Source organism: Microtus oregoni, unplaced genomic scaffold (genome assembly GCF_018167655.1).
Source record: "Microtus oregoni isolate MIOR12 unplaced genomic scaffold, Mior012 000028F_ref0000031, whole genome shotgun sequence".
Classification (NCBI taxonomy): Eukaryota; Metazoa; Chordata; class Mammalia; order Rodentia; family Cricetidae; genus Microtus; species Microtus oregoni.
The window spans coordinates 32,496,865-32,568,953 of NW_024543087.1; the positions used below are offsets into that span (position 1 = coordinate 32,496,865).

The 72,089-nt window shown below is 38.3% G+C and overlaps 1 pseudogene; it reads left to right on the plus strand.

The window, feature by feature from the left end:
• Positions 1-17,601: 17,601 nt before the first annotated feature.
• LOC121464214 lies at positions 17,602-18,856 on the plus strand (annotated as a pseudogene).
• Positions 18,857-72,089: the final 53,233 nt, after the last annotated feature.

The window sequence follows — 72,089 nt, forward strand, 5'->3', positions numbered from 1 at the left end:
CCTTCAGAACATGGTATTTTAAATGTTTTTTAATAACTTATGACTTTTCATGACAATGAGACACATCTACTCCTAGCAGCACCAATTACTTTGAGAGGAAGATGGGCATTGAAGAGGCTCCTTATGGAGTTTGATAGCCATTTGGACAAGAAAATTCTGTTGTCTGGACTGCTTAACTGGACATACGGGACCCACAGAGAAATGACTGCTAAACTTGCCTAAAGGAGAGATGATCCTTTAGGTTTCCACTTCATGAAAGAGTCTGCAAGACATCCTTCAGGATACAGAAGAAAGCGTCTGGAAAACTGCCAATATAGACAAACCTGTCTTTGAAATTTCCTGCTTCATGGAAGAGTCTGGTGGATACTATGGGTCTGTAGGCTAAAGATTGGATGCCCCAATGGTATAGAAGAACTTTGGGTAACTGTCCAGGCAGCAAGATGTCTCTTTCAATTATAGAGTTTTGGAAGTTGCTTACAATGCACTTCCTGTTTACTTAGATAATATTATATCCTTCTGGAATCTTTGATGGAGTTGAGGAATATATAGTTATAGTTTTCTTTAGTTATGATAAGAGATAAAGTAGATATAAATATTGTAACTATAGTTCTTGCTTGAGATCTATTTTGTTATATGTAGTTTTGCTATGTTAAAGTTAAAGCCTTTCTTTTTGTACAGAAAAGAGGAAATGGTGTAGAAGGTCCTTCTGTCTATGTGTTGCTTTCATTGGTTAATAAAGTAACTGATTTAGACCTATAATAAAGCAGAACTTAGGTAGGCAGGGAAGATGGAACTGAATGCTGGGAGAAAGAAGGCAGAGAGAGAGATGCTATGGAGCCACCGTTAGAGTCAGACATGCCGAAACTTTGCTTCTAGGCCATGACCTTGTGGTGATATGCAGATTAATAGAAATGGGTTAAATTAAGATGTAAGAATTGGCCAACAAGAAACTATAGCTAGTGGGCCAAGCATTGATTAAATTAATACAGTTTCTGTGTGGTTATTTCAGGGCTAAGCTAGTCTGACAGCCGGGATGAACAAGCAGGCCCTCCTCCTACAGAGATCTTTGCATTTTCTGGTGTCTTCTTCAATTACATTCTTCAAAGTTTTAAAGTTCTTGTCATATAGGTCTTTCACTTGCTTAGTTAGAGTTACCCCAAGATATTTTATGTTATTTGTAGCCATTGTGAAGGGTGGTATTTCTCTGATGTCTTTCTCAGCCTATTTATCATCCATATATAAAGAGCTACTTTTTGAAGATTCTGCCTCTTTCTTGTTTCCAGACTTTAAATAAAATACTAGCACAGGTTTACTGAAAAGTATCACAAAGTTCTCCTGGTACACACAAGGGGCCATGACCTTATACTGTTTTAATAAAGGTCTTGGAAAGGTAGACACCTTAACCAAGAGCCTATGAATAAATCAAGCAAGGATTCATCAACAGCATTGTTCTACTTGTGGTATTTTTAATGTTCAATGGATTTTTCACTGAGAGAGTGATGTGGGGTTCCCCTCTGTATGCTATTAATATGTTTCATTACCATTGATTAATTTAAAAAGCTTCTTTGCTCTATGATTGGGCAAAATATAGGTTGGCAGGAAAACTAAACTGAATGCAGGGAGAAAGAAGGCAGAGTCAGGAGATGCCATGTAGCTGCCAAAGGAGAAAGACACCAGAACCTTACCAGTAAGTTACAGCCTCTTGGCAATACACAGATTAAAAGAAATGGGTTGATTTAAGATGTAAGAGTTAGCTAGAAATATGCCTGAGCTATTGGTCAAACAGTGCTGTAATTAATATAGTTTCAATTTGATTATTCGGGTCTTGGTGAATGGAAAACTAAATTGCATCCTCTGATTACATAACAGCCTCCCAAAATAATTACAACAGTTTGGCCAAAAGCTCAGGTATATTTCTAGCTATGTTTTATATCTTAAATTAACCCATTTTATTAATTTATATTTTACCACAAGGCTCATGGTTTATTACATCTTGCTTCTTGGATGGCTACATGGTGTCTGCCTTACTCCACCTTCTTTTCTTCTCTATCTCTGCTTGGATTTCCCACCTTGCTATATTCTGCCCTGCCATAGGCCAAAGTAGCTTCTTTATTAATCTATTGTAATAAAACATATTCATAGCATACAGGGGGGAATTGAACATCGAGAGAGTTTTAGTACATTTCCAGAATTATCTGTGTGATTTTCATTGATATAACCTAGTATACATTTTGAAGCAAATAGTACATAAAAATTAGTTTATTTGTAGGTTGTAATCTAATTTTCTATTTAGCATTGTAATGACTTATTTCCCAATTGTTTTCCAAAGTCACTCTCACCTCTGTTCTGACTTCCATTTGTTTTCCTATAAATGGTTGACCTATTTTGCACAAGAATACTGTTTTCCCTAATGACTAGTGTTGCTCTGGAAATGACTTGACTATTGGTATTTCCTTCAGTTTAAACTGTCTCAGGTTGTAGAGAATGGAATGGAATCCATCTCTTAAAACTCTGAAATGTTTTTGCATTACAACAGTGCCTTCTTAATGTAAATTGCGGCATCTATTTTCCAGACACCAAACTAAACAACTTTCTCCCCTGAATTTGAAGGAGTTTTATTTGATAGCTCATTTTGATGGCCTCAAGCTTTCAAATTAGCCATGGCTATTCATTTTCATGAACTTACGATTTTGAATAAAATCTCCTATTCAATGTAATGTAATCTTTAGTCAGCATTCCCTGTTTCATAGCTTTCAAGTAAAATAAAAGTCATTTTCAGTCTGGACAGGGGAAACTCTTAACTTGGGCTGAAAAACAACCCAGAGATTGGTAAGAGCAAAAATGTCACTTGAATTTCTAGAAATGGGAGACATTGTAAGAGCTGTATTCCCAGAATGCAAAGGCGAGATGATACCTGAGTAGTGAGTAGGAAGGCCTCTCCTGCCAGGGACTATATCCATGGAGATAGCAACAGGGACGGGGAGAACAGCCATTTAAAGAACACAAGAGAAATAGAAAGAGGTGACTTCTCAATATTCTTCACTGTAGCAATATATCTGAGATAATCAACTTGCAGAGAAGAGAGGCACATTTTGTCTCAAAGCACTAGATATTTCAGCCCAAGGTTTCCTGGCCTTGTTATCTGTGGATGTGTAACAATGCAGTGCATCATGACAGATGTACACATTGGAAAATCTGCTCACCTAATATCCAGAAATCAAGGAGAGATAGAAAAGGACCGGATAGCCATTATTTCCCCCACCAGATAATTTATTTAACTTCTCCAAGTCAACTAACTTACTTCTACTTTACCCATGTCCTAAAATTCTATAACCTCCCATAGTATATGGAAAGTAGACCCGGCCTTCAACAAAAAGACTTTCAGCAACATGCAAAGTCCAAATTATAACTGAGAGACAGCAATATATTTGCATAGTTTCCTATTTCCCCACAAGATCACTTATAACTCTTGGAGTTTGGAAAAGAAAAAGAGACCTTATAAATGTATTTCAGTGTGTAAGAAATAGAAAGGATATCGAATCTTCTGAGGCTGGATGGAGTTACAGATGTACTAGGACCAGAGGCACTTGTCTGGTCCTCTGCAAGGGCAATGCACATAATTAACCACTAACTCTTCTCTTCTACCTGTAATAGCTAATTTTGGCTGCCCGAATCTACCCAAGGTAGATGCTGAATTAAAATTCAACAATCACACTTTTAAAAACTATTCTTTCAGTATTTCATACATATGCACAAAAATAGTCATAATCACTCACCTATTCTTTACAACAGATTCCCTTCCAAGATTCATGTCTTCTTCCTTTTCTTCTTCTTCTCCTTCTCCTTCTCCTTCTTCTTCTTTTGCTATAACTATCATCATTATTCTCTTTCTCCTCTTCCTCTTCTTTATTTCTTTTAATAAGCCACTAAGCCTAATTGTTGTGGCACATAAGTACATGGGTGTGAGGCTATCCACTAATAACATATAGCTATCCACTAATAACATACCTCAGAAGAAGAGTCTCTCTCTGTCTCTGTCTCTTTCTGCCTCTGTCTCTCTCTCTCTCTCTTTCTCTTTCTTTCTCACAGTAGTGACAGCCACTTAGTTAGGTGGGGCCTGGAGAACACCTTTCCAGTCCATGCTGGAATTTGGGCTAGCTTGTTCTTGCACAAGTCTTGTGCAGATAACCAGAGGAAACAAGAGCTACTGTGCAGTCATGTGTGTAACAACTATGTCAAGTCTAGAGGACAGCTTTTCACAGCACTCCTTGCTGTCTTCTGAGCCTTACACTCTTTCTGCTTCTTCTCAGGTAATGTTCTTACTGAATCTTTTTTAGCATGGAATGGATAAATATGTCTCATTTAGAGCTGAGAACTCACAATCACTTATTTTTAGGACCATTCAAGAGTCTTGACCAGCTATGAGTCTTTTCACTGATTGCTGTACACTGCAAAACAATGCTTCTCTGACAAATGTTGAGAAGAGCGCAAACCTATGGATGTGAATATAAATATTTAGAAGGCAATTTGACAACATAAACATTTTACAAAATTAAAAAAGTAGGTTTTAACCTAGAGCCTATGGCCTATCCAGCCACTTTTTAATTTTATTCTCTGTTTCTTTGGTTTTTTAATAAGCTTGCAATACTCTCAAATTAAAAAAGATGCTGGATACCCTATAATAGTCAAAACACTAGAATTTTGAATAAATAAATATAAGTAGTTTACCTTATTGTGTTTGTAATTTCTAAAAGTAGGAAAACATACATTCTCAGAGCAAAAAAAGAGGACAAATAAGCAATATTAATAAAATAGATGAGAAATTTAAAAAAAACATAAGAAGACACTGTGGCTCAAGTCATGTTCACAGATAAACAAGTAATTCTAATCTAAAATATTTAATATCTATTTTAATAAGATGTGGGGCTAAGAAGCAATCATTACTCATGCATTCATTGTAGAAAAGTGTCTTTGAGAACCAAAAAATTATTTATTTCTCTTTCCATTTTATTTCCCAGCATCAAGTTAGAATATCCATAATATTTATTTTTCATTCTTAGCATCTAGGTCCTAATCATAACTCCTGTAACTTCAGTCTTTGGTTGTATTGCCTTAAAAGTCCTTCAAATCAAATACATATGACTAGATCCCTCCCTCATCAATGAATGGTCTAAAATTTCAAGGATGAAAACTACAAGACTCTGCTTCTCAAATTCCAGTACATGGGAAGAGTTGTACAGAGAAAAAGGAGGAGAAAAGGATGAAATTATATTTTAACTTTAAAAAATTTAAATGAGAACTAAGTCTTGTTTGAGTTCTTGCCCTGAATTCCCTCACTGGACTATGATACGCAGGTATATGTTAAATGAATCCTCTCCCCACTTCAAAATTAAATGGGTCCTGAGTGTGTCTTAGGTCCCAAAAAAGGTGTGACTTTCTCAAATGACCAGAAGGTCATTAATGGCTGACTATCCAAACTGAGTTCCAGTACCCTAAATACACAGTTGATTACGGCCTAGCAGAAAACACTCATACTCATTGTTATCCTTTCCTTTAGGAGCCTGTCCATGCAGGTCTCATCATCACCTGCATGGTACAAAGTCCCTTGGGTACAGCTGCTTGCTTTAGAGACTTTAGAAACCACATGAAACCTGTGGCCATTGGTCATTCTCACCCCTTGAGACTGTTCCAATTAACTCTGTTATAAAATCTTATATTCTACACTATGTTCTGTGTTTCTCATCTCCATTGTTTGACAGAGATTTTGAGGACTTGGAGAAGGCCAAGTAGTGATCCCATAGTAGTGTATGCAATTTTTCAATTAATTCATAAAATTTATCTGTTAACCTGTAATGGGTCATTTTAAGCTTTTGATTTTTAAGGAAAATATGCTCTCAATGATCAGGAAAGTGGAAAATGGTTCTCTCTACTTAAGTACACATTAAAATTATTATATGAACCAAACTGCCAAATAAAAAAATTACTCAGTTTTAAAAAATACAATTTTAAAAACATTCATTTCTGTTTATTTTCACCATATTCTTTTTTTATATTTGTAAATAAAATGAACCATCTTTGGGATGACTTATTTGATAAGGTAACCTCATTTTTCAAATCTAGGATTTTAGGAAGTACTATGAATTGAAATATAATCAATCATTTGTCATTCTTCCATTGAGCCTCAGCTCTGTGCATCTGTATACCGTCCGAAAAAACTCTAGATCTGAAGATAATCAGGATGACATGACTAAATAATGGCCCAATTGTATACAGCTTCAGATCCATCCGTAGGAAGCTAGTGCCCTCCTCTTTGAAAGCATATAATCATTTTGAAGTGTCTCTTTGTTTTTATTTTAAGAGAGTGTCAAAAAAGTAGAGTCTAATTTTATGTGCCTGGGAGTAGTTATCTGAGCTTCAGGCAATACAAACGCCACTATTACTGGGAAGTAAAGCCTTGGATAATTAGCAGACATCATCAGCCTTACAGTTCCTGTAGAATCCCGTAAGTTCCTTGCCTGAAGGCTGCACTCATCCTAGTAAGTCTGTTTATCCTGTCCAAGATTAGATTAGTTTAATTATTATGAAAAAGACTGCTAAGATCTTACAGCCTAATTATGCAAATGTTTCTAAATGTTCACAAAAGTAATTTATTTATTTGGAGATAAATGAATCTGTTTTGTCATAAAACAGATTGCAGTCCTGGCAATGTACAAGCAGGGTTATGTAGCCTTCGGCAAATCTTGCACCACAAATATCAGTGGGATTTCTAGACTGCAACATTTTAAAACATATAAATGTTTTTAGCAGATTTTTATTGTTTTTGCAAATTGTAGCAATCTCAGAAGGAAGTATCACAGGTTTCATACTCACCGACCTTGTTATGAAAACATGGTTTCTCAACAGAAGCATTTAAATGATGCTAATCACAAAATGTTCCTAGTAGACCTATTTAGCTACACCTGTTTTATTGTGCTTCATTGTTGATACCTGCACTCTACTGAGAATTTTTTCTCCCTATTCCTTGTAGTATTAAAGCTTTCAGTAAAATAAAATGCTGAAAACATAATAGGATACATATCTAGAGATCATATTATCCATATTAATTTACCTGCAAAATTAAAATTACATTTAAACAAGTTAAAATGGGCTCCTATCTTAAAAAGATTTCCAAATAATAATACATACATATACATAATTTAGCTAAAATTTGCAAACCAGAAAGCACACTTTCACCATAGCAAATTTTTATTGCCACTATCAACAATCTCCCTAATAGTGGCATAAAACATACAATAAACAATAACAATACTTAAATAGTAGAATTAACCCAAACTAGGTCATTACTGAGAATCTAAAATTTTGACAACAAAAAACTTTTTTAAATATGCAAATGTTCAAGGAATTCTATCAATAGTTGATAAGGAATCTTTGGTGAACACATGTAGCTTTTGCATATAGAACATTTCATTTCTTCTTTCTTGTTCTACAAGTAGAGCACATGGATCTTGGAAATATCTTTCTCGGGGTACAATTGGCCTGAACCAAGCCAGTTCTAGGACTTCATGCTCAAAAACAATCAGAGAATGATAATGATTATGATGAAGATAGTGAAAGAATGCAATCTTGTGCAACCACTTTGGAAATCAGTGTTTCGGTTTCTCAGGAAATTCGGGATCAACCTACCCCTGGACCCAGCAATACCACTCCTCGGAATATACCCAAGAGAGGCCCTATCATATGACAAGAGCATTTGTTCAACTATGTTCATAGCAGTATTATTTGTAATAGCCAGAACCTGGAAACAACCTAGATGCCCTTCAATGGAAGAATGGATGAAGAAAGTGTGGAATATATACACATTAGAGTACTACGCTGCGGTAAAAAACAATGACTTCTCAAATTTTGCATGCAAATGGATGGAAATAGAAAACATTATCCTGAGTGAAGTAACCCAGACCCAAAAAGATGAACATGGGATGTACTCACTCATAATTGGTTTCTAGCCATAAACAAGGGTCACGGAGTCTACAATTGGTGATCCCAAAGAAGCTAAGTAAGAAGGTGAAACAAAGGAAAAACATATAGTTGTCCTCTTGGCTATGGGAAGTAGACAAAATGGCCGGGGAGAAAATTGAGATCTTGGGGGTGGTGTGGGATGGGGGTAAGGGGTGATGGGGAGAGAAAAGGGAGAAGAGGAGAATGGGGGGAACTTGGGGAAAAAGGAGGATTGGGATAAAGGAAGGTTGGATAGGGGAGCACGGAAGCACAATTCTTAGTTAAGGGAGCCACCTTAGAGTTGGCAAGAGACTTGAACCTAGAGTGGCTCCCAGATGCCCAAGCCAAGGTCCCCAGTTAGTTCCTTGGGCGGCTGAGGATAGGGAACCTGAAATGACCTTATCCTATAGCAATACTGACGAATATCTTGCATATCATCATAGAACCTTCATCTGGTGATAGATGGAGACAGAGACAGAGACCCACACTGGAGCACTGGACTGAGCTCCCAAGGTCCCAATGAGGAGCAGAAGGAGGGAGAACATGAGCAAAGAAGTCGGGACCACGAGGGGTGCACCCACCCCCTGAGACAGTGGAGCTGATCTATTGGGAGCTCACCAAGGCCAGCTGGACTGTGACTGAAAAAGCATGGGATAAAACTGGACTCTCTGAGCATAGCGAACAATGAGGGCTGATGAGAAGCCAAGGACAATGGCACGGGGTTTTGAACCTACTTTATGTGCTGGCTTTGTTGGAGCCTAGCCAGTTTGGATGTTCACCTTCCTAGAAATGGACGGATGGGGGAGGACCTAGGACTTACCACAGGGCAGGGAACCCTGACTGCTCTTTGGACTGGAGAGGGAGGGGGAGAGGAGTGTGGGGAGGGGGAGAAGGGTGAGAGGAGGGGGAGAAGGGTGGGAGGAGGGGGAGGGAAATGGGAGGCTGGGAGGAGGTGGAAACTTGTTTTTTTTCTCCTTTTCTCAATAAAAAAATGGAAAAAAAAGAATAATAATAGAAGTTATGATATAAAAAGTCACAATTTACCACTTTATGTAGCTGTGATTAGCCACTTGAATACATAACCTCATTTAATCTTCAACTACTTTCCCAAGGTGAGTTTAAAGCTGAGAGACTTAGCCTATTATATTAGATTTTTTTTCCAAAAGGCCGCCTTAATAAAAGGAACGGTATATTTTTGCTCACAGTTTCTAATGTTGGCTTCCTGAATCCTCACCCAACTAACACTGACCCATAATGAAGTCAAACAGCAAAGCAATAAGCATGTGATAGAGGGTACTTGTGGAAAATAGGTGGAGGAAAGGAGGCACTAAGGATTAGATATATCTCAGGGACTTACTCCCTCCTGCTAGGCCCTACCTCCTAAGATTTCTAGAACTTTACCAAATAATGCTACCAGCTGGGGACAAAGCATTTAACCCTTGAATCTGTGGGACAATTTCATACTCAAACTGTAACAGTCATAAATAGCCTCGTATCTACAGGAAAAGAACAAGTCAAAATTATGCAGCTTTAGAGAAGGGCAAAGAACACATAGTCCTTGAACCATATCCTAACCAGAGGATAGATTGTACATAAAATGGAGAATTTATGATCTTATGAATAGATACAGAATTTGAACACTACCCAGAATAAGGCATCTATATAGAAGCTTGTAAGGAGTCTTTCTCTGTACCGCCATCCCACAAATAATGACACGGGGACTTAATATCAATTATGAAAGCTTGGACTTAGCTTAGACTTGTCACACTAGCTCTTATAACTTAAATTAACGTGTTTATATTAATTTATATTTTTGCCTCATGGCTTTTTGCCCTTTTTTTTTCATTCTGTAAGTCTGATTCCCTCCATGTCTTTTTGGCAACTCCCTGAGCCTCAATTATCTCTTCCTACTTCCTCTCTCTGTGCCCAGAAGTCCCGCTTATATTTCCTGCCTAGCTATTGGCCATTCAGACCTTTATTATGCCAATTACAGTAATAGATTTCCACACAGTTTACAAGTATCCCACAACAGAAGTTTCCATGTATTTTGTATTTTAAATAATATGTATATGAACAGGGGTTGCATATAGACAAGGCTGTTACAGAAAAATGCAAAGAACTATGCTTTTTTAAGATATTCCGAAACGTTTTTTCATTATTTCAATAACTTAATTCATATTTCAATAACCTACCATGCTTATGTTGAAAAGGATTGTCCTGTTTTCTTGCACCTCTTCTTGAAGGCAGGTGTACAAATTAGTTTAGAGCTATGAGGCTCTTCAACAGAAGTTCAATGCCAGGTCACATAGTGAAGATGCCATTTTTTAAGTGAGGCTTTGGAGATTGCCTGATTCTGGTCTTTGGCATGATTGAGCATGTGCACAATGGATATCTTACTCCATTAACAAGTAGCCTGTCTGAAAACAAAACAAGAAGTTAAGAAAAATAAGCCTCTGGGTTCAGACATGTTGACGTGAGATTACACTCTGGATTATAAAACATTAGAGTCAATACATTGCCTACATTAGCTAACTTTATTCCTCTCTTTTATAAGGAGGATTGTACTGAGAAAAGGAAGTTCAAATGAAATGAGCTGTAAGCCAACATCTATTTACCATAGATTAACATTTATAATTATGATACTAAAGTTAATTTAGCTTTAAAAGAATCATGTTTGACTAGAGGTCTTAAGAATAATATGTGAAATCTTTCAACTGATATACACTGACTTCTTTTACTTTTGAAATCTGAGGAACATGCGAAACCGTCTCCTGGGGTCTCGGTTTAAAAAATTGTACTGTGCATTTTGTACATTTCCTGTGCCTTTAAGACTTACAGGGGATAAGTACCAACAGTGATATGAAAGCCCATATAAAACTACACAGAAATGTTGTCTCTTATTCAAGGTTTCAGTGTGTTAAGATAATAAAGATTTTATATTTTGTCATCTGTATGGGTTCAAATTAACTGCTATTTAAACAGGAAAATGGGACTGCAAGGATATCCCAAGCTCTGAAAATCTTGCGCATTAAATGGACAGTATGAACAATGTGCTTAACAGGCTTTCTCTGCTATTGCCATTATCTTGGTTATTGAAGCCATTAGAAGCTGTTTGCTGTCAGTTAAATGATCATATCTCTACTGCACCTGCTTTATAATTATTCATTTGGAGCAAGATCATTAACATATTCCTTAAGTCATTTACAGGCAATTTGACTTAACATTAACAAATTTTGTTCTTTCTACCAAACTAATGAGATACATAAATACATGGATACACAAAAATTCTATGATTCACATAATGAAACTATAAAGGATGTACATTTCGTGATTTGTTTATTATTTTATATAACTCATGGTTGAGACTCATTAGCAATTATGATATTTAAGAAAGTTTCTGAAATCAATGTAAAAACAATAACAGTAGGCAAATTAATGTAAACTTTCCTGTCAGTTTGAGAAACCAGTAGAATAATTTAAAACTAGAAGACATTTATTACAAAATGGTAATTGTATCTAATTAACAGCACTCCTTAGATTAAATTACATTACTGATCTCAGCATATCCCATGATACGTAGTAAAGACTCAGTTAAATGACTAATATTATTAATGTGGTCAGTTATATGTAGATATTGCAAATCAAATCTGTAGTAATAAGGGCGGTGGGGCTGCGTCCCCAGCACCCCGGCTGCCTGGCTAGCTTATGCCCGAAATAACAACACACAAACTGTATTCATTTAATCACTGCTTGGCCCATTTCTATCTAGCCTCTTCTAGGCTAATTCTCACATATTAATTTAGCCCATTTCTAATCATCTGTGTAGCGCCCCTAGGTGCGCTTACCGGGAAGATTCTAGCCTATGTCCATCCTGGGTCGGAGCTTCATCGCGTGCATCTGCCTGGGAGCTGGGAGCATGGCATCTCTCTGAGGCGTCTGCTCCCAAGAGGAGAGCTGTGGAGTCTGAGCTCACTTCCTCTTCCTCCCAGCGTTCTGTTCTGTTTACTCCTCCCACCTATCTTCTAACCAATGAGGGCCAAGCAGTTTCTTTTTATTTAACCAATGACCTTCCTCCATCACAAATCAGATTTTTTCCCAATGATTTTATAAAAATACTAAAGAAAATATAGTAGAAGCATTCTATTACAGGTAATACAATTATGTATAATATGATATATAATACAATGGATAGCTCTCTTTTTCCTTGTTTTTATTATATGCCAAGTAATACCTTGTTTCAGTTAGCTGTATTAATTTGTATAATCTTTATAATATATCTATAAATTTAGTGCCACTAATATAAACAGTTCCTATATAAAGAATATATTCCTATATAAAGAATGAGACATAAAGAAGGGAAATAATTTGTTTAAGTCATACAGCTAAGAAACAATAAAGATTTTACTTGAGGCCCGTAGCCTTGAACACAGTTAACCTCAAACATTGCTTCATAAGCTATGGAGGCCAGCTGCCTAAGGAAGCATTAGAATGCCTGAAACACAACTTAAAATATGAAACATCTTGGAGTTTTAGAGTTAGTCTTAAGTCAAGGGTAAAATTTCTTTTTTAATACTTTTTTTAGATTTTTTTAAATTTCATTTTGTATTCCAACTACAGTTCTCCCTCTGACCCATCCTCCCGTCTTCTCCCTTCCCACCCAGTCCACTCTAAAGCGATAAGGGCTCCCAAGGGAAGTCAACAAAGCCTAGCCCATTTAGTTGAGGGAAGATCTCCCCTACCCCATGCATTAATGCTGAGCATGGCACTCCACTGTGAGGAATGGGCTCCAACAACCCAGCTCATGCACCAGGGATAGATTCTAGTCCTACTTCCAGGGTCTCTCAAATAGACCAACCTACAAAACTGTCTTTCACATGCAGAGGGCCTAGTTCTAGTTATATTCCTGGCAGAGTTCCAATATGTCCACATGGTGGTGGTCCATACTGTTCAAGGAAAGTGAATCAGGAAGAGAAGATGCAAGAGCATCAGCATACACTAAGAACATGATAAAAGTAGTTTCACATTCTGACCTTGTACTGTTGAGATTCATGAAGCACCTACTCTTGTTTCCTAGACTATAACATCTTTACATGATTCTAGATTAGAAAACAGAAAAAAAAACTGTAACTCTTAAGAGATAAATTTGTAGATAGAGAGTGACATGTATAATTATGATTTTTCAGAAGCATAAAATGACAAAACAGGTTTATGTGCATTTACAAGGCTCGAAATCCCTAATCAGTATATTAAATGATGGAAACCATGAAAGTCTATTAACTATACTCAGGCTAATACCACACATTCAAGAATATTTAAGGAACAAAAAATGGTCCTTTTTTTAAAGACAATGTTGTGTGGGTAGAGAAGGTAGTAGATTTGGTACGAGTTGGAGTGTATGTGAATTTGATCAAAACACACATAAAATTCTAAAAACACTAAAAAATATTTAAAAAGCTAAAAGGTATAGGAAAATGTTGGTTGTAATAAGTATTATAAGAAAAGTAAATAATGGCTCAGGGTAGAAACTCGTTAAATAGATGGATCTTTTAATATAAAGTAGCATTTGAGAGCAACAAGTGAAGAGAGACAGGGGGTTATGCAGCAAACTAGGAATGCAAACAGCCTTCTAAGTTTGCAGGGTGGGTGCACTGTCTAAGGAAGGTGCATGGTCTCTTAGATGATGATTTAGAATTAAGGTAGTGGGAAGGGATAAAGTCAGAGAATTTGACAACCCCCCCCCCAAAAAATAAATCATGTCTCAGAGAACAAAGTATAGAGCATTAATATTCCACGGAACAGAATAAGAAATTATCAGAATGTTTTTGAAAAGATCAGGATCTCTTTACCTTTAGCACAGAGAATAAACTAGAAGACCAACAGAACAAACATAGAACCATGTGACAATAATTATAAATATACAGACAAAAAAGGAAGGCAATATGGTCAGGAACAGCAGGCATGAAATGCTCAGAAGTGTACATATGCTAAAAAATACTTTTAAACTTAGATTTATCTATTTTGTTTTGTATGTATGGATATTTTGCTCATATGTATGTCTGTGCACCATGCATGCCTGGTGTCTGTGGATATCTGAAGAGGGTATCAGGTCCCTGGAACTGAAGTTATGGAAAGTTGTGAGTCACCATGTGGGAGTTAGGAATCAAACCAAGGTCCTTTGCATGAATAATGTTCTGAACCACCCAGACATCTTTCCAGGCCTTAAAAATATTTTTGTTAAAGTCATTGTGATTTATCAATAAATTGCTTGCCCAAAAGTAAAAAGCAAAATTATGTGAAGCTTGCAATTAAGGCAAAATACAGATGGCATCTTCTTTCAATGCCTCAGGGCAGCAAGGATACACTTAAATTTTATCTCAGTGTATCTAATTTATTTGGATTTAGGATGCCAAATTGAATAAAGATGCATGTTAACTTACTGACTTATGCCCATAGAGATGCCAATTATTTGTGTCTAGTGGGAAATTATATTTTATATCTCTGTGGGAGATTAACCAACTTTATATCTAATTCAGAAATCTTTTTCTGGTATGTTTTTCTTAGTGCGCTAACATTTTACTGAGTATCACTTCAATGACATGTTTATCTTATACTTTCATATTTATACTTTGGCTTTGGAAAATTATCTTTGACATGAATGAGAGAAAAAATTACAAGGTGAATCTATCGCTGATGTCTCTCAAAAACAGTTTTTTTTTTAATAAAAGAACATCTTGGAGACTTAAGTGAAGCAACTTAGGAGAGTGGAGCAGGGTCAATGGCTCAGCAGATGAGAACAGATTGATTCCACACACTACAGTGCCTCTAGTGAAGTCATAGAGCTAGATCTTGGGAAAAGCCCTGGCCGGAGAAAGTAGATTAAGAATGATCATAACTGGATGAAAGCTCTCTGATGACAATTGGGGTAGTTACCAATCTAATTACAGGAGATGGCCTGTTCAGGCTACTTATCCACTATCACTAGGAGTTTTAACTGGGGTCATCTTTGTGGATTCTTGGGAGTTTCCATTGAATTAGATTTCTATCTGACCCCAAAACACCCATCAAGATGTCTCTTTCATTACTCTACCCTTCCATTCATGCCCCCCTCAAAATAATCCCTTGTGTTCCCATCCCCATTGGGGATAAGGAAAATGTGGTACATTTATACAATGAGTACTACACAGCAAATAATAATAATAATAATAATAATAATAATAATAATAATAATAACATCTTGAATTTTTCAGGAAAATGGATGGAGCTAGAAAACATTATTTTGAGTGAGGTAACCCAGACACAGAAAGACAATTATCACATGTACTCACTCATAGGTGGTTTTTAAACATAAAGCAAAGAAAACCAGCCTACAAACCACAATCCCAGAGAACTTAGACAACAATGAGGACACTAAGAGAGACATACATAGATCTAATCTACATGTGGAGTAGAAAAAGACAAGTTCTCCTAAGTAAAATGAGAACATGGGGACCTTGGGGGAAGGTAGAAGGTGAGACAAGAGAGGCAGAGGAGGATCAGAGAAAAATGTAGAGCTCAATAAAAATCAATTTAAAAAGTAAATTGGTACTGCCAGGAAGAGAAGTGTATCATTGTCATGAAAAGCCACATGATATTAAAAGATTTTAAATGTCATACTCTCTATGTCTTTGAAGTGTTTGAAGATAATCTATCTATCTAAAATATATCTCTCTATGACCTGTAAACATACCTAATATGATTGTTATAGATGGCTAACTATTAACTTATGTTTCTTTATTATAATAAATAGGTTTTAAGGACTAGAACTTTATATTAAATTTTTAAATGAGCTACATAAGTATAATACCTTAAGTAAGAAATAGTAACATATAATACAATATACAAAAACAACCTTAAATTTATATCTATATGAAAAAACCATATCAATGTAAAATATTTGAAGCTAGTAAGGTTTTTTAGCTTGATAGTAGATACAATAATTATCCTTTTATTCTATTTTATTTTGTTTTTTATTTTATTCTATAAAATAAAAATCTTTTTCTATTCAGAATAAGATTCCTGTACCTAATTTCCTATGTTTAGTTTCCTCCCTTACTATAACCAATAACAATTTATAACCAATCCCCCTAGATGATGACAAACATCCATAACGCACCAAAGGGCTAAGAACTACCCACCCCACCTCTTGTAAATGAGGGCATCATGTTCTTCAGACTGCTTCCTTCTCTCGGGGTGATGGCATCTTTAGGGATCCTGAGAAAATGTGGATAATGATCAAGTCCTGGGAGAGTTAGCCATAGCATTTGTTGTTCAGTCTCTGTGCAGTGGGAAAGCATAAGGTTTTTCTGCAGTTCTGATTAGACTAGTCTGTGAGGTTGGACCATCTCAGCCAGCAGCCTTGAAATTGTTCTGGATGCAAAACTCTGAGGAAACATCAGCAGAGGCACTCTAAGAGCCCGATCACCTGGGATACTTGTCTTTATTGGTAATTGGTCCTTTTAAAACACACACACACACACACACACACACACACACAAACTTTTAAAGGTAACCTATATGCCTGCATTAACACAAGCATGGAATGTACAATGTGTACAAGTCATCTAAAGATGATTTTTTTTGTTTTATGTTTGAGCAAGTAAAATATACTTCACCTGTCTAGTATTTTTTCAAGGTTTACTTTTTCATATCTGTAGTCAAGGCTTTCAGGAGGTCTCCCCAATTGAAGCTGATTCTCTTAGAATGAATCCACAGCCTTTAATTTCCTGGGTAAGCAAAAGCATAACCTCTTCCCCAATACAATACGTTTTTACTTCCATTTTAAAATTAAGGCATTCATAAAGTATCTAGACTGGTTTAATTCAGTGGTCCCTCTTAGAGTCCCATGTTTCTTAGCAGTTGTCTTTCACTTATCAATCAAAATATTTAGTCAACAAGATTCCATATGGGATCTATACTCTCTGTGTAGTTTCCATCTTTATTTTTGTTATTTTACTCTCTCTTTAAAGACTTTATCTTATCTATAAACTATTTTTTCTGACTGTTCATACCCATTTTTTCTTTTTTTAAGTCAACACACATGTTTTAAACATATTGTAACCTGCTTGGAGTATTTTCTGTCTGGACCTGTCTTTACTTATCATCTGCAGCCTTCTCTGACCACATGAAACAAATCTTAAAGAGCTATGTCACCTGCTGGCATGGCTCAGCTTAGCACATGGTGCTGGGTCATGACACTGGTGACTGACTCCAGTATATAGTGAATAGCCCTTAGCTTCATTTTACTTCGTGTTCCAAACTTCCATTTTTTTAAAGCTTTCTCGGGCCTTATATGGATATATGTGGTCCCACACTGAGTGCCGTGTGCAGCAGGCATTCTGGACCAGAGCCCCAAAACCATGACACAGAAACTTATTATTAATAATTTGACCTTAGGCTGGGGTCATTCTGAGTTTGAAATTAGCCTCGACCATATACTGAGTTTCCAGCCAGCCAGGTCAACAGAGAAACCGTAGACGACATCCTGGAGACCGGAGCCACTTCTTGGCCCTACTGCGAATCTTTCTCTTCTATCCAACTCTGGAACCTTCTTACTGAAGATTCATCAGAATGAGCTTCAAGTCCCCACTCACACTCCAGGAGCTGGCGGAGAACAGCCTCCTGAGGAACAAGACTGTGGCAATCTCTAATCTGGACAATATACCCTCATTTTTTTTTTCCCATCACTGTTCAGAAATGCCTGCAGAAAGGAAAAGACTAGCATTGTGAAGGCAATGGTTCAGGTCTGGCCCTTCTCCTGCCTCCCACTGGGAGCCATGATCAAGTGAAATGATTCCTACAGGAAAATCTTAGAGATTATACTGTTTGGGCTTGATAGCGTGCTTTGCCAGAAGGTTCCTCACAGGAGGTGCAGACTGAAGGTGCTGGATCTACGGATTATGCCTTTGAGGATGTGGGACAAGTGGTCTGTGTTCCAGGCTCCTGACTGGAGTAAGAACCAAGCAGCGGTGGGTCTTTCAGAAACGGAGGTGAAGCCACAGGTGAAGGTGGCTATAGACCTGGTCCTGAAGAAACGCCCATTAAAGTCCTTAGAGTCGTTTGTCATTGAATGGGTGGCTCAGAGAGAAAGTCTGTGTCTGTGCTGTAAGAAGCTGGAGATCTGGTCTCTGGCTACTTACTACCACAAAAATGTCTTAAAGATAAAGGACTTGAACTCTATTCAGCACCTGGATTTGTATAACATGAATGATCTTACCTGCCTTCTTAACATCTCCCCTTACCTGGGTCATATGAGGTACCTGCAAAGTCTCCTCCTCTCCAACCTCTCGCTGTGGGCCTGTCACACACCGGTGGAGAAGCAGCAGGTTGTTACCCAGTTCACCTCGCAGTTTGTCAAGCTGAAGCATCTCAAGTCCCTGATTCTGGAAAATGTCTTCTTCTTAGAGGATCACCTAGACCAGCTCTTCTGCTGCCTAAAGACTCCCTTAGAGACCCTGTCGGTGACTGACTGTTTGCTCTCAAACTCAGACTGGGCCAACATGGCTGAATTCCCATGCACAAGCCAGCTAAAACATCTGAGTTTGAGTAGGGTCCAACTGACTCATTTTAGCCCAGAGCCCCTGCAAACTGTGCTGCATCTACTTTGATATCTCTGGACTTGGAGTACTGTCGTTTATTGGACTGTCACCTCCGTGCCATCCTGTCCTCCCTGAGGTGCTCCCAGCTTAGGCGGTTTAGCTTCTACGGAAACCATTTTTCGGGGAATTTCTTGAGGGAGTTGAGAGATCATGAGATAACCTTGAGATCTGGAGGGTCAAAGGTAATCCTCATTCCTAGGTGTGATAATCTGTCACCAGAACTTTGAGGTGGTTGTCCAGCCTTGTTTGGAGTGTGTATAGATAAGGGGAGAACTTTTAAACAACCATAGCATTGTCTTCCCGCTTTGAGGGATGTTTGTTGTGATGTGCGCATGATATGTTGGGACTTGTTGGGCATATCAAGCACATATTAAGCTTCATGCATATATCAAGCTCTCCTGTGGACTCCTGGGAGCAAAAAGCGATATACAGGTGTCTGAGAAAATACGCAACACATGGTTTTAGACTGGAACCATCAGTTAGTTCTCCCTGGAGGATTAACCTGGTTTCCACCTTTAATCTGATACAGTCCTATGACTTTTGGTTGTCCTGCCTTTACCTTCTTAGTGCTGAGAATACGCTTGTACCACCAGACCTGGTTATCTGTCTTTTAACGAATTGTGTGGCTGTGCCTTGCGTTCCTCAGGAAAATAGTAGCATTTTATATCTGTCGTTTGTGGGGTCTGGAGACTTGGTTCATTCGTTTAGAGCACTTGCTATTCTTGCATAGGACCTGGTTTGATTTTCCTTATGCCTCTGATGTGGGAATCATCCATAACTCTAGTTATAGAGGATAAGATGACTTCTTCTGGCCTCCCGGGCATGAGACACACATGTGGTGCATAAACATACATGTAGGCTAAATCATTATAACCCATATAAAATAATTTAACAATTGGCTTATTCTGCTGAGGCTGGATGACTGTCTTGTCTGTGAGTCAACCGCCACCCAGCATTGCTGTGACATACATGGTAAATCATGTATTTACACTTCTAAATCCTGTTACTTATGAGTTTATGGGTGGAAGCAGGGCAAGTAGATGTTAACCCTAGCAGGTTTTTTTTCTGGGAAAAAGATGATCGTAGCTTTCATTTCCATAGTGTGTGTTAACATGTACAACAATTAGTGCTTATGTTTTGGGGGGGTCCTGAACCAAGTTTTACAAGTTAGTTGTATAGGGACCTAGAATTGATCTTGGTTATCAGTGTCTACCTAGAGAACCAAATCCCTGGCCTGAACATATAGCTTCTTGTTTACCAGGCAAGTAATCTACATTCTACCCACTAAGCTACATCTACAGCCTCCTCTTTAATTTTGTAGTCGTTGGTGTTTGAGATTTTTCTCTTTTGGTAGTCCTGTAACCTGGTATGCAACCAGGTTATTCTCAACTCACAGAAAATCATGGCTTGCCTCTTCCTCTCAGTGCTGGATGGATCCTGCCCCACCAAGCCTGGCATCTCCACTTCTTTCACCCTTAGCTACACTGTAGCCTGCATTTAATTTTCTGAAGTGTAATTCGTGATTAAGCTTGGAACAATTCTTGGATTGTTAGTGACCATGATTCAAGTGATATCACAGATCTTAGTGAATTATAAACAGCAAAATTGATGTAGTGTGCAGATTTACTGTTATTTAATAAATTCTGATGTGTTGTAAAAAATGGACCTTAGCTTACGCTTGTTTTCAACTAGTTCTTAGAACTTAAATTAGTTCTTTTATTAATCTACTTGCTGTTACATTGCTCATGGCTTTTACCTCTCCTCCTGCATGTCCTGCTTCCCCTGCATCCAGTTGGTGACCCTTCTTTTCTTCTTCCCTAAAGCCTTTGTGCCTCCAGAAATGCTGCCTAAACTTTTCTTGGCTAGCTATTGTCATTCAGCTCTTTATTAAACCAACCGCAGTGACACATCTTCACACAGTGTAATGGAATATTCTGCAACAGATTACACACAAAAAAATGGTCCTCCCAATAAAAAAATAAAAAAAGAACAAAATGGAACTCTCAGAATAAGAAATAAAAATGGCCAAGTAATCATTTTTAAAATGTTCAGCATCCTTAGTCAGCATCCTTTGCTGATGCAGATCAGATTGAACAAGGAAGGAAATGGAATGGTGGCTGCATAAAGGGAAAGACAGAAGGAAGAATAAATCCCATTAAAAGGAATTCCTGACGTCTTAGATGATTCAGGCTGGAACAGTACATCTTTTAGCTCCAATAAAGAAGCTCTTTGTCTCTGGTGACAACTAACTTTCCATATTCTAGATGATCTGTAAACAGAAGATGAAGCTCTGAGTAAAAGTATGCTGTTGACATGGGCAGAGACATATCAAGGACCATAGCTTCAGACCCATGGAAAAGTGTCAACACGCATGCACACACGCACATGCACACGCACATGCACACACACATCACAGTGAAGTTCAAAGGGAAGGCAAAGCATCCCTCCATTCCATGTGTGGATGTTGATAGTGTATGTAGAGATTATCCACCATAGCTTTCTCCCTGTTCCCCCAATATTGCAGCTTGAAGACTGCTTTCCTACAGAAACTGCTACCACCAGCATTAGTTAACCAGTCTCCTTGATCCAGTTCTGTGCTATAAACACTGCCTCACCGTTCATATTTATATAATAGCCCATCTCCTTGTTCAGCTGTGTGTAATCATCCTGTCTCCCTATTCAACTCTATATAATAAACATGCTAAGTCCTAAGGTGCAGTGGGGTTTTTCCATCAGAGGTTTCAATCCACCCCATCTCATTATTTCTATGTGTTTGTATCTGTATGTCTTTTCTTCATCCCCTCACAGTTAAGTTCCTCTCCATATGATGCTTCAGATTTCTTCATTTTAGAGTCATACTGCCGAAGTTGAAAATGTGTGTCAACATAGAAGAAACAAGCTGGGACTCCAGCTCATTCTTTCCAGATGTATTCACACCAGAGAGAATAATGATGTCATTGGTGGCTGAGATTTGGGTCTCTATACTACTGCCTATTGGTAGTTACCCTTAGAAAGACTCTGTGGCTTCATCTGCCTTATAATAGATTGAGCTGAGCTAGATAGATAGCACTTTTATATGAGATCTTGAATACTATTACCAGTCACATTACCACAGTGGTGACAGATATGGAATACAGGCAGTCCACTGATTGGTGCTTCTATGGGGCTGCATTAGCAAGCAGTTAGTTACTTGACTCAGTGACTACGCAGTTAAACTCTATACACAGACCAACTCTCATCCTAGGAAAACATGTTGTTTCATGCAGATCAAAGTCCCAATCCTTTAATCCCATAGTTGATATTTTTGGTATCGTTATCCCGCAATTTGAGTCTACATTATTTAATAATAATTACCACAAGTAACTAGACTAAAAGCTAAAATTAGCTAATGATTAATTTTCTTCAATTGTCTAGAGTCCAACCATGACTAAGATAGACATCACTTGGGAAATCTGAAGAACTTTGAGCTTAAATTTCAAGAACCAAGGAAAATATCCAGCAAATTGCATGCTATGTAGCAACCGTAAGTATAAAATTGGTGTTTTTATACAATTTTACTCAATACTTTTTATCTCTATCCAATATGTGGAAAAACTCCTATCATTTTGTAATACATTTTATTTCTATTTCTCTCTTCTCCTGACTTTCCTCTCACATGTTTGTTATACATCCTAAGATGTTTATAATTGTAAAATACATCATTATTTATCAAATTGCAAAATATTAATCTCTCTTTAAAATGTATTCAAATTATCATTTATTTATAAGCTGAGAAGATGCTTTGAAGCCTAAACTACCCATTCAAGCATAAGGATGAGTATGAATCGCCAGAACTCAAGTAAAATCCAGACACAGAAAGGTATACCTGTAACTATAATCCCTTTGGTAATGGTGAGTGGAAACAGGAAGTCACTGAAAGCTCATGGGCCAGCTAGTCTGAGGTTCACAGCAGCAAAGAACAGACAGTCCCTGCCTCAAAAGAGGTGGAAGGTGAAGACCGATGCTTAAGGTTGCCAATTGCTCTTCAAATATGCACTGTAATGGACACACCCTTGCACTCACACACAGGAGCACGTATACATCACACACACACACACACACACACACACTCACACACACACACACACACACACACACACTACGTTGTTTTATAAGTATATATGCAGCTATACATATATCTAGTTAAGAGCTTCTAAACGTTGGAATGCAGTGAGTGTGTTTTAGAGATTTGCTAATATCATCTTGTAATCATGTGTTAGTTCTACTTTAAATGTTCATTTACCTTCTGTTTAGTATTTTTAAATAAACTATTACTCCTTCAGATTTTTACTTTTTCAGTCTTCTAGTAAGAAATCCTTCCTTTCATAAGATTCCAGAGACATTTAATATTTGCTTCTATGAATTTTATAACATTTTTCTTCTGTGATTCCAGGTTTATCCATTTCATAGTGTATCATTGTATGTGTTATTTAAGAAGAGATTTAAATTTCCACATTGTGTGATAGAGCAATTGTTGCAATTCTAATTTTCAAATAAGTTATTGTTCTGCATTATTATGAATCTTCTTCTGAGCCTGATATTCTCTTTCCTAGTCCACTCTATCTAGTAATATGGTTGTACAAGATTTTGTTATCTGAGGATAAGCACTGTTCTATTTTTATTTCCTCAAATTTTCCCCCAGAAATATTTGAGTCAATATTTTTGTTGGCTATTTTCTACTATAATTGGCATATTGTCTCCTATATACTATTATTATTACTATTAAAACAGTATTGATTTTCATTGGATGAGCTTGTATTCCATAAAACTAATTATAATTTTCTCATTTCTAATGCCTTGTCTATTGATTTCCTGGGTTATCACATCTTTTTTTCCTTTGAAACCTTATATAATTTCTTCCTTCCTGTTTATATTACTGAAATTGCTGTAAACAAATACTTTGAGAACCAAACTATTAAGCATAATCTCATTTACTCCAATAGAATAAACTTGTAGAAGCAGATCCTCTGAGTCAAATAAAGGTATCTATTTTCAAGACTTTTAAATACATTGCAACAATTTGTACCACAAATTTATATCAAAATGTTGTCCCAATAACAGTGCATTAAAATAGCATTTTTGGATTTCTATAATATCCAAGACCAGATATTTTAACTTACCACTTGATAAAATTAAAAAGTAACTCCTTTAAACTTGTTGAATAATCACTTAAAAGGTTGAATTTACTTTTAAGTATAGGGTATCAAACAAATACAATGAATGTGGAAAATCAGGAAATACATTTAACTTTAATTTGTGAAAATATTCTTATAATAATTGAATGAAGCAAGTTTTATATATATATTCCATTTTATTATGCAAAACTTATTTTCTAAATGCATATGATATTCTTCAATTGACTTTTTAATTTCCTGGATATCCACTTGGTAAAGGCATAGTGTTAGATACTCTTAATGATCAAAAGCTTGAGAATCATGGTTCTTGTTCCAAATGTACTTCTACTCTAATAGAAAAAAATAGGAGAGAGCTACAAGTGAACATAGACGGTGGAATTTTTTCCATAAAAGTCTAATGAGCAAATACTGTAACATGTTATACTGAGTGAATAATGCAAAATGAAAGAATTTAATTTTTTTATCAGGCAGTAGAAGACACTGGAAGACTTATGAGTTAGGAAATGCAAAGATTCTACTCTCACTTAAAAGATAACATAAGTTAAATAAAATAATGAATAAATGGAAAATACCAAAGACATGCCAAGTATCAAGTACTTACATTAGAGAAAAAACAAAGATGGTTTAACCAGAAAATTAACAACAGCGATGACCCTGAACATGTAACATAAAATTGCCTAGAGTTTGGTTGTAAGTAGAAGTATTGTAGACCTATGTAGACAGCTGCAGTGTAAAGAGCTGGGCAGCGGTGTGAGTGTGTGTGTGTATTTGCACGCATGTGTATTTGTGTGCTTAGTAAGGGGTGTAATTAAATGGGCAGAGAGAGAAGTGTAAGAGAGGAGTAGGAGAGATGAGAGAGAAGTAAAGAAGAAATGTGAAGGTATGTAACTGTGTGGAGAAAAATGTTACTCTGTGTGCAAACAGATGCATATATATATATAGTATGTAGATGTATATAGTATGTAGATGTAGTTGGGGAAAGAGATGTGACTTGTGTAGAGATGTATGGCTGTGAAGAAGACAGATATATGTATGTTAAGAGAGATATGAAACTGTATGTAAAGAGATGTAACTGTGTATAGAGTTTGTCAAGAAACAGATTATTCAAGATAGAGTAAAAGAGAAGGTTATCATCAGGAAAGTGTGTGCTTGTTCCTTTCTTCTTAAGTTACCATGAGAAAGCGTGTGTGTTTCCATATTCACTTCTTAGATAGAAACTTCTAGCCCTTGCCACATTCGTGGATTTTTTTTTGTTGTTGTTGTTGCATAACCTGGTGCTGACAGGAGGCTGTCCCTCCAGTTAGTGATAATTGACCTTCAAGGGATTAACTCCCTTGAATGCCCACGTCTTTAAGCAAAAAGATATTCACTTGCCCCAAGAGAGAAGCAATCACCCCTAAGCATCCAGACCAGAAAAGTGATGATGGAAATGTCAGAAGATATAAGATAGTACTAGAAGAGAGTCATATGAAAGAACTGATAGTGAAATATAGCCCTCATTATAGATAGAGCAAATGGAGTCTTCTAAAATACAAAGAGACTGTGACTATAGAACAAAGCCTTCAAAGATCAAAGGAACATTAGAATAAAGGTACAGATGAAAGATTAACTTAAAAGGAGGTTGGATATATTTTATTTGGAAAGCAGAGAAAAAATCTGGAATAAAAAGCAGGGATACCGAATCTTCCTCAGAGAGACTGGAGAGATGACTCAGCAGTTAACAACACTTACCGATCTAGCAGAGGACCCAAGTTCAGTTCCCAGCATCTTCATGCTAGCTCACAACCATATGTAATTTCAGACCCCAGAGATCTGAAGGCCCTTCTGACTTCTACAGGGTCCTGCATGCACATGGTGCACACACATGGTGCACATACATGGTGCACACACATGGTGCACATACATGCACTCAACCATGTGCACATATACAGAAAAATCAATAAATAGGTAATTTTTAAAAAAGAATATTCCACAAATACTGCTGCTCTAGTTTGATTTTTATTTTAGTGATAAAAGACTAACTAAAACTCAAAGCCAACGGTAATCATTCAGGTTGTGGCCCATCATCGAGGAAAGCAAAGGCTTTCCTAGAACTCTATGCAGGAGCTTGAAACAGAAAACATGGAGGAATACTGCTTACTAGGTTGCTACCTCTGGTTCATGATCTTTCTTATCCAACCCAGGATCATGTGCCCATGGGTGGCACTGCCAACAGTGAGCTGTGCCCTGGCTCATCAATTAGCAATCAAGAAAATGTTCCCATGGTGAACCACAGGTCAGTCTGAGGGAGGCAATTCTTCAGCTGAGAATCCATCTTCCTAGGTGATTCTATTTGTGCCAAGGTGACAATAAATCTTCACCAGAATAAAGGCTGATGTGTGTAAAAGATATTAATTGAATTATAACTGCAGATTCAGGTTTAGAGCCTCTTTTCTTAGGTCCACCTTCTTCTTAAACACACAGTGTTTTGAAAGTATTATTGACAACCTGATTCTCCCCCCCTGAAGACTTCCTTTCATGGTAGCAGAAGGTAAAAGATATAAGCAACCAGTGTTCGTATGCCACCATGATGCCTATGAGCCACAAGAACCATCAGCATGCAAAAATAATCTTAGGGGTGTAGCAGAGCCTGGCAGTGGCCAATAGCCGTCTAATTTCAAGGTCACTTCAACAAAATGGAAATTATGTTTGATACTGGAAAACTAGCAAACCACCCAGGGCTAGTGATGTCATAGAGGTTTGAGGAGAACATACAACCACTACTTTCCTAAACCAACATAATCCCTAACTACTTTCTAAATATTTGTACTTATATCTACAGGTAAGTGTGGTCCTCACCCCTCATCAAGGAAACTTCTCTTTGAGACAGATGGAGACCATTCTAGAAAGATAACAACTAATCAAATGCAGAGTTGTGGAGCCCACTCCCAACTGATGCAATTACAACACACATCCTGTACCTAAGGCTTAGGGATCATTGCAGAAGATTTCGTAGAAAGATGATAAACGAAAAAGGACCAGGGAGTTGGCTCTAAGATTGTGTCTCTTAGTGATATCAGAAGCCCCACCCGTAAAGTCTCACCTACATGGCTGCCTAGGCATGATCTGAACAAGGACAACACCAATAGACATGCTAAAGTAGATGGGGGTGGGCGCTCAGGAGGCCAACATTGTGCACAAAAAGTACAGATAATTAAAAATGCTGAGAGCTAAAGAAATAGTCTTTCTCTGAAAATGTAAATACAAGTAACATCATACAGACAGAACAGATTGTATTTAGGTATATTAGAATGTGATAGGTATAGATATATGAATATACACATAGGTAATAACAATGAGAAAAGAGGCCATGGATTTCAAAGAACACAAGAGGTGTGAGGGTGTATGAGAGGGTTTGGAGGGGGAAAGTGAAGAGGGAATGATATATTATAATCTAAAAAAAGAAATAATTTTTTTAAAAAAAGGTTTCAGTAACAAAGGATATTTTTCTGATAATAAAATTATTTGTTTGTACCATTTAGATTTAATATTACTAACAACTCAAATTTGAGTCCAACATTGCTAGTGAATAATTCAAGTTATCTTCTTCCACAATTCCAGTTACACATGAAGCCCTAAGGGCTTTTATGGCCAGTCCTGACTGAAGACTTTCACCAGTAGCTAATAGATACCCACAATTTCTGACATTGTAAATTGCCTTTGATTACAAAATGAGTAACAGCATCCTGCTGTTCCTTCAGGCTCTTTCTTTTGTGATAGTTCATCCATTTCTTTGCTACATCCTGCAATTCTAGAGGATCAATATTTGACCTCCTACTCTGTATCAGTAACAGATCTGTCTGGTTGTGAAACCGAAGACAGGAAAAGACAGGTGACCGCACTATGCCTTCACTCTCCATTCATATGTAAGACATCGCTCAATTTTAACTCACTCGTTGGGAAATTAATGTACTGATGTGCACAAGGAAGTAGATAAAGACAGCTGAGAAGCAGATTCCTTCCCTTGGGGAGACAACTGTAGATAATGACCCAATGCATAAGATGTACTAAACATTACTGAGAACATGAAAGATTCTGACAAACATTGACGAAGGACAAGATAGGGCTTGGGAGTACCTCAGTGGAAGACCATGGGTTTACTAGGATTCTATCCCAAGAACAAAAACATAAAGACTAGATTAGTGGAGATGAGAAAACTCTCCAAGTAGAAAAATGTTTTGTTATATAATTTCTCAGGAGTTTGTCATAATATCAGAGACCACTGTCAGTCAATTTGAAAGATATGCAGTCATTTTTACAAATAATAAAATTATAATTGTAGGTATCTTATTAGAAAGTAATTGACAATAAATACAATAATTTGCTAAACTTGTGATGTATAAATTTCATGGCACTCAGTAATAAAATAACATGTTCTCACTTCACATCTTTATAAAGTGCTGGAGAAGCCGGGCGGTGGTGGCACACGCCTTTAATCCCAGCACTCGGGAGGCAGAGGCAGGCAGATCTCTCTGAGTTCGAGACCAGCCTGGTCTACAAGGGCTAGTTCCAGGACAGGCTCCAAAGCCACAGAGAAACCCTGTCTTGAAAAACCAAAAAAAAAAAAATAATAATAAAAAATAAAGTGCTGGAGATTTCATGTTCTTCCTTTTCAAAAAAAAGTTAATTACATTTATTTATTCATTTTGTGTGTATATGTTTTGGGGGGCAGATGCACCATGGTGTATGTTGTTTGAAGGTCAGAAGTCAACAGCCCAGAGTTAGTTTTCTCTTTCTTAATGTGGGTCCCAGGTATCAAAACCATGTCAAAAGGCAAGGCAGCAAGCACCCTACCCACGGCTGAGTCGTCTCATGTGCTCAGTTTTGTAGTTTCTTAACATGTGCATTGCGTAAACTCAGGTAATTCACAGGTGTAACTTAGTTATCTGCCTGGATACACCTGGAGTCAGCTTGTTTACTCGCTTCACGTAAAGCCTAAAACTACCTCGGCTTTAAATGTTCTGACTTCTCTCCCTACTTCTAGTTCTCCAGTTTCTTTTTTTATTAAACTGCTAGACGATGCATAATAAAGTTTAAAGGATGGAATTCAATATAGAAATTGAAAAATATAGAAGTTACAGGAATCTTGGAGAGTTCCCAACAAAGTGTACCATATGTAACGACTGTGTGAGTTATTGGTGATGATGTTCATCAGGATTCTCTAGAAGTAAAGAACTGAGTGTGTGTGTGTGTGTGTGTGTGTGTGTGTGTGTGTGTGTGTGTGTGTACGTGTGCGTGCGTGTGTGTGTGTGTGTGTGTGTCTTGGAAGCCTGTCCTTTTCTAGTGAGAGACAGTAGTGGAGTGGATCCAGAGGGGAGGGAAGGTAGGGAAGAGTTGGAATAGAGGGAGGGAAAACTGTAATCAGGATGTATTTTATGAGAAAAGAATCTATTTTCAATAAAATGAAAATTTAAAGAAGAGGGCCTCCCTCCTCAGCTTGTTTTAAATTGTAGCATGTTGGCCTTCAAAAAGCAGTCATCAAATGACTTTCTTCTTCCTTACATTTATATATATTTAAGTATTTTACAATTCTTTAACATTAACATAAACACAGATCTGAGTTTGAAGGTGCCTGATGAGATGTCCAGTGTCTTAACAATAAATAGGACCAGAAGCATAAGAATATTCATAAAGCCAAGAGTGACGGTGTGCACCTTTAATCCCAGCACTTGGGAGGCAGAGGCAGGCAGATCTTTGTGAATTCGAGACCTGCCTAGTCTACAAAGCGAGTTACAGGACAGCCAGTGCTGTTATATAGAGAATTACTATCTCAAAGTGCTGGGATTGGTGACTACCCCAATTGTCATCAGAGAGCCTTCATCCAGTTACTTATAGAAACAGATGCAGATTCCCACGGCCAGACATCAGGCTGAGCTCAGGGAGCCTGCTGAGGAGAGGGAGGAAGTATTGTAGGAGCCAGAGGAGTCAAGGCACATATAACAGAAACAACTAACCTGGGCTCAGAGGAGTTCACAGAGACTCAACCAACAACCAAGGAGCCTGTATGGGACTGCCCTAGACCCTCTACATATATGTGACAGTTGTGTGACTTGGTCTACTTGTGGGACATCTAACAGTGGGAACAGGGGATGTTCCTAATGCTTTGGTTGATGTTTAGGGCCCTGTTCTTCACACTGGGTTACCTTGTCCAGCCTTAATACAAGGGGAGTTGCTTAGTCTTACTGCAACTTGATATGCCATGCTTTGCTGTTACCCATGGGAGGTTCACCCCTTTCGGAACAGAACAGAGGAGGAGTGGATTGGGAGTGGATGAGGAGGGATTGGGAGGAGAGGAGGGAAAGGAATCTGCGGTCAGGATGTAAAATAAATAAATTAAATTAAGTTTTTTTAAAAAAAAAATAATTTTCGTAATATCAGAGACAGTTTATTGGAAAGGAACTAGCACTCTTAAAGGCTAACTGGGCTACTGGCTGGTGGGGAGACAGAAGTTCAAAACCGCTGTGCCACTTGAATTCTGGTCCATTACGTGTCTTTTGCACAGCACCCGCCTCTCTCAGCCTCTGCGAATTTTCCAGCACACCGGTGGAGGGTTTTCCACTCTGTCTCTACCAACTGGCTTTCACGTGGCAATGCTGATGCCTCTCTTTCCAAGCCCCTGCCCTCCTGCTACAATGCTTTCTCAAACAGTCACAAACTCATCTATTAATTTTATACCATAAACGTTATACTTGCAACAACTGTGATGGCAAACTATTCCTACATAATTCTAAAGAAATAGTTTTGAATAAAGAATCCACTTAAGGTTTTTGTCCACACTCTTAAAATTTTTAATCATTTTCATAATTAAAGTGCAAATATGAATATGCATGTGATTATATAAGCATGTAACTCAATATTTTTGATTTTTAGTAGAATTGGAGATATACAATACCAAATTAAGCCAACTCAAGATACGCAGTTTTTCTTACATTAACTAAAAATGCCAAACCATTAATTTTACACACATTAATTTCTAGATAACATAACAAGTCACCCCTTTTAGTTTTATTTTTTATGGAAAGTATTGTGGTCAGCATTCTAATTTCCTAAAGAACAAACAAACAAAAAAATCTTTGAGACTCATCAGGGTAATAATCCTAATCTAAGGTACGGCTAATTAGTGCAAAGCATGCTATACTGAATAAAACAATTTTTCATAAGAGAAAAAAATACATGTTTTCTAAAGAAATAAGAATATTGAGGTCTCTTCCTGTTATTTCTACATCCAATGGCAACAAAGTATCTAATACCTAGGACACCTTCATTTAGAAAATTCTTTCCAAGGACATATGGTGAGTTCACACAGTTGGTGATACTCCTTGTTCTTGTGCCAGCCACCTCTTTCTAGTGGACAAACTGACAGGGTTTTATTTCTTATAGTTAAGAGAAATGTGTATATCAGAGTGACTGCACACTGTGAGTCTCCTCAGGGGAAACTGTCCTGATAGGGTGGAAGTTCATCTCCAGGAAAATCTGTGTCTTTGAAGAAAAAGAATGGCTCCAAAGAATCCAGTTGGTAGAGAGGTATCTCATATGGATAGAAATCAATTACACGTAATACCTTAGAACACAATGACTATGTCCTCATGACAACCCCATGAAGCTTTTGTGAGGGTAAAAAAAAATAATTTAGGTAAAAACTTTAGTAAACTCTAAATTATGTAAATATTATTATTCTAAATAGTTTACATCAGCACAGTGTTTGGAGTAGTTTGAAAAAGAAAAGGTGGCATAACTTAAAATTTAAAGATTCTTGAGCTAAGTCGACTCATCCTAAACTCTTTCAAACTAAGATGATTTCTGAAAGACTTCGCCTATTTTTAAGTGAGAACACAGTGGCGTCTTATAAATGAGGTAATTAGAAATATCTTTGATTTTTCTGCTAGACAATTGTTCAGTTTGGAAGGCAAAATCATGCAACAATGTTACTAATTTCTGCCCTCTTCCCTTGTAGCACTCCGGGTTGGTCTCTTTCTCAAATAATCTCACTGGCTTTTGGTTTGTTTCTCTTCCAGCCTTTCAGTTTGGCATTTGTTGCTCTGATTGCATTTGTGATCATCATAATGTGTTTCACAGTTGACAGACTTATTACTGTGATTCTTACCCATCATCTTATTTTTAAGAAAATATTAGCATTATAATGATTATGATTAAATTGGATGAGATGCAGCCAATTGTCCAGGGACAAGGTTTTATGATTGTAAAACTGTTCACAACTTCCAAGGACAGCAGCTGGGCTGATTACAGGTCATTCAAACAAATGTTCTTTGATTTGCTTATTATAACACATCTGTAAAGCAAGTGATGTAATTCCCATGTGTTGGAACCTTTTAGCTGGGAACAGCTTTTTAATGGCTTTTCTTGTAGTCAGCAAGAAATATACATTTATTCCACTAAAAGAAACAATGATAAGGGGAAAAAATGCTTTCTGTTCTTGTTTCACTGTGTGGAAAGATGGTTTTGTGCTTTCATTTACAGCCTCTAACAAAGCAAATCAAGATATCCATGTATTTTCTATAAGAAAATCTCAATAAAAAATAAGGAAAAAAATAAAATGACTATGGCAGGGAACATAGCAGTAAATCTGCCCACACAGATACTATTTTATCCTTTTTTTCCCAGTGTACATTTCTATTCACTGCATTTTATTTTTTCAATTATTTTTTACATTTAAAATCCTTATCTCAAATGGCTGGGCCATTCAAGATGGAGTTTATTGAGGTGTCTTTATACATTTATACTTCCATGTTATCTTAGTGGAACTCCGTTTCTGTTTTCCACTTCACTATATTGCTATATGCATACAGGTACTTACTAAAGTAATTAATCACTTGATTAATGGTGAAGATATGAAAGTTCAAAAATAACTAATGCAGTAGTACCAGACCAGATCACATGACTTATTGAAAAGAATTACTTTACCTCTAGAGAAATGTAGTGCATAACTCTGAGTCTGGCTGACTCATATTTAACATTTGTATTTTTATTTATTTGCATCATAGATTGAATTATTAGAAGTCTGCCTATTTTATCATTAATCGTAAAAAGTTTCATGCAAAATAACGGGTATTTATTCACCTTGAAAAAAATTCATGAGTCAATTCAATGTAAGTAACATAGTGATGACAGACTTTGTAACAAGAGAACAAGAAAGATATTGCAAGTGTGTTAGTACAGAACAGGAGAAATGATGGCCACACCCATCCTCAAGGTGGTTCCTGTCATAAGATGACTTCCAGAATCTGAGCTGGCCTCTCTCATGCCCATCACCACAACAGGGGAGGTTGGAATACATGGCGCAGTTTCCCAATTTTAAGGTATAGCCAGAAACTGTGCTGACGTCAGTTGTGGTAGAATTTATTGTCTTTTCTTGAGTTCTATGAAACATTCAGAACTGAACTCATACAGCATACACTGATGTTAAATGAAGGGAAATAGTTAAAGGGGAGTTAAGAATAGAACTAAATCTAGTCTGGTTTTTATTTGAACAACTTTTAGAAGGTTCATTGAAGGTCTCATTAAAAAAAAATAAACCTGTGACTGGAGGGAGTGATTAACAATTACATAGGATACATCATTTATTCAGACTTTCTATTCCTTTTGCTAGCTAAGCCCTCCTAACTCCTACCCAAATAATGACTGGAATCTTTTCACTCGATGTGACTACATTTCATCTTCTCCCTTGTAGAAACTGACAGGAAAGCTGCAGTGTAACAATGTTCTTAACACATCTCTTTCATCACTGTTACCCCTAAAAACATCCAACAGTCCCTACGATGGTTAATTTCACATTTTAATGCAACTGACCCATGGTGCCTAGTACTTGATATAATACTTTAGTCTGGATGTTTCTGTGAGAATTTTTAGATAATATTAATGTTTAAATTAAATAAATGAGGTGGGCCTCAACAGACACAGAGTAGCCTCTGTGGTCTCCTGCAGGAAGGAACTTTGGCAGATGGTGTTTGGGGGAAATGGAAATGCATCTGAAGCTCTTTGAGTCTTCGGTTCGTCAGCATACCAGAGACTTTTCTGTCAAACCTTGACAGTTGTATCAGTTGACTCCTTAAAATAAGCCTCGCCAACCCTCTGTGATGTGTGTGTTTGTGTATTCATATAGAATACTTACTTCTTACTCCAATACTGGCTGGGTGGATGGGTGGATGGGTACTGGGTGGCTGGGTGGCTGGTGGTTGGGTGGCTGGTGGTTGGGTGGCTGGCCCCTGGTGTCCTCCTCTCCTCCTTTTTTTCACTCCCCCCTCCTCTCATTCTTTCTCTTCTCCTATTTATTCTCTCTGCCTAGTGGCCCTGAAGATTTCTCCCTACTGCCTAGCTATTGGCCATTCAGCTCTCTATTAGTCCAATCAGGTGTTTTAGGCAGGCAAAGTAACACAGGCTTACAGAGTTAAACAAATGCAACCCAAAAGAAGGCAACACATCTTTTCATCACTAAACAAATATTCCACAGCATAAAGGAATGTAACACATCTTAAGCTAATATTCCAAAACACTGTACAGGGCTTACATACATTTTGATTGAATGTTTTAAAGTATTAGGAAATAACATATAGAATGAGAAGAGGGGGAAGAAAGAAGGCTGCAAGAGAGACATGGTCAGGTTGCATGTCCATATTTGGGTACTGACCAGCCTGAATGTACATATATTTTACATCACTGTGTGGTATAGGAGGTCCTTCTGTCTATATGTTGCTATCATTTGGTTAATAAAGAAACTGCCTTGCCCTGTTGATAGGGCAGAACTTAGGTAGGTTGGGAAAACTAGATGGAATGCTGGGAGAAAAAAGGGCAGAGTCAGGAAACGCCATGGATCCACGGCCAGAGGCAGACATGCTGAAACTTTTCTGGTAGACCATGACCTCGTGGTGATATACAGATTAATAAAAATGGGTTAAATTAAGATGTAAGAGTTAGCCAATAAGAAGCTAGAGATAATGGGTCGAGCAGTGATTTAATTAATACAGTTTCTGTGTGATTATTTTGGGGGTCTGGGTGGCCGAGAAATGAACAAGCAGCCCCTCCTCCTACAATTGTGTTCTGAGTTCCCCTGCTGAAAATTCCTCTCATGGCCTCCTACTGACATGAAAGACCAAGAGTAGCCAAAACAATCCTGAGTAATAATTTTAATAAGTGTTGTAATAATTAGCACCGTTTGGGATTTCAGGTTATACTAGAGAGCTAAGGTGATAAGAACAGCATGCTATTGACATAAAAACAGACGCATTGATCAGTGGGATACAGGTGAGGACCCTCACATAAGACTCCACTCCTAAAGCCACCTGATTTTAGGTGAAGAGGCCAACAATACGCATTAGAAAAAAGACAGAAATTTCAAAAAGTGATGCGATCAAATTAGATCATTACATGTAGAAGTGTGAAAATGATCCTCTCTTATCCTACACAAACCTTAATAATTCCAGTTAAATCAAGGACCCCAACATAAGACCTGACAGCCTGAGTCTGGTAGAGAAGAAGTAGGAAATACTCTTGAGCTTGGTGGCCCAGGAAAGGATTTTATGAACAGGACCCTGGTAGCACAGATATTAAGATAAACAATTAATAAATGAGAATTCATGAAACTAAGAAGTTTATGTACAACAAAGAATGCCATCATTTCACTGAAGAGGTAGCTGACAGAAGGGAAAAATCTTTCCCAGCTATGCAACCTAACTGAGGGTTAATACGTAGAACATACAAAGAACCAAGCATCAAGGGAAACTTTTTAAAAATAGGGATTGGAACTAAATAGAGAGGTCTCAAAAGATGAAATACAAATGGCTGAGAAACACTTTAAAATGTTCAACAACCTGGGTTGGAGAGATGGCTCAATGGTTAAGAGCACTGACTGCTCTTCCAAAGGTCCTGAGTTCAATTCCCAGCAACCACATGGTGGCTCACAATCATCTGTAATAAGGTTTGGTTCCCTCTTCTGGCCTGCAGGCATACACACAGACAGAATATTGTATCCATAATAAATAAATAAATAGTTAGAAAAATAAAAATAAAAAATAAAATAAAATGTTCAACATCCTTAGCCATCAGGGAAATGAAAACTAAAAGTATTTTGAGAGTTCATCTTTCCCCAGTCAGAAAGGTAAAGTTTAAAAAAAAATGATAAAATGATGGCAAATATTGGCATGGGTGTGGGGATGGAAGAACATTTATTCATTGTTGATGGGGGTGCAGACTGGTACAGCCACATGAAATCAGTGTGGGGACCCTTTAAAAGCTAGAAATAACCTTAACAAATAACCAGCTATATTTTTAATCATAAACCCAAAAGACTCTACAGCCTACTTCAGAGATATCTGCTCATCTGTGTTCTTTGTTGCGCTCTTCACAATAGCCAGGAAACAGAAAAAACCTAGATGTCCATAAACTGATTAATGGATAGAGAAAATGTAGTATACATACAGTGGGACATTATTCAGCTATTTTTTGGCAAAATAATTGAGTGAGAAACTAACTGTCCCAGTTCGCTTGCCGTTGCTGTGATAAAGCAGTATGGCCAAAGGCAATTTGTGGAGGAAAGGTTTTATTTGATTTATGGGTTTCAGCCTATGATCAGGGGAAGCTAAGGCAGGAATCTGGAAGCAGGAAAACAAGCAGAAACCAGGGAGGAATGCTGCTTACTGGCTTGCTCTCTGTGGCTTCCTCAGCTGATTTCTTATATACCCAGGCCCACCTGTCCAGGGGTGGCACCACCCACAGTGGTCTGGACCCTTCCATATCAATCATACATCAAGAAAACACCCCCCACAGACTTGTATATAGGCCAACTTTATGGGTGCGTTTTCTCAGTTTAGGTTCCCTCTTGTCAGATGGCATTAGCTTTTTTCAAGTTGACAAAAAACCTAACCACGCCAACTTTGCATTTTTTTTCTCTTCTTTGTGGATGTTAGCTTTGACTCTTCTGATGTTTGTGCTCCATTCTAAACTGTTCGTACTCGTAGGTTTTGTTAACACTGGAATGTTTGTGGGAGGTATTTTGTGTTGGGGTACATCTGCCTGTGTATGTCCACACATGTGCATGTCAGAGGACAGCCTTAGATGCCATTCTTTCTTATCCATTTATCTTATTTTTTTGTTTACTTGTTTAAATTTTTGAAACAGGGTCTCTCGGTTGCCGCTAGACTACACTGACTAGATTCAAAAGGACTGAATAGGCATCCTCTTGGATATTAACCTTCATCAGGAGATGAAAGGAGACAGAGACAGAGACCCACATTGGAGCACCGGACAGAAATCTCAAGGTCCAAATCAGGAGCAGAAGGAGAGAGAGCACGAGCAAAATTTTTTACTTGAGGGGTGCACCCACACACTGAGACAATGGGGATGTTCTATCGGGAATTCACCAAGGCCAGCTGGCCTGGGTCTGAAAAAACATGGGATAAAACCAGACTTGCTGAACATAGCGGACAGTGAGGACTACTGAGAACTCAAGAACAATGGCCATGGTGGTTCTCACCTATACTTTCAGCATTCAGGAGGCAGAAGCAGATAATCCAGTTGTAAGGACATAACCCTCATTTCTTAATACTACCCAAAGGTCACCAACACTGTCACATCAGTCTCTGACACATTTAGGGTTTTATATTTAGCTCAGAGTACCACGTATTTGTCATCTATTTGGCATGCAAACTCTAAAGCATTCTCAGCCTAATAGTTATATCTTTGTTCTCATCAAATTCACCCCATTTGAACTCAGAAAATTAGATTATCGCCTTGAGTGAAATAATCTCAAACCGCTGATCAGAGAAATGGTAGGAAATAAACACTTTTAGAAGGTAGTAAGTCTGTCTTGATTAAACACTCTAATTGAAATAAATTAAAAATCTGTAGTGCTAGTAGGAATGGACTTGGACTAATGCATATGGAATGAATTCATTTAAATTAATAAAAGATAATTCTAGTAATGTCTTGAGCAATAGAGCAGGTACAAAATGATTAAACATACTGAGGATTTCTTCAAGAGGCCACTGCAATGAAGCACTGTGCTGTTTTTAATGAACAATATTCACATAACAGTTTCTCATCAGGTAGATTTGTCTATTTTTAATCTTGACATTAAAACTATTCCTATTGTGAAAAGTTAAGTGTTCATGCAAAGACAAAGTCCCTTAGTACTGGGAGAAACTTTGAATAAACACCTCAAGCAGTATTTATCACAGTGGGCATTTAGAATTTGTGGAATAAATGGAAGACATATATTCATTTTTAATACTATAAATTAGAACAGTTTGAATTGTTCCCTGTGGGGAGGGGGTATGAAGTAGCATCTTTCATATATAGAATACTGTTATTTAAATACATTGAACAAGACTTTGAAGTAAATGTACAGTTAGTACTAACAGGGTTGTGAGGGTTTTTCTCTCTCTCTTTTATGTATGAAATCTGCCTGTGAAGCATTCTTTGGCCTCAAACTGGCTACCCCTGAAACCTAGAACCCTACTTCTCTGGGGGTCAGCTTGAGTTCCCTCCTAAGCACAGCTTTCTGCCCAAACATCTCCCCTTCACCAAAAAAAAAAAAATAGAAACATGACTAGCTTAATTTTTCTCAACTGTGCTGGCCAGTTCAGACAAATTCATTCTCTCTCTCTCTCTCTCTCTCTCTCTCTCTCTCTCTCTCTTTCTCTCCCCTCCCTCCCTCCCCTTAACCACAGTAAACCCCACAAAGACATGAACTTTATTATTCTTGCCCACTGCAGTAATACAATATGGGCCAACATCTAGGATAGTTCCTACTACACAAGAGTATGCATTTTAATATTTGCCAAATGGTTTAATGCCCTGTCTCAGGAAATAGCCAGAGGAAGTGGGACAAATCAACTCAATTTTCCTGACAAAAATATTATATTCAATGAGCTCTTATCTATTGAATCCCCCCTTTTTGATACAAAAAGACAGTAGTCCAAGCTATTCAAAATTACTATAGACATTTTCAATTAAAACAAGTTTTTTTAAGAAATAGGATTGTGTTATTCAGATATCCCACTCCTTGACACAGTCACTAGAATTCCACATCCTACTCCACAGATGCTTGCTCAGCCATGTCAACTGCTGCTCTGGTCAAATCATTTAGGAAACTGAAACAGCCTAGATGATCTTCAACTGGTTAACTGATAATGAAAATGTGGCACTAGCTACTTTTCTGTTGCTGTTATAAAACATCACGACCAAGGTAACTTAGAGAAGAATTTCTCTTACTTAATGGTTCGAGATATTATAAAACTTGGTCATGCTAGCAGGAATGGAGACACACAGCAGACATGGGTGCCTGCAGCAGGTTGTTGAAAGCTCACATCCTTTACATGGGTGAAACAGAAAAAACAGAAATATTAAGGTTTTTACCTGAAAGCCCACATTTTTTGATGTACTTCCTCCAACAAGATTGTGCCTCCTAAACCTCACCAAACAGCACCATCAACTGGGGATCAAGTGTTCAAATACATGGCCCTACGGGATGCATTTTGTTCAAACTGCCACATGGTATGTATACATAGTGCAACACTGTTGGGCTTTAAAGAATAGTAAAATTGTGAAATGTACATGCAGATGAGTGGAACTAGAGAGCTCACTGAGTGAAGAACCCAGGCACAGAAAGACAAACACTTCATGGTCTCTCGTGTTTGTGGATCCTAATTCCAAACCTTTTGAGATGACCATATAACTTGGAGTAACTGCGGGTAGTAGGGAAGTAAGAAGAGAACATGGTGGGGAGAAGGGAGGAGCTCTACAGAGATGAAGAGTAGAACACAGGAGCTGTGAAAGGAGAAATGGAGATAATGGTGATGGGGTAGAATTACCTACAGAAGGCAACATAAAGAGAGGACAGACATACAAATATCCCCAAGAATCTTTAAAGAATCCATAGAGAAGCATATTATTTTACATCAGATTTTTGTTCTACATGTAGTGTGTGTGTGTGTGTGTTTGTGAGAGAGAGAGAGAGAGAGAGAGAGAGAGAGAGAGAGAGAGAAGTTACTCCAGTAGGGGGTGACAACACTTCCGAAAAAGCCATAGGTTATGCAACAAAAACCTTGATTCTAAGCATGGCAAACATCCTTCGAATTGTTGGTCAGTAGACTTCAAGAAGCACCCCTCCCCCAAATTATAGGCTATTGACATGGCCATTGATTGCCCCAGAAATTGAAAGTAAGATCCTATTGATGAAGATGCCACATATTTTGAATCCAGGACTTGGAAGGATCCGGCTGAATAGCCTGAAAGACTCTTCCCTGAGAACTAACTCTCATAGCACCAGGAGGAGTTATGCAAGCTTGCCAGGCAAAAAAACAATCAGTAGTCTTACACAGCTGCAACGCCTATGAGCCACAACAGTGATCAGAACAGCAAGAAATTCCAAAAGGTGCAATGGTGGCAGTTATGTCCTGAGGGTAACCAGCAGCAGTCTAATTGGACGGAAGTCCACTCCATAGAAGCGAATTCATGACTGTCATGGTAAACCTCGCCCACTATCCATGGCTAGCAAGACCAAGGCTATTACTACTGCCACTTTCCTAAACCCGTATCATTTCTAATTGCATTCTAAATACTTATCCTCATGCCAAGAGAGAAATGCAACTCTCACCCCTAACTGAAGGAGCTTCTTTTGCATCCAATTGTCATATGCAGGAAGCAACTAAATGCCAATCAAATCACTTGGGGAGGGGGACGAAAACAAAAAATTAAATGCAAACATCAATTTAACATAGTGTTAAAACTTAAAAGACTAGAAATAGCTTGAAATTAGCATAAAAATTAAGCAAAACCAGCTAAACCAAATTGTTAAAGAGGGCCGTTAAGGAGACAAAGTATCATTCAGGCTATTTCCTAACCAAATAACAATTTGTTAATATAAGCACATTGGCTGCAAATTAATTCCATATAATGTAAAATGAGCACTGTTTTCATTCTCCTCATTGTTGCAAACATCTACCCTCTGAAAGCTAGATTAGAGGAAAATAAGAAAGAAAGACGTATGTTTTTGTTGCATTAACTCTTAGTTGAAACTCAACATTACAATTTTCATGATATTGTTTGCTACTTAGCAGAATCAAGGAGAGAACTTATTGTAGAGAGGAAGCTACCTCCTGGGTCACAGAATCTGGTCTCTATTATTGTGGGTTTGATATTGTCCCTGTGTCCATAAGTAGCAATATGCAAGTCATCTAATCTACTCTTGAGTATTAGTGGATGACACCTTGGTGCCCTTTTCTCAGCAAATTATTCTAAAATCTAATCAACCCCCCATTTAGAAGTACTCTCCTAATATCTAACCTAATGGTCTAGTTCCAGGCTACTGCACCTCATTATGCTACTCTTAACAACTTTAACACATCCTTCTTCCTGTGTCATCTCCCAAGAATCTTTGCTCCATCATTAGCCATTTGAAGATTTTCCTCAAAGCGGAACTAGGGAAATAATTTTCCTTTAACCTGTCTGAGCAGAAAACCCACGGAAAAGCTTCAGTCATCCTTATTATCATTGGGCTTCCTTTTATCTGGAATGTCACACAAAAAAATTACCTAATTGTCACAGGATATTAGGTCACACCCAGAAGTGAGTGACTAATGAATGGTTATTGAGGGTCCAAGACAATCTGTAACGTTCTAGCCTCTCTGTAACCAATTTTCAGCCCATCAATTGGCCTTTGGAGAAGGTCTAATATAAGCACAGCTTCTTTCTAGCAACTTTAATTAGACAAAAGAAACATTCTTATTACAAATAATACTTTATAAAAACAGATGTGCTTTCTCTTGGAGAATTTATTGAACCTATGAATAAAAAGCAAGGCTCTGATTCTAATGAGATTGAAAGATATTTTATACTAAGCCCATATGAATGATCACAATCTGGGAACACAAGATTCAGACTGTCCCAAATGACAAGGAAAAAAAGTTCCATGAACTTTTTAAACTTTCAGAATAAGAAGAAAGTTATAAATCAATGCACTTACTAAATACACTGCTAGGAACAACAGGTGGAAGATTATACAGCCCAAAGGGAAATATGTTCTTGGTCTCAGATGCTGTCTGATGACATTCTTAAGCTTCTGCAATGGTGGGAGCTATTAGTCTACTGTGTTAATGAATTGCAAAGATTTTTGCCTGGTAGTTAAAAGGGATGTTAGACCAGATACAGGTATGGATGGTAAATGGCTGTTAAAGGAAGTAAGACAGCTCACGATCACTTTCTTTCCATCTGCAATACTCCAGTTCTCCATAATTACAGAGTTATAATTAGTCAGTCAGTCTTCAGAAACTTTATCAGAGGTGTAGTTTCTCAGGAATTTTGGTTCTTCATAAACCATATATCTACTTCTGCACACCCCTATTTATGAATGTTAAAATTAAATCAATAATTTTATCTATTAATATTGCTTTAATTATAACTCTGCTAAGCACAGCGTTGAAACAATAGGGTTTGTTACCCAAAGTCTTTGAATCTGTGTTTTGTTACTGTCTAAATGAAGAAAAGGACATCATATCTTACTGGATGATTAAGAGGCTTAAGTAAATCAAATGTTATGATGTTCCTAGTAGAATATCCAATCTCTAGTAGTCAGTAACTGATAGTCATCACTATTGTTCATTGTTAGTTTTTAAATAATTTTTGTTTCGATTTGTGAAAAGTTGATAAAATAAAACATTGTATTTTATTAGTACTCTAATAGAGCACATTCATTGTAATTTTCTCCATAGCTTATAGGCAATTGTGACTTTATTAGTTTATAAATGGTGTTTATAAATGGCAACGAATAGCTTATAACAGAAAAATGCTTAAATACTACTGAGAATTTTATTTCTGTAATAATTCTGTAATAATTAAAAATAATTTTTGAAGACTACTTATGAATTCTCAGTAATAAGTTTCAATTCAGAAAACCTAACTGTCCTTCATCACTATCTTCATGCAGGATTTTTTAGAGTGGGGTTTCTGTTGCTAGCTCACTCCTTCAATCAATGCTTGTACTTGCATATTAAAGACGATAGGTTCTTGAACTTGCTGCCTCAATCTGAAGTCACTTTGCCTTGTATATTTATGAATCTCTTTTTAAATTAAGTTAAAATTTTCTGATTTTGTCATTATCCAAGTTCCTGCAGATTTCTTGTAATTTGAGATAAGCTTTCCTGAATACCCTCACCCTCTAGCTTTATCTCCTCACAAAAGTAAAATCAGTAATGACTAATCTGTTTTCCCCCAGTTATTGAGTATACTACTAAAAAACCTTTCCTGAAAAATGACATACTTTTTCACTTTAATATTCCTATCATCTTACTCTAGGCCTTAGCCAAAGTTAGTGGCTCAAACATAGCAAATGAGACTTTGGGTGATTTCCCAGGTAGCCAGTTGTCTCTGTCATTTGTTGCACATTTGGAAGTTGCTTGATTGTACTTCCTGCTTACTCAAGATTTATTATTTCCCTTCTCGGGTCTTGGATGGGTTTGAAAACTAAATAGTTATAGTTACTTTCCTCTCATGACTTGGCAAGTTTTTTTATAATACAAGACTTAGACTCTTTAGGATAGGATAATTATTGAAACATTTATCACATGTTTCTTGCTTGATATTGTTTATGCTGGTTGTAATTCTAATTTTTATACTTGATATTTGTTCTTATTGTATATAATTTTGTATTAAGCTTAGAACTCTCTTATTTAAACAAAAGGGGGAGGTGCTGTAGGGAAATCCTTCAGCCAGTAGCCTTTAAGTTACTTGCCCACTTGGGTGTGGCCTTTTATACTATAAATACAGTTGTAAAGCGTGCACTTCCTCTTTCTTCCAGATGCTGGATTCCCCATTCAAGCAGAGGACGAGGTCTGTGAGTCTACCTCTAAATAAATAACCCTTTTGTAGGGATAAGTCCCGCCCCTTAAGGGGCGTGTTCGCCTCGGGCTAATGTCTGCCTATAAATTTGGCGAGCATGCTCCAAGCTGTCTCTTCTGCTTTCCTGGTCTCCGCGGGAACGGTGGTTCTGTAAGTCTATTTCTACATTAAAACTATATATATTTTTACAATCTGTCTGCATTCGTTTACGCCGCTACACCCTTTATTATATTCAATTCTGAACTAGTGTGGGATTTCTTTTTAGTGTCCCTTTTCAGGAGATCAATAAACTGCTATTAAAAATGAGTAGCTATTAAGAGGGCTAAAGATGGTCCAAGATAATCTGTACTCACACCATTCCAAATCTCCAAAAAATCATTGAAATTCTAATCAGTTAAACCAATCTTCTAGAAGGTTCAGTTTCAAGGTGCAGCTTCCTTTGGGGAACTGTTGTCCACAGTTGCCCCTGTTGGCCAAGTGACACATTTTTTAGCAGGGACCACATAGTATTTATTAAATTCTGTTCTCTCTTGTTGCTAGGAAATAATTGCTCCGACCTGGTTGGTATCAATGAAGCTGAGCAGTAGGCAAGAAGGTGGTCTTTAACTTCCACAACCCTCTAATGATATTTGGCTCAGGCAGGTTACAAGTCACCCACAGGCCAGCCTGGATCCTCAAGACCTGGGCTGGTGGGAAGACGTCCACAGGCCCGTCATGGATCCCACTACGATGAGCAAGGATGTGGTGAAATGAATGGGGGAGAATGAGAAGTGGAATGGTTCATGTGCTGTGGAAAAAACAGAACAGAAGTGAAGGTAGTGAGGAGTAGGATGATGTGGGAAACCTTCTTGCTACCCAGATTCTTGCTACCCAGAGCCATGGTGACCTCCAGGCCCAGCTGCTGCCAAAGGCCTTGTCTACATCCATGCTCCTACTCTAGCCAGGGTCTGTGTGGACATCCATGGCACATGTTTCCACCAAAGGCCACAAGGATGCCACGGTCTGGGCTGCCTCTAGTGGCCATATAGGTGCCCAAGAGCCATGCAGCTACCAGAGCCACACTGATCTGGGTGGCCTGTGCTGACACCAGAGGCGAGGGTGTTGTCTAGGTCCAAGCTGCTACTGAGGGCCATATCTGGATCCATGGCCCTAGAGCAGCCAGGATCTAAGTGAACATCTGTAGCTCCTGTTGCAACCGAGAGCCATGTGGCTGCCCAGGGTATGGTCAGTCACCTGGGACCATGTTGGTGTCAAGGGGCCACGCTGCCACTGGGCCATGCTGATCTGAGTGTTCTGCACTGCCACCTGGGATAATGGTGATATCGAACTACTTCTGAGGACCATGTCTGAATCTGTGATTTTACCACAACTGGGGTCTGTATTGAAGGCTAAGGACCCTGTTACCACCAAAGGTTACACAGAAGCCTTGGTTCAGGACCAAACCTGTGGCCTTGTTGGTGTTCAGGGGCAATGCCACCACCAAAGCCATCCTTATCTGACTGGTCTGTGTTTCCATTCAGAGCCAGGATGTCATCTGGGCCCAAGTTGCTACTAAGGGTTCTGCTGCTGCTAGGGTCTATGTTAATGTCTGCCACTCATGTCACCTCAAGGGGCTGTAGGAAACATGCACAATAAAACCAGAGGGCCATGCTGAGCCTGCCCTGCCCTGTGCTGGCCCTAGGATAACTGGCCCTACCCCTTTCTGAACACTATAGCAAGAGAGCTGGTCCCAACCCTCATGGGAGAGGTGTCCCTCCACACTCACACTCAGGAGAAATGGCCACACCCCTCATCACTGGCAAGGGAGAACTAATCTGTTGTCATGGGCATAGGGAAATGGGCTCAACCCCTCACCTGAGGGGGCCAGCCCCAGTGTCTTGGACTGACCAGCTCAACTGCCACCCAGGCTCACAGCCAGGTCTTTAGTTGGCCCACCCTAACATCTACCCCATCTAGGGTCTGCTGGAGCTGATGAAGAGACTGGTCCTGTAGAATGCTACCTGCAGGATATCCAGAAGGAGTTAAGATGAGGATCCAGTGATGATGGTGTACCAGAAGCCAGAGGCCTTGATCCAAACCAATGACTCATTGCAATGAACATTTGCGAGTAAAACTAAAAGATCAAAAGGGTGCACTGCAGGACCCTCCACGGCTGTCGATGCCACCCCGGTGAATGAAGAGGTGTTGGAGAGGTAGGAAAGATGGAGGAACAAAGTGGGTTTTTGTTTGTTTCTTGCCTTGTTTTGGCTTGGCTTGGTTTTTGATGTGGGAGTGTCATATATCAATCTGTTGATTTCATTGGTTAAGTAATAAAGAAACTGCTTGGCTGGCCCTCATAGGTTAAAACATTGGTAGGCGGAGTAAACAGAACAGAATGCTGGGAGAAAAAAGCTGAGTCAGTGAGTCGCCATGATTCTTCCACTCCAGGCAGACGCGGGTTAAGATCATTCCTGGTAAGCCAGCTCGTGGGCTACACAGATTATAAGAAATGGGCTAGTCCAGGTGCGAGAGTTAGCCGAGAAAAGGCTAGATATAATGGGCCAAGCGGTGTTTAAAAGAATACAATTTGTGTGTTGTTATTTCGGGGCATAAGCTAAAGCTAGCCATGCAGGCGGTGGGGGTGCCGGGGACGTAGCCCCGCCGCTCCTTATTTCAACAGGTTTTAATTTTTTTAATTTTCTTTTAAGGGGGTGTACTAGCTGGTTTTGTGTGTCAACTTGACACAAGTCATCAGAGATTAAGGAGCCTCACTCATGCCTCAGTGAGATCCAGTTGTAAGGCATTTTCTCAATTAGTGATCAATGGGGGAGGGTCCAGCCCATGGTGGGGGATGTCATTCCTGGGCTGCTGTTCTGGGTTCTATAAGAAAGCATACTGAGCAAGCCAGGATAAGAAAGCCAGTAAGCAGCTCCCTTCCACGGCCTCTGCATCAGCTCCTTCTTCTGCAGTCCTTTGTTTTAAGTTAAGTTCCTGTTCTGACTTCTTTCAGTGAAGACCAGCAACGCTGAAGTGTAAGCCCAATAAACTCTTTTCTCCCCAACTCTCTCTTTGGTCATGGTGCTTCATCACAGCAATAGAAACCCTAAGACAGAGGGGACGCTGCAAGGGTGAAGGGTGGATATGGAGGAGCTGAGAAATAAGCAGAATTGGGATGAATGGTGTGAAATTCACAAGAATCAATAAAGAAATTATGTTAAAAATAGTATCTTGAATCAAGAGTAATCATGTTTCAAATTAAGTTATACCCTCAAGAAATAGGGGCCAATGCTGTATAACCAGAGATGAAAAAGAATCAAGGAGACAATGCTCAAAGAGACCTGCATAACTACATGAATACATTTTCTTTTAAGAAATACTTTAAATTTAAATTTAAATTTGAAAACTCATGTTGATTCCCCCAAAGGAAGAACTAAGGCCGCTAGTCATGTCTATTTCTTTTACCAAAGTGATTGCATTGGCTAAATATTCTCTTTCTGTACTTTGCAATTACAATTATTTTGTTCCTTTCACTGACATTCAGGACATTTTGTCAAGCTTACTTAGCCTGTTGAGGCAGTTAAAGCTGGAAATCTTTTCCTTAAAATTTTAGTTTTAATATGAGTCTAAAGGAAGATGGGCTAATTTTAACTATTTTATTTTATAGGAGAACTTACTTATAAGTCAAATTGATACCAAGTAAATAATATGAAAAATAAGCACATATAAATAGTGTATGCATACATACATAGTTATAAAGGCAGACAGCTTTGAGACTAATATTTGGAATGTCACTGTTGAGATGATATAACTGTAATTCATCTCCAGTGTAAAAGGAAACAATACCTTTAGCAAACATATATATCATGTATTTTACATGTAGCCTACTCATAATAAAAACTTTCACTTAACAGTTTTACATTAAGCATATTTTTAAAGGCGATCACGTGATTTTATGGTACCTGTCTTAGGGTTTTATTACTGTGAAGAGACACCATGATCATGGCAACTCTTATAAGAAAAATATTTAATTGGGACTGGCTTACAATTCAGAATTTTAGTCCATTATCATCATGGCAGGAAGCGTGACGGCATGCAAGCTGACATGATGATGGAGAGGCAGCTGAGTTCAACATCTGGATCCAGAGGCAGTAGGAAGAGACAGTGAGACATAGACCTTGCTGGAGCCTCTGAAACCTCAAAGCACCTCCACCAACAAAGCCACACCTACTCCAACAAGGCCACACCTACTCCGACAAGGCCACACCTCCTAGTAGTGCCATTATTCATGAGTCTATGGGGACCATTTTTATTCAAACCACCACAGTACCTATGACTATTATATGAATGAAATAAAATTTTATTGAAATTTATTTATTTAGAATATATTTTAAAAGGAAGTCCTATTAAAGGTATATATTTAACATTAGACTTGATTGTTTAATGAAACCTTTATGCTAAGACTCTATTGCTGTAAACAAATCACACTTTAATGTTTGTTCTCTTTCAGGGCCCTTGGTACTGTTACCAGATAAACCCAGTCTCATCATTTTGGCTCCTGGTCTCATGAATAAAAGAGTTAGAAATAAATTCACAAGGACGCTGAAGAGCAACTTTTTTTAGGTTTGGGAGACAAACACTGGGCAGGCTGGCTATAGGTTTTGGCAGCTACCACAAGGTGGAGAAGAGAGACACTGTGCCTTTTTGAGTTGGGCCAAGAAACAGGCTGGCTCAAAATTGGAAATCAACAAGCAGGCACAAAGAGATGGGTCTCAGGGAAAGAATGAGAAAGTTCAGAGTTTAGGTTTTTGGCCAGTACCTGGAAGAATAAAAGATTTTTTTTAAAGAAGAAAAGCGAAAATGTTGGACTTTTCTGCATAACTCAAGAATGGGTAGGCTCCAGAGTGCTACTTGATAGAGCCTCTAAAACCATCTGCATGAAGGAGGGCTTTCTGCAAGAGTAAGTCTTATTAGAGGGTTAATGAGTCCTCTCCTCTCACTAGCATGGCTTCAAGTGAACCAACTTTCCTGGGGATGATCTCCTAGCAAGGTGATTGATAAGCCCTGATGTCTACTCTTAAGGGGAGTGGAGAGCAGTATGTCATGCTTTGTGTAACTTAAAATGTTGTATCTCTGCATAGGGTCAGTGGTAGAACTCAGATTCTAGCCTTTGAACAAACAGGATGCAACTTTATTCTAATAGACTTCAACATAGTAGAGGTGCCTCCATCTTTCCATATGGCAGTTTAAATCCTAAGGCATGGCAGAGCTGGTGTTTACCTTCCTAGAGTTACTACAGACGTGGGAGGTGTGGTTGAAAGTTGGCCATGGGGTGGTGACAGTTCATTCTGAATGGCCTCCACAACTGTGGCAGTACCGTGAGGACACAATAGAGTCTCAGTATTGATGACCGTTTTAAACTGAAGTTATCTGAGATTCAATGGATACAAAGGAGTCCAAGTTTCTATTTTAATATATTTTACTTAAACGTAATTATATCACTTCTCCCTTCACTTTCCCCCTTCTGACCTCTCCCATGTCCCTCCCTCCATCTCTTGCCATCTCACTCCTCAAAACGATGACCTCTTTTTCTTTTATTATTATTGTTTATATATGTGTGTGTATGTGCATTTAAATGCACAAATCTGTAAAAACAACTTTCTGAGTTCATTCTTGCTGTTTAAGGGCATATGATTTCAGGGCTGACCACTTTGTATTAGATAATCAGTTAGATAATCATCCTTGCGAGAGCTTCCTTCTGCTAATTTAGCTCACTCTCACTGTTCCCCTGGCTGGAAGTCCCGATCCTTTGGTACACTTATTATTAATACTAACAAGAATTACCTTTACAAAATGTCCCAACACAATGATTACATTTGGCTCATTACAACTGATTCTTTAAAAAGGACGAGGTAATTGAATGTTATTCTTTGTCCCTCCTCTGCAGTCATTAGTTGCCTGTAGCTCTTTGTCTAAGGGTTGGCACCCACTGAGACTCCCCGATTCTGTATCAGTGAGTCTACTGGTATTGTTAGGTTTAGAAAGCCCTTTCTAGAAGATACATTCACAGAGCAGACTCTGTGACTCTTACACACTTTCCACCCTCATTCCCTGATGCTTCCTAAACCTTATGTGAGGGAGTTTTGTTGCAGCTGTAACTCCTGTTGTAGATGTAACCCAAGTCCATTGATTTCTGCATTGTATACCATTGTGGTTTTCTTTCTGTTTGGAGGGATTTTATTTAAAAAAAAAGTTTAAGAAGTATTGCTGTAGATCTTCTTTGAAAGTCTGGAAGGATTCTACTATAAATCTATCTGGCCTGGGTTTTCTCTAGTAAGTTTTTTTTTTATTACTGTTTCAGTATACTCCTTTGTTATGAATTTGCTTGAGTTATTGATCTCTTCTTGATTGATCATTTGGGTGAATAAAGAAATTCATGCATTTCTTTTAGATTTCCAACTTAATGGAGTATAGGTTTTTAAAGTATTCCCTTATAATAGTCTGAATTTTTTTCCTTTTGGTTTGGGGGGGGGGGGGGTTCTGCTCATCTGGGCCATGTTTTTCTTTGTTTTGGTTGGTTGAGCCAAGGGTCTGCCAATCTTTTTATCTTCTAAAAGAAACAGTTCTTACATTCCTTGATTCTTTATATTGTTTTCTTTGTTTCTATTTCATAGATTTTTTTTCTTACCATCTAATGGATTTGAGTTTGTTTTGGCCTTGTTTTTCTAATTTCTTGATTTACACTATTAAGTTCTTTCTGATTCTTTAGGATAGCCACTTAGAGATACAAATTTTTCTCTTAGAACAACTTTTACTGTGTCCCAGAAGTTTTGCTTTGTTGTGTTTTTATCTTCATTTAATTCCAGAATTTTTTTTTACTTTCTTCCCAATTTCTTCTTTGGCCCATTCGTCATTCAGTAATGAGTTGTTTAACCTCCATTAGTTTATATGTTTGCTAGAGATTCATTTGCAGTTGGTTTTAAGTTTTATTGCATAATGATTGGATATGATACATAGAATCATTTCATTTTTTCTGAATTTGTTACTGTTTGTTTTTTGTTCCAGTTCAGGATCTATTTCAGAGAAGTTTCCATGGGTTGCTAAATAGGCTGAATATTTTTTTGGTGCTTGAGTGAAATATTCCATAGGTATCTGTTACATCCATCTTATATAGAATATTATTTAATTCTGAGGTTTCTCTGTTCATTTTTTGTTTATTGGACAAAGTAGTATGTTGAAATCACCTAAAATATTGGCTTGGAGTTAACCTTTGTCTTTAATTCCAGTAGTACAAGAATATACTTTTTTAAGTTGGATGCAAAGGAGTTTAGTGCACTAAATTACCATTAGGAAGAAAAATTACATTAAGAAAATATTACAATGAGCTGTCATAACTTCTATTTGTTTCCCTAAGAGCATCTTTGTCTTCTCCTGTTAAATGCATTTATTCTTTCCATAGGAGCATTTTCCCCAGTTTCCCATTACGTTAGGTTATAAATACCAATCTCTATTCTTGGAGTCACTTCTTTTGTACATTGCCATATGCATATAAAAAAGCTCTCTCTTCCTGCTATTCTGTTCATTGTTCTTTAATTTGCACTTACCTAACCTTTCCAAGTTAAAATAATGGAGCAAGTTTTCCTTTAAATAGTACAATAAAATGGACAGATTTTACTTTGGAGATTCAGAGAGAATACAGAAGTCAATTGTACAGAAGAAACAAGAATATGGCTAAGTATATATCTTAATTGTACGATGTTACCAAAAACCTGGAACAAATTTCTAAAATGTCACAAAAATTACAAAAGTTGGTCATGCTGTTACATAGCTAAAAGCAAACGGATTGCCAACAAGTTTGAAGCTATCCTGGTCTACACAGTGAATTCTAGGACAGCCAGAACAATATATCAAGAACCTATCATACACATACACAGAAAACACACTCACACATATACATGTGCACACACAAATAAATGAGCATATAAGTAACATAAGATTATTTTTAAATGTGTTAGAACTGAAATACGTGGTAGTAAGATTCCTCTACTTAATAGAAGCATGACATAAATTAAGAATCATCAATAAAGTAAAGAGAACTTTCTTCATAATGTTTGCCTTATTAATTTCTAATCATAAAAATAGAGAATAAACTCTGTTTTGAACCTACAGAGTTGGAAGAACAAGTTCCAGCATGCTGACATTTTTAAAGAACACTTAATGAGCGTTCCTCACAGCTCATTTCCTGCCCTTTCTTCTATTCTTGTTCCCAGCACTAACACCCACACTGCCCATTTACCTGCATGGCACCTCACAACAGTACTCCTTCTGCTAGTTTAACTCGCTCCCAATGTTCCCAGACTGGAAGTCCTGCTCCTGCGGTACACTTATTATTAGTACTAGGGAAAAGCATTACTTTTACAAAATGTCCAAATATAATTGATTACATTTGACTTGTTACAATTGATTCTGACAAGGAGACAAAGCCATTGAGTGTTACTTCTCTCTCAACTGCGTCCTTGCATACATAAGGCTTTCTTTAATAGCCCTGATTACAATGGAGAACATGAGACATGCTTTCTATGGTTTGTGGACTTTTTGTTTCAGTTACTTCTTAGGAAACGTATTTGTCTCCAATTTCCAAAGTGTTAAGTAATATCATAAAAGTGTCAGATAAAGGTCATTAAAATCAAAGCACAGTTGAATACAAGTAGACAGGAACACAAAGCATATTCAATATTTAACCATACAACTCAAGATTCCAACATGGAAACCACTATTATTAGCATTAATTAGCTGATGATGTAATCAATTTTGTCCCATACGTGTGTCACAAACATTTTTAGTAAGTAGTTTGACAATTATACTGTGTATTTATGTGGTAAATACCCTGAGTATGCCTCTCTATGTCTCTCTCTCTGTGTGTTTCTCCCTCTCTCTTTCTCTGCCTTTTTGTCTCTCTGTCTCTCTCTCTCTTTCTCTGTTTCTCTCTGTGTCTCTGTCTGTCTACCTGTGTGTGTGTGTGTGTGTGTGTGTGTGTGTGTATTACCCTATCTTCATTTCATGCTTTTCTCCCTTCCTTTGTAAGTTCTTTCAAGTTCTCACTCATAATTGCCATGGCTCAGTATAAAAAGCAAGAGAAATATGTCATTAAAGGGATTAAAATGGAAATAGTTTTCCTCCAAAATATATTATCAATTATATACTTGGATAATAGTGATACATTAAAAGCACCATAAACTTGCAAATTTCAAAATGAAAAAATGTATTTTTTACTTTGCAATTATTTTTCATTAATTTAACTATTTAATAAGTTAAAAGGGCTTCAGCAAGACTGATCATGTCAAAATCTCATTCAGAAGCAGACACAGGCACAGGCAGACTGTTCTGGCACACACGGAGAACTGAAGCAGGGACTCTGTCCTTGTCATCTTCCCTCATTCCTTTTCCTTCCTGTAAGGCTAAATCACTACAGTCATCCAACAGATCTAGCTCTTTAATGGACAAAAAAAGAAGAAGAAGAAGAAGAAGAAGGTTATTAGTCACTTCAGGTTAAGAGGCAGCATGCTCAATCTTGACCTCCCTTCCTTTGGGCCTGCAGAATCTTGATGTGTGCACACTTGAACATTAGGTTTTGTACATAACAGGGATGAGTAGGCTTCAGAGTATGGAAGATATCAAGAATGCTAAAAGTGTAGTGGGAAGGAGGCCGCTTGTTCGTCCCAGCTGCCCAGCAACAAAATAACCACACAGAGACTGTATTAATTAAATCACTGCTTGATCCATTAGTTCTAGCTTCTTATTGGCTAACTCTTACATCTTAATTTAACCCATTTTTATTAATTTGTATATCACCATGAGGTCGTGGCCTACCATCAAAGTTTCAGCACATCTATCTCCAGTGGCGGTGGCTCCATGGCATCTCTCTCTCTGCCTTCCTCCTCCCAGCATTCAGTCCTGCCCGCCTACCTAAGTTCTTCCCTGCCATAGGTCCAAAGCAGTTTCTTTTTTTTTTTTTAAGGAATTTTATTTTATTTTATTATTTGCTAAGTTGTTTCTGCTATAAATACAAGAACTTTTAAAAGGCAGAATATGGCTGGGAGGTGACTTAGTTGGTACAGTGCCCCGCTTCTTTCTCCAAAGTGTGTGAGGACCTGAATTGGATCCTCCATCGTCCACAAAATACAAAGAGCCCAGCGACCCACATAGGTAATCCCAGAGCTGGGAAGGTGAAATAGGCAAACCAGTGGGCTCCTTGGCTAGCCCAGTGTAGCCCACTCCACGACTTCCAGCTCAGGGAGCTGCTGTCAAACAAGAAGTTAATAAATAAAAATGTTAAAAAGATGGAGAGGGAGGAATGTACTGTTGATATAAGACACTGCTCTCACCTCAAAAGCAAACTGAATTAGTGAGCTGAAGTTTTACAGTATCAACATAGAACATCTTACATAAATTAAGTCTTTCCAATACATCGGTGGAAATGTCAGGTGGAAAAATCTCTTTTCTGGCCCCTATGTAATCTGGGAACTTTCTTAGCTTCTGGGCTGGTGGAAGTTGGTGCCCTGCTAAGAAGCTAACACATTCCAAAGGTCTCACCTGACATTCACCAGGAAACTGGCCATTCAAGGACACTGGGGGGCTAGAAAAGGCTAAAGGCAGCTCCAGATAGATTATAACGAGGCTCCGGACTTGCGACAGTATAACTTGTCCCCAGTCGCTCAAGTTCTAAGCAGTTTTTCACTCTTTTTTTTTAATTTATTTTTTTATTAAAGATTTCTGTCTCTTCCCCGCCGCCGCCTCCCATTTCCCTCCCCCTCTCCGAATCAAGTCCCCCTCCCTCATCAGCCCAAAGAGCAATCAGGGTTCCCTGCCCTGTGGGAAGTCCAAGGACCACCCACCTCCATCCAGGTCTAGTAAGGTGAGCATCCAAACTGCCTAGGTTCCCACAAAGCCAGTTCGTGCAGTAGGATCAAAAACCCATTACCGTTGTTCTTGAGTTCTCAGTAGTCCTCATTGTCCGCTATATTCAGCAAGTTCGGTTTTATCCCAGGCTTTTTCAGACCCAGGCCAGTTGGCCTTGGTGAGTTCCCGATAGAACATCCCCATTGTCTCAGTGTGTGGGTGCACCCCTCGTGGTCCTGAGTTCCTTGCTCATGCTCTCTCTCCTTCTGCTCCTGATTTGGACCTTGAGATTTCAGTCCGGTGCTCCAATGTGGGTCTCTGTCTCTGTCTCCTTTCATCGCCTGATGAAGGTTAATATTCAGGAGGATGCCTTTATGTTTTTCTTTGGGTTCTCCTTCTTATTTAGCTTCTCTAGGATCACGAATTATAGGCTCAATGTCCTTTATTTATGGCTAGAAACCAAATATGAGTGAGTACATCCCATGTTCCTCTTTTTGGGTCTGGCTTACCTCACTCAGGATAGTGTTTTCTATTTCCATCCATTTGCATGCAAAATTCAAGAAGTCCTTGTTTTATACTGCTGAGTAGTACTCTAATATGTATATATTCCATACTTTCTTCATCCATTCTTCCATTGAATGGCATCTAGGTTGTTTCCAGGTTCTGGCTATTACAAACAATGCTGTTATGAACATAGTAGAGCATATACTTTTGTTGTATTATAAGGCCTCTCTTGGGTATATTCCCAAGAGTGGTATTGCTGGGTCCAGGGGTAGGTTGATCCCGAATTTCCTGAGAAACCGCCACACTGCCAAAGCAGTTTCTTTATTCATTAACCAATAAAAGCAACACATAGACAGAAGGAACTCCCACACCATAAAAGGAAAGTTTCTCTGATGTATCCTGGTACTTAATACCTGGTACTCTAGTACCTTGTACCTGAACTATAGACAGCTAGGTAGAACTCAGAAAGAGAAACATAGAGGAAAGATTTTCCACGTGATAAAGAGAAGTTGTTGTCACCTGCAGAAACTAACTAAATCACATGGTGCATCTGGGAATGGTAGCAGTGATGCCCAGTGGTAAGGAAAAATGTCCTTAGGGTTATGTCTGGTGATTAACCCCTTTACTGATACACATAAACCTCTGAGCAGTGGAAAATAGCTTGATATGATTGTAAAAGGCCTAACACTAACCTTAATAGGATGCAAAAGACCAGGGGATCTCAGATAGAGAAATAAAACAGCCTCTGGTGGTTACTAAGTCCTCAGATCTTAACAGCTCAGAAATCAATAACAGAAAAAAAAAAAAAAACACTTAAGAACAAGAAGACAAAATAACTTGGCTGTTTAACTTGGGCTGGGACACCCAAGTGCCCATTCAGTGTAATCAAAACTAGACACAATGACAGGCATGGAGGCCACTACGGCTTATACATAATTTTAATGTCTCCCTTAAGGTACAACAGGTAAAAATCCATTCCTTTGATCCACATAGAGAATACTTTATATACTGATGATTTCTCTGGAGATGTATTAAATTTACAGCTATTTCATAACCCATAATCCAACACTGTACAAAAATAAATAAACAAAAGAATCCTGTAACTGAAGAAAATGATAAGCACATCCATGAAAGAACAGGAAGGAATAAATGATATTAAAAAATAAATGAGTAAGTGAGGAATAGAAAATGGCAAAGCCCTAAAAAATAAATAAACATATATATTGCAAAGATTGAGATATATATATATATATTGCAAAGATTGCAAAAATACACACCTTTTAATAAAATCTGTGAATATTAATGGTCTTGATTCTTCAGCCAAAAGACAAAGACTAGAGATTAAATGGAAAACACGAATCATCTCTCTGTCACCTACCTGTGTCAGATGTGAGTTTTCAGCTACTTCTCTGAGTGCTAAGCCTCCCTACCTGCCACCGCACTCCCCACCATGATGAGAATGGACTAACCCTCTAAAACTAAGAGCACTGTCATAGTTCGCAATGTTGACATACTTTCCTACCCAGCAACCAGCATTTTCTGCGTGAGTTCCCAAACAAATCACTTCCTCTCAAATTTTGCCTCAAGGTCTGTTTCTGGGGGAAGGTAATCATAAAGACCCTCTTGTGGATGCAGCACCAGTCTATCAACATACACAAAAAACACTTCCCAGGCTTGTGGTGCATCTCAGTGGTAGAGCAACTGGCTAGTACACTTGAAGCCTACAGTCAATCTTCAGCACCATAAAGAAAGAAATTAACATAAAGATATAGAGCAGAAATGTTTATTTTTCTGAAACAAAGAAAAATGCAATCTTGTGCAACCACTGTGGAAGTCAGTGTTTCGGTTTCTCAGGAAATTCGGGATCAACCTACCCCTGGACCCAGCAATACCACTCTTGGGAATATACCCAAGAGATGCCCTATCATATGACAAAAGCATTTGTTCAACTATGTTCATAGCAGTATTATTTGTAATAGCCAGAACCTGGAAACAACCTAGATGCCCTTCAATGGAAGAATGGATGAAGAAAGTATGGAATATATACACATTAGAGTACTACGCTGCAGTAAAAAACAATGACTTCTCGAATAATTTCTGTTAATATTGTTCTTAAATATAAATAAATCAGCTGAAAATCCTAAAATTATTTATACCAGAGTTTCTTCCCAATACTCAGAGTTGCTAAAAGAGATACCTATATTTTAGTGTAGTTTTTAATGAAGCAATCTAATACAATAACCATATTGTGTTCACAACATGAGAGTTCTTTTACAGAAAGATACGCATATTTAGTTAAGCAGTTGATTTGCATTTTATTCCTTTGTCAAACAAGGGAAATTCATGATTTGGAGAATGGTTGATGAGGTAGAAGTTATTGGCATGAATTACTGATGTAATGTTTTTGAGATGTATTATAAACCATATTTTAGTGTTAACTACTTCTTAGATATAAAAATAGTGAGAATCTGACACTGTTGGTGTCTAGTTCAAAAACTTTGTCTTATTTGCCCCCTCATTCCTAGGCACCACACATGGGAGTTCTTTCTAAAATCTTGAGCTCTTATAGATAACAAAGTTGTGCTAGAGTGTAGCCCTGTAGTCCTGTGGTAATGCACTTGTCTAGCAAGTACATGATTCAATTCCCAGCACAAAAAAAAAAAAATGACAAAGTTACCTTGCAGCTTTAGTTCCTGTACTCGGCATTCATAGTCAAGGCTCTTACCACAGTGTTTTGCTAAGCTGGGCCCTTCTTTTGAGGCCTCCCTTTGGCTTGCAAACGGCCATCTTCTTCCTCTGTCCTCATATAATGTTTTCCTGTGTGGACACATTCCCAGTCTTTCCCTTTTCACAAGGAATTAAATCAAATTGATTAAAGAGTCCATGCTTATGAACCCACTTTCCATTAACAGTCACACTGAGGGCTAGATCGTCACCACATTCATAGAAAGGGAGCAATTCAGTCTGTCACACACAGTTTGGGGGAAAAAAAAATCCAGATTTCTACTGTCATCATGTTATTTTGCTTCACACCGCCCTGAAGTAAAACCAATGGTGTAAGAGTTTAACAAAATTAAATTAAATAATAAAAATATATAAGCTCATTGCCTGCTCTGTAGCAGGAAACCTGTTATGGTCTCCCTTTCCTCTTTGACCCTATTGCCAATGGAGCACAAAGATCTTCTCCCCCAAAGTTCCTTCCCCCAACTCATTTCACTGTCCCAGCCTCCAACACCAGCCAGTGTTCGTTGAGATCACACCAGCTGAACAGACCAGGGAAACAGGTGAGCCAACTGAAGATCTTCTCCAAGCCCTCCTCCCCTAAAATCCAATTCCCCAATCTTGTCCCTGACTCAGAAAAAGAACACCAACTGTGGCCTTCTTCCTCCCCTGCCCACATCTCCTGTGAATCCCACAGACCATCCCCTGCTAACCTCCATCACCCAACTGTCGTTGTAGCTCAGTTTCCAACTCCAACAGAAACTCTCTGCTAACACATAGGTGCCTGACAGAAAACCAGGAAGGCTGCCTGAAGACCGTCTCTTCTATCTGTCCCCGAGATTCAATCCCTAGCTTCATCCCCAGTTCTGCAGCAGAACACCCAAGGCTGCCTTCTCTCCCAGTCTCTTCCAGGTCCCATCTCCTGCAGATCCCACAGACCTTCCCATTCTAACTTTCTTCCCCGACTTGTTGCTTTGCCTCAGACCCCAAAATACACGTTGTGTTAACACAAGGACCATTCCTCCTAGGGCAACAAGTAGGTTGAAGACAGACCCACACCTCCCCTACTGCTCCTGAGATACAACACCCCCAGTTTCATGTCCAGTTCTGCATCAGTAAGCCTGTAGTGGTCTCTCTTTCCTCTCTGAGCCCATCCTCAAAGGATCACAAAGACCTGCTACCCCAGCCTTCCATCCCTGAGCTCATATCCCAGTATCCCAGCCTCCAACCCCATCAGGCGTTCTCTGTGATCACACCAGCTGAGTAGGCCAGGAAAACAAGCAGCACACAGCCATCCAAGTCTCCAAAACTCCAGGGAGAAAACAGAAACCAGAGACCAAAACATCGACCCAACAAAGACAAATCCAGAAATCAGTACCCAGACCTGTAATTACACCAAACCCAGATGCCGAGACCTCAGTGAGAACATACAATCAACAACAGCCAGAGCAACGTGTCTCCACTAAAAATCTCCTGATATAAAACAGCCAGGAAATCTGGAACACCATTAGAGAAACAAACCTAAGAATAATAGGCTTAATACTTTTATGGGATTCCAGACTTGTTCTCGGGACTCTTTACCTCCTGTGTGCTTGTCATGTCCGACTTCGCTTTATTTTTTCATGTTTAACAGTCATCTCTTAGAAACCTGCTCTTTTCCAATGAGAGAAAGAAAGGGAGTGGATCTGGAAGGGAGGTAGGGAGGAACTAGGAGGAGTAGAGGGAAGGTAAACTATAATCAAGATATATTGTGTGAGAATCTATTTTCAATAAAAGAAATTAAAAAAATATATGAAATGAAATTAAGCAAATAAAATAATTAGTAAGAGGATGTCAGTAATACCTTTATAATGAGGCAAGTTATGTTTACAGAAAAGATTTTTATAAAATTTTATTTTTATTCTTTAATTATGTGTGTATATGTGTGTGGGAGAATACGAGTTTATACACATAAACACAGTGCCCACTGGGTGAAAACAAGGTATTGGATTCCCTGGGTTTGCAGACTGTTGTAAGCAGCCTGATATGAGTTCTGAAAATTGAATTCTGCAAGAGCATGATATATTCTCAACCACTGAATGATCTTTCCAGCTCCAAGAAAACTCTTTTAAGAATGCATAGACTCAGGTAAATTGTGTGTGTGCGTGTGTGTGTGCATGCTCGCACAGCATTCCCTCCAAACTGAAACACTTGCTCCTGTCACAGGAGGTAAACAAAAAGTCAAGAATTGGGACGAACAGGGACATAAAAGGTTCTTAAGGTCCCTGACCCAGCAGTGAAAAAAAAAAGTAAATGGTTTCTGATGGTGTAGACTCTGAGAAGGCAAACTGCAGAAAGAGATACTTAGGCTATTGCTATAGAATATGTATGAATTAAGTTTGTAGGAAAAAAGAAAAGATGAGAATTTGGAAGACCTCGACAGATAGAGCAGGCTTTACTTAATGCCAGAGAGATGGTGTCTCCAGGTCCAGCTATGCTGTGATCAGGGCACAGGACCCAGAAACACAATAACTAGATTTAGACTGAATGCTTCAAAGCTAAGGGTTTGTAGATAAGGACAGGAAAAAGGCACAGGATTCTGTTAGGGGCAGAATGGGGAAGTTGGCTGTTTTTCTTAGATAAGCTGTTAAGTTTCAGAATATATTACTTCTTTTTGAAACCACTGTGTGTCTGGAGTTTGGGTCAGGGGCTTTTCCTCTGCAGCCCCCAAGTAACTGGCCTCCAGGAACTTTAAGTTCTGTTTAGGTCTTGACTTTGTTGTGGAGGGTTGTTGGGGGAATCAGGGAGAGTCCTATAGTTGAGTGACTACAAGTTGTGTAGAGAGTTCCAGGGATGCAGGTTGCTGGAAGTCATTATCCAAGATACGTTTTCTGGTGATACAGCAGCTTTTGAGTTATCCCTGCCTCTCGTAAGGAACCCCTGACCCACACTCATGAGTGTGTGTGTGTGTGTGTGTGTGTGTGTGTGTGCGTGTGTGATAAATATGTTTACTTGTGTGCAGGTACACACGCATGTGGGGGCCAAGGGTTCACCTTATATACCATGTCCTTAGGTGTAGTTCCCTGGATTTTGTTTTATTTTGTTTTTGTTTATTGAGACAAGGTTTCTCTGGCCTATAACTCATCAAATATTTAGGCTTGCAAATTAGTGAGTCCCAAGAATCCACCTGTTCCCAATTTTACAGGGCTGGGATTACAAGTATGCACCATTATGCCTGTTTCTTCATCTATTTCCTCCTTTAACATGGGTTCTGGGGTCCAAACTTAGGTCCTCATGATTATAAGGCCACAATCATACCAATCAAATTTCTGGACTCTCAGCTGAAAGGTGTGCAGACCCCTTCTCAGAAACAAAATGTAAAGATAAGATCTACTTGTAAAGCTAATGTAAAACAAAAGTCAACATTCATAAAGATAGGCAGATAAATAATGAGGAAACAAAAGGACTAAACTCATATAACTGTTGAGATTATGATTCCAGTCCAGACCATGTAATAATCTCCGAAAAAGCAAAATCAAAAATGGTAACCCACACCTGTAAAACATAAAGCAACTCCATGGAGCATTGCTCTTCAAATTCAATTAGTACAGTAGAAGACATACTTACAAGGATGTTTATAATAGCGTTACTCATTCAACTGAAACTGAAACCGAACCAAATGTCTCCAAATGGTGGAATAAATTAATTCCAATGTATTTAAACAATGGAATACAATTCAGTAATGACTCTACGTGGATTACAAGTAACAGTATGTCATTAATGTAATAAGAGAAAGAAATGAGACACAAAAGATTGTTGTCTTAAAAACCAAAGGAAAAAAATCAGACCAAACAAGAGTACAGGACATCAAGGAAAGGAGTCATCCTAGAAGAAAATGAAGTCCCTTAAGGATGAAAAGGGCTTTGTGAAGCAAGACTCAAAGATTCTCATGCGTGATGGAAACTAAAGAAACCACCGAAGTGTTTATAGGGAAATTGTAGTTATAATTAACAAAATTAACTTCTTAATAGAATTTTGACTCCAAAATGTGTTGTGCTCAACTCTCAGATACAATCAAACACTAAGACCTTCAAGAGCTTGTTAATGTATTTTTATTTGTTTTTTTAATTTTCATCTCTTTTTTATATTCTGAAAATATTTTCAATTCTTTTTTTTTAATTTTTTTGTTTGGTTGGTGTTTTGAGACAAGGTTTCTATTTATTTATTATATATACAATATTCTGTCTGTGTGTATGTCTGCAGGCCAGAAGAGGGCACCAGACCTCATTACAGATGGTTGTGAGCCATCATGTGGTTACCGGGAATTGAACTCAGGACCTTTGGAAGAGCAGGAAATGCTCTTAATTGTAGTAATTAGGGGTGGCGGGGCTGCGTCCCCAACACCCCAGCCGCCTGCTCGGCTAGCTTATGCCCGAAATAACAACACACAAACTGTATTCATTTAATCACTGCTTGGCCCATTCTCTTCTAGGCTAATTCTCACATATTAATTTAGCCCATTTCTAATCATCTGTGTTGCGCCCCTAGGTGCGCTTACCGGGAAGATTCTAGCCTATGTCCATCCTGGGTCGGAGCTTCATAGCGTGTGTCTGCCCAGGAGCCAGGAGCATGGCATCTCTCTCAGGCATCTGCTCCCGAGAGGAAAGCTGTCGAGACTGACCTCACTTCCTCTTCCTCCCAGCGTTCTGTTGTGTTTACTCCTCCCACCTATCCTCTAACCAATAAAATGGGCCAGGGCAGTTCCTTTATTAGCCAATGACCTTCCTCCATCTCTCCAGCCCTTCAATTCTTTCTTTATGACAATTGTCTCTAGTGAGTCTAGAGGTGTTACACTTGAATCACTATTATCTCTGCCCTGTCCAGGGCTGTTACATTCAAATTACTACTGTCTCTAATTGGTTCAGGAGTATTACATTTAAATCACAATATATTTTTTGTATTTCATCTCACTCTCCCTCAACTTCTTCTGCAAAGTATAGCTAAAGTCTTCTTTCTGAAACTTGACCAATAAATCTACACAAGGACTGTAATTCTATGAAATAAAAAGATGAAGAAACGCTCCATTCTTTTCATAGTCTGGGACATAACTTTTTGTGAAGAACCAGAACTTCCCAAATAATTCCAATCAAACCCACAGCAGCCTCTCTTGATTACATTTAAAAATTGCCACACAGACTCCAAATTCTTATTCTGTGACTCACTAGTCACAGCCTAAACACTTTGTACCCACTGACTAATCTGAATGAAATGTTTACTAAGTTCATTTACTCAAATTTCTGTTGTTGTTTATGATTTTTGTCCCATCATCACTATCAGTCAGTATACAAACCCTCTCCCAGGGGATGTCTGACCTCATAAAGATTTCTCTAGTCAAATCTTGATATATGCACCTTCTGTCCATTCATCTGTTTTCTTCACAGTTGATGATTTATAACCTTGTTCACTTCTATCTTTGGACAAAAAAAAAACTCTTTTGCGCTGATCCTTGTGATACTTGCAATGTCATAATTGGAGTACTCTTCTAATTCTAATAATCACCTGTAGGGCAAGTAATAAACTCCCAAAGACAGATATTGGGATTCAACCTGAATGTCAGAAAAGCAAAACATCCAGTCACTGGCTCTTACCTCTACCTCACATTCTGAAATGGCAATTTTGCCTCCAGGAATCTCAGAATGAGACTGTGTCTAAGAACTGTTTCCTCCTGTCTTACGGTCCTCTCTAGGAATTAAAGGCATGCACCACTACCACCCTGTTTCTATGGCAAACTAGTTTGGCTACTGGGAATAAAAGTGTGAGTCACCACTGTCTGGTCTATAAGGCTGACCAATGGGACTATTTTACTCTTTGATCTTCAGGCACGCATTATTTATTAAAATACAAATGAAATATCACTATAATCACCTTCAACCCCATTATCTGAGTCTCTTTATTGTAATAATCTTTTTAACTGTAGTCTTTTTTTCTTAGTTAATCTATGTTTGTTCTTGTTAAATGAATCAAAGTCAGTTATGCCGCCATATCAACTTCTGGCCTTATTGGCTTATATTTGTTTTAATGTAAGGATCACATTTCCTTGTTTATGAACCCTCTATATGCAAGTTATATCTATACTTCAATCTTATTTCCTTTCTAAGGGCTGGGTTGGAGATAAATGGTACTGTGAAATCTATAATGCAAAGTAGAAATAATCACAAAAATTACAGATTCAAGCAAGAATAGGGATAAAGGAGGCTCAGCAAAGGAAGGGTAGAGAGTGTCTTGACCAAAGCTAAGCATGCATGAAGAAGACATATTAAACATCACTATTTTAGAAGCTTATTAAAAATATTATTTTTTGTTTTTTTTATTTTTTTATTGCGAAAAGAAGAAAAAAAACATAAACAAAAAACAAGTTTCCACCTCCTCCCAGCCTCCCATTTCCCTTCCCCTTCTCCCCCTCCTCCCACCCTTCTCCCCCTCCTCCCACCCTTCTCCCCCTCCCCACACTCCTCTCCCCCTCCCTCTCCAGTCCACAGAGCAGTCCGGGTTCCCTGCCCTGTGGTAAGTCCTAGGTCCTCCCCCCTCCGTCCATATCTAGGAAGGTGAACATCCAAACTGGCTAGGCTCCCACAAAGCCAGCACATTAAGTAGGATCAAAACCCCGTGCCATTGTCCTTGGTGTCTCATCAGCCCTCATTGTTCGCCATGTTCAGAGAGTCCGGTTTTATCCCATGCTTTTTCGGTCACAGTCCAGCTGGCCTTGGTGAGCTCCCCTTAGATCAGCTCCACTGTCTCAGTGGGTGGATGCATCCCTCGTGGTCCCGACTTCTTTGCTCATGTTCTCCCTCCTTCTGCTCCTCCTTGGGACCTTGGGAGCTCAGTCCAGTGCTCCTGTGTGGGTCTCTGTCTCTATCTCTATCCATCACCAGATGAAGATTCTATGATGATATGCAAGATATTCGTCAGTATTGCTCTAGGATAGGGTCATTTCAGGTTCCCAATCCTCAGCTGCCCAAGGAACTAACTGGGAACCTCATCTTGGGCACTAGGGAGCCCCTCTAGGGTCAAGTCGCTTGCCCACCCTAAAGTGGCTCCCTTAACTAAGAATTGTGGTTCCGTGCTCCCCTATCCACCTTTCCTTTATCCCAATTCTCCTGTTTCCCAGGTCCCCCCTCCTTCCCTTCTACCTTTTCTCTCCCCATCTCCCCTTACCCCCATCCCACCCCCCCCCAAGATCCATTTTCTCCCCGGAAATTTGGTCTACTTCCCTTAGCCAAGAGGACAACTATATGTTTTTCCTTGGGTTCACCTTCTTACTTAGCTTCTTTAGGTTCACCTATTGTAGACTCCGTGGTCCTTATTTATGGCTAGAAACCAATTATGAGTGAGTACATCCCATATTCATCTTTTTGGGTCTGGGACACCTCACTCAGGATAGTGTTTTCTATTTCCATCCATTTGCATGCAAAATTCGAGAAGTCATTGTTTTTTACCGCAGCGTAGAACTCTAGCGTGTATATATTCCATACTTTCTTCATCCATTCTTCCATTGAAGGGCATCTAGGTTGTTTCCAGGTTCTGGCTATTACAAATAATACTGCTATGAACATAGTTGAACAAATGCTTTTGTCATTTGATAGAGCATCTCTTGGGTATATTCCCAAGAGTGGTATTGCTGGGTCCAGGGGTAAGTTGATCCCGAATTTCCTGAGAAACCGAAACACTGACTTCCACAGTGGTTGCACAAGATTGCATTCCCACCAGCAATGGATGAGGGTACCCGTTCTTCCACAGCCTCTCCAGCAAAGGTTATCCTTGGTGTTTTTGACTTTAGCCATTCTGACAGGTGTAAGATGATATCTCAAAGTTGTTTTGATTTGCATTTCCCTGATTGCTAAGGAAGTTGAGCATGACCTTAAGTGTCTTTTGGCCGTTTGAACTTCTTCTGTTGAGAATTCTCTGTTTTTGAAAAAGAAAGTTTGAACAAAAGTATCCCACATTGATGAACAATGCTTCTCCCAGAAGATAAAAATTATTAAACGAAAATCTCAGGACCAGACACAGGTTACTTTCCTTTGAGTTATTGTTCATAGAGACCTCAGAGCCAACCAAAACAACACAGGCTACTGCCATTTCTTTAGTTGCCCACCACAGTTAGACAGCAAAAGCCTATGACCTAAACACACACATTTGGTTATAGGACACAATGAAATCAGCCTTGAACTAACTAGATCCTCTTTCTGGTTAGTTGTTAAGGTGTTAAGGTGATAGAAGGTAGTATTGGGGTAAGAAAGGATATCAATGGTTTTATCCAGTACTGGATAATTCATACTACAATATCTATCTGTCATTAATAACTTTGTTAATGACTACAGTTGTCCAGTTGAAAGACACAGGCTAGCCAGTTGGATTAGAAAGCAAGATAAATGTCTTTGTTGGAAAAAGACAACTTATCTTCAGGGATAGAAAAAAAGATCCCAAACAAGTAGGAACAGTAAATAATCAGGCACCATTGTTTTAATATCTGTCAAAATAAAGTTCATGTTAAAAGTAGTAGGAATCTATAAAGAAGGTGAGTTCATATTGGTTAAAGGAATACTCCACAAGAATGATATTAAAGTTCTAAACATATATGCACCAAGCTTGGTTGACACAATTTTATAAAGCAAACACTAGTAGATACTATGTCATTGATTATTCCTAACCTAGTAATAATAGGTGACTTCAGTATATCACTTTCACCATGGACAAGTCATCCAAAGTAAAAAATATACAAGTAACAAAAAAGTGAAATTACATCCTAGACTAAATAGACCTAACAGATATTTACAGAATATTACATTCCAACACTGCACGATACACATTCTTTTCAGCAGCCCTTTGAAAATCTTTTCAAAAATATACCTCATATTGGTACACAAATAAAATATTGAAAATTTAAGAGAGTTGAGATAATTGTATGTATCCTATCTGACCGGCATAGAATAAAATAAAAAGCAAAAATAAACAGAAAAGACAACAACTAATGAACATCAAACAACCCACTTTAGAACAATAAATGAAATACTGATGAGATCAAGAAGGAAAATTTTAAAAAAAAATCTTTGGATTCAATGAAAATACAGCAAACCAAAATATTTGGGATATAATAAAAGCAACTATCTTCTTCCCTGCTCCTATATCTGCCCTTCCTCCATCTCCACCCTCCCACTCCCCCAAGCTCTCCCTGGTCTTTCCCTTCTCCTTCTCTTTCCCCCTTTCCCCACCCCCATGCTTCCACCTTTTGCCAGGTGATCTTGTTTGCTTCCAATTTCCAGGAGGATCTATATATGTTTTCCTTTGGGTTAACCTTGATATTTAGCTTCTCTAGGCTTGTGAACTATAGGCTTAATGTCATTTGTTTATGGCTAGAGTCCACTAATGAGTGAGTACATACCATATTCATCTTTTTGGGTCTGGGTTATGTCACTCAAGATAGTGTTCATAGCAGCATTATTTGTAATAGCCAGAACCTGGAAACAACCTAGATGCCCCTCAATGGAAAAATGGATAAAGAAAGTGTAGAATTGATTCACATTAGAGTACTACTCAGCGGTAAAAAACAATGACATCTTGAATTTTGCAGGCAAATGGATGGAAATAGAAAACAGAAAGAGGTTGAGCATGACTTTAAGTGTCTTTTGGCCATTTGAACTTCTTCTGTTGAGAATTCTCTGTTCAGTTCAGTACCCCATTTTTTTACTTGGTTTAATTAGAATTTTCATGTCCAGTTTTTTGAGTTCTTTATATATTTTGGAAATCAGACCTTTGTATGATGCGGGGTTGTTGAAGATATTCTCCCATGCAGTAGGATACCTTTTTGTCTTAATGATAGTGTCCTTTGCTTTACAGAAGCTTCTCAGTTTCAGGAGGTCCCATTTGTTGATTGTTGCTCTTATTGTCTGTGATACTGGGGTTATACGTAGGAAGTGGTCTCCTGTGCCCATGTATTGCAGTCTACTTCCCATTTTCTCTTATATCAGGTTCAGTGTGGTTGGGTTTATATTGAGGTCTTTAATCCATCTGGACTTGAGTTTTATGCATGGTAATAGATATGGATCTATTTTCATTCTTCTACAGGTTGACATCCAGTTATATCAGCACCATTTGTTGAAGATGCTTTCTTTCTTCCATTGTATACTTTTAGCTCCTTTATCGAAAATCAGGTGTTCATAGGTTTGTTGGTTAATATCCAGGTCTTCGATTCAATTCCATTGGTCGACATCTCTGTTTTTATGTCAATACCAAGCTGTTTTCAATACTATAGCTCTGTAATAGAGTTTGAATTCAGGTATGGTAAAGCCTCCGGAAGTTCCTTTATTGTATAGGATTGTTTTGGCTATCCTGGGTTTTTTGTTTTTCCATGTAAAGTTGATTATTGTTCTCTCAAGGTCTGTGAAGAATTTTGTTGGGATTTTGATGGGGATTGTGTTGAATTTATAGATTGCCTTTGGTAGAATTGCCATTTTTACTATGTTGATCCTACCCATCCAAGAGCATGGGAGATCCTTCCATTTTCTGGTTTCATCTTCAATTTCTTTCTTCAAAGCCTTAAAGTTCTTATCAAATAGTTCTTTCATGTCCTTGGTTAGTGTTACCCCAAGATACTTTATGCTATTTGTGGCTATCATGAAAGCTGAAGTTTCTCTGATTTCCCTCTCTGCTTCTCTATCCTTTGTGTATAGGAGGACTACTGATTTTTTTTAATTGATCTTGTATCCTGCCACATCACTGAAGGTGTTTATCAGCTGTAGGAGTTCTTTGGTAGAGTTTTTGGTGTCACTGGCGTACACTATCATATCATCTGCAAATAATGAAAGTTTGACTTCTTTTCCGATTTGAATCCCCTTGATCTCCTTATGTTGTCTTATTGCTATTGCTAGAACTTCAAGCACTATGTTGAAGAGATATGGTGAGAGTGGACAGCCTTGTGTTGTTCCTGGTGTTAGTGGAATGGCTTTGAGTTTCTCTCCATTTAATTTGATATTAGCTGTTGGTTTGCTGTATATTGTTTTTATTATATTTAGATATGATGCTTGTATCCCTAACCTCTCCAAGACCTTTATCATAAAGGGGTGTTGAATTTTGTCAAATGCTTTTTCAACATCTAATGAAATGATCATATGTTTTTTTTCTTTCCGTTTATTTATATGATGGATTACATTGATATATTTTCCTATGTTGAACCAGCCCTGCATCTCTGGATGAAGCCTACCTGATTGTAATGGACTTAGAGAGTTATCAGGAAAAAACATACGGAGTCATAAGTGGGGTTAGGTGCATGTTTTCTTATATACATGTATAATACTATCAAAGAATAAAAATAAAATAATAAAAAAGAAGAAGTGTGAGTGCCTAATAGACACTTTTTAAATTTTTCAACATCATTAGCTATCAGAGAAATGAAAATTAAAAGTACTTTGAGATTCTACTTCATCCCAGAAAGAATGACTGTCAGCACGAAAGGAAATGACAGCAAATGCTGGTGAGGATATAGGGAGAGAGAGACCTTTCTCACTGGTGGGGTGCATACTGATGTAGGGAGTTTAGAAATCAGCACCGGGACTCCTTCAGCAACTTCCTTGGTTGTGTAGAAGCTTTCCAGTTTCATTTAATCCCGTTGTTCAGGTCCTGGCTTTATTCTTTTCTTTTTTTTTTTTTCTTTTTTTTTTTTCGGTTTTTCGAGACAGGGTTTCTCTGTGGTTTTGGAGCCTGTCCTGGAACTAGCTCTTGTAGACCAGGTTGGTCTCGAACTCACAGAGATCCGCCTGCCTCTGCCTCCCAAGTGCTTGGATTAAAGGCATGCGCCACCACCGCCCGGCTCAGGTCCTGGCTTTATGTCCTGTATCACTGGAAACATTTTTACAAAGTCTGTGCCTGTGTTTGTATATTGAAGAACTTCCCCTGTTTTCCCTCTAGAGCCTCAAAGTTTTCATTTCAGTTTGAAATGAGTTTTGTATAGAAAAAGATATAAGGATTAATTTTCCTCCTTCTACATATGCATACCACTTGCTCAGCACCATTTATTTAAGAGGCTATCATTTCTCAAATGGATGTATTTTATGTCTTTGTAAAGGAAAAATCAGGTGACTATAGTTGCGTTCACTTATTTCTGGACTTCATCCCCCTTTCCTTCTCTTTTCCCAAGCATCTTTCTATCTTGTTTTTTCAGCCCTCCCTTATCTGCTATGGGACTCAGTCTCTCATATGTATCTTTAAAAACGTGTTATGTTGTCGCATGCTGTTATTTTATCTGCTTCCTTGACTATCTCTGCCATTAGACGCTACCTTATGAAGATAAACCCATGTCTTTTCATTGCATCCATGGAACTTATCACATGAAGACGCTCAATATATCGATGGAATGCAAGTGAACTTGTGGCTTATATACACACAGGAGAAGCAGCAGTTACCATGCTGAAAACTGTTTTAGCCATGAAGGACTCACTGATAGCATGTTGGTTGTAACTAGCAAAAGCTAAACTTGAGCTATCTTACGGAAAAAGAAATGATGGCTGCTGACCATAAGAAACAAAAATTTAAGAATATATAGATTATTCCAGGCTCTCTCCATGCCAAATTTTAGGTAACTTAATTTGCTTTGACTAACATCTTCTGGAGGTAGCTTTGGTTTTAAATGACTCTTAAATAAATGATTCAAATGGTCATCTCCCTATTTATCTTTTTTATTGTTCCCTTACATATAAAAGTTTCAGTCTCAAGCCCCACCAAGTGGTGAAATCAGGGCAAAGAAGGAAACTTCATAATTCCAAAAAAACAAAATCAACTTCAAGATTAATCTTGCACATTGGCATTGTTATTTTCATGCATTGTTTCCTACAAAGTTGCTGAAATACTCTGTGAGGTACTTGGACTATGGTTATGTCCTTTTGTAAACCAATTATGATGATGCACAAAATGCAATTTCCTGTGTGGTTTAAGATCATGCTGCATACCCATCTCTGCAAATGGAGGTGGAGTCTTGCCCAGGACTCAGATGTGAGGCTGGGAGAGAGTTACATCACCATCCCATTCTACTCTACTGTTGCACCAGCCAAGCACAGTAGAAGCGACAGACAAATGACTGCTTCAGGGCATCATACAGCTGACATACGGACAAGGGCATTCTGTTTCCATCTGTGCCATACTGCACTGATATTCTCTCCACAATGGTGAAGTTCCAGCTTCTCTTCCATTTTAAATGTATATTCAACAGTTCATTGAATAAAAAAACTTCTCACAGTAAACAGTAAATTTTTGTACTTTTAAATAGAATATTTATTATAGTAGTTATACAGAAAGAAATCAGGGAACAAGTGCCCAAATCCAATAGTGTTCCATTAAGCATTTGTCACACAAGGCAACAGTACCAATCACAATTTGTCTTAGACAAAAAAACAGAAACTAAGAGATCATCAAATACCCTGATACATGGTATTTAAAAATCTATAAATATGCAACTCAGAAGTCAGAAAATTAACAATAATCTTCAAACAATAGTGTTAATGGTATAATTTTTCAAAATCAGTAGGAGTTTTCTTCAAACCATTTCTAATTCAGATATTATGAAACTCTGCTCCCTCCTCTTTTCTTATCCTCATCGTGGAAGAGGGGGTGGAAAGAATAAGAGCCAAAAGTGGTGGGTGAATTTGAGGAAGCACTGTGATGGTATACCCAAGACCTATGCAAGCCCAAGTCATACCAAATCCCAGCACGGAGAAGGGACTTGGACCCGAAATCCCACCCTTAGCTGTGGAGCTATAAACAGTTGCTGTCATCTGAAAGACAGAAAGTCAATTTTCTCTGTTAGTGGAGCTTGGTAAGTCAAGCATTCTCCAGTGGAGAGTCACATGTCCACTATTTGGGGAGAACAAATTGCCCTTGATTTCTGTAAGGACAATGTTGGTATGTGAGAAATGGGAGCAGATCTGCAAAGTGTTGCAAAAAAGGGTGATTATAACCAAAACATATTGTGCAAAAGAACTAATACTTTTTAAATTTCCTGCAAGAAGATCTTAACTGTGGTTAACAAGAAATTAGCACTTCTATCTAGATAGCCCACATTGCCTCATGAAACCACAAAAGTGTGCAAACATGGCTGGCCTCTAACTGAAGAGTCATTTTAAAAACTTATTGTGAAGAGCAACAAGGCCTCCAAAAGGTGAGACTAAAAAAAGGAATTCAAGTATGGCTGAATAAAGGAACAAGTTCCCAGATTCCATTAGCCTCACTCTTGAAACCTATTCTTTTGGAAAATCATTTTCTTTTTGCCACTGGA